Source organism: Lolium perenne, chromosome 1 (genome assembly GCF_019359855.2).
Source record: "Lolium perenne isolate Kyuss_39 chromosome 1, Kyuss_2.0, whole genome shotgun sequence".
Taxonomy (NCBI): domain Eukaryota; kingdom Viridiplantae; phylum Streptophyta; class Magnoliopsida; order Poales; family Poaceae; genus Lolium; species Lolium perenne.
The window spans coordinates 214,477,058-214,548,230 of record NC_067244.2 but is presented as its reverse complement, the minus strand read 5'-3'; the positions used below and the strand labels follow the sequence as shown (position 1 = coordinate 214,548,230).

The window sequence follows — 71,173 nt, the reverse complement described above, 5'->3', positions numbered from 1 at the left end:
ATTCTTGACTTCTGTCTGAGTTCTTTTCCTGAAAACACAACCAGCACAACTATCCAAATATGCTCTAGATTCAATGGTTAGTCTACTATAAAATATATCAAGTAAATCATGCTTTTCCAAATCATGTCCAGGTCAAGCTCTGATAAGAGAGCAAAATCTTGCCCACGCCTCAGGCAATTTCTCTCCATCTTCCTGGTCAAAGCTATAAATCTTCTGCAAAGCAGCATGTTGAGCACTAGCAGGAAAGTATTTCCGAAAGAAAACATCAAGCAAATCACTTGGACTATTAATAGAACCAGGAGGCAAATTATTATACCAAGTTTTAGCATCATCCTTTAATGATAAAGGGAAAAATTTAGCAACAAAATAAGTACGCATCTTGACATCATCAGAAAACAAGCTACTCATAGAAGAAAGTTCATTCATGTGTTCTACATCACTTTCTTTTTCAGTACCACAAAAGGGTGTTTTCTCAACAATAGCTATATGAGATAGATCAAGAGAAAAATCATAATCTTTATCCTTAATGTTTATAGGAGATGTGGCAAATTTAGGATCAGGAGACAGCTTATATCTAACAAGATGTTGTCGAAACTTTTTAATTTTTCATGCATCAGTAGTATCATTGCATTTATCAATAAAATCAACAGCAACGTCCACATAATCCTCATCAGGATCATCCCTAGAATAATCAATGACTGTGTGAATTAACAGGTGTATCAGCATTTTCATCAGGAGTTTCAGTATTTTCAATTTGTCTAGACCTAGAAATTGTAGCATCTAGAAAAGATCCCAATGAACCACTATCATCAAGCACAGCAGAAACATCATCAATATTATGAGAATTTTCAGATTCAGCAGAAGTACCAGCAAGTGAAGCTTGCGGTGGTGAAACAAGTTGACTTATCACAGATGGTGAATCAAGAGTAGCAGAGGTACTCAGAGTTGTACCTTTTCTTGTAGTGGATGGTAATATGGCGACTTTAGGATCGCGAGATTTACCCATGATGGAGAATTTGCAGCGAACAATATCAATCCAACTGAACTTCCAAATAAAGCTATGCTCCCCGGCAACGGCGCCAGAAAATAGTCTTGATGACCCACAAGTATAGGGGATCGCAACAGTCTTCGCGGGAAGTAAAACCCAATTTATTAATTCGACACAAGGGGAGACAAAGAATACTTGAAAGCCTTAACAGCGGAGTTGTCAATTCAGCTGCACCTGGAAACAGACTTGCTCGCAAGAGTTTATCAGTAATGTGATTTATAGCAACGATAGTAGTGAAATAACAAGTGAGTAACAGAAGGACAAAGATAGTGATTATAGTAAACAGCAGGATTAAAACACTGTAGGCACAGGGATGGATGATGGGCGTTGCATGGATGAGAGAGACTCATGTAACAATCAAAGCAGGGCATTTGCAGATAATAATAAAACGGTGTCCAAGTACTAAGCAATCCATAGGCATGTGTTCCGTATATTGTCGTACGTGCTCGCAATGAGAAACTTGCACAACATCTTTTGTCCTACCAGCCGGTGGCAGCCGGGCCTCTAGGGAATCTACTGGATATTAAGGTACTCCTTTTAATAAAGTACCGGAGCAAAGCATTAACATTCTGTGAACACATGCGATCCTCACATCACTGCCTTCCCCTCCGGTTGTCCCGATTTCTGTCACTTCGGGGCCTCGGGTTCCGGACAGCGACATGTGTATACAACTTGCAGGTAAGATCATAAAACAATGCATATCATCATGAAACAATAACATGTTCAGATCTGAGATCATGGCACTCGGGCCCTAGTGACAAGCATTAAGCATAACAAGTTGCAACAATATCATCAAAGTACCAATTACGGACACTAGGCACTATGCCCTAACAATCTTATGCTATTACATGACCAATCTAATCCAGTCCCTACCATCCCCTTCAGCCTACAGCGGGGGAATTACTCACACATGGATGGGGGAAACATTGCTGGTCGATGGAGAGGCGTCGGTGGTGATGATGGCGATGATCTCCTCCAATTCCCCGTCCCAGCGGAGTGCCAGAACGGAGTTTCTCGACGGTGGCGGCGTACTGGATGGTTTCTGGCGACTTCGACTTCTCCTCCCGCGTTTTTAGATCCAAACCCTTAAGTAGTCCAGAGGAGGGCGTCGGAGGCCAGCCGAGGGGGGCACACAGTAGGGCGGCGCGCCCCCCTCCTGGGCCGCGCCGGCCTAGTGTGGGGGGGGGGGGGGCTCGGGCCTCCACCAGGCTTGTCCTTCTGGCTCCGCAAATCTTCTGGAAAAATAATACCTTCGACATAAATTCCGGGAATTTTCCTGAAAGTTGAATTTCTGCACAAAAACGAGACACCAGAGCAATTCTGCTGAAAACAGCGTTAGTCCGTGTTAGTTGTATCCAAAATACACAAATTAGAGCAAAACAATAGCAAAAGTGTTCGGAAAAGTAGATACGTTTTGGACGTATCACTGCACAAGCCTTACACCTGTACATGCACTAGAGAAAACGGAAATATTTCCAAAGAAACAAACAGAAAACAGAAATCTTTCCAGAGAAACAAACAGAGACACGGTCCCGTACTCATCTTAGTTCCGACGCTGTACTCGTCTATTCGTCATAGCTGTACTCCACAAGCCTTGCAGCTGCACCTACACTAGATATAACGGAAATTTATCTAGAGAAACAAACAGAGACACGGTCCCGTACTCCACTTGGTTCCGCCGCTGTACTCGTCTATTCGTCATAGTTGTACTCCCCAAGCCTTGCAGTTGTACCTGCACTATATATAACGGAAATTTGTCCAGAGAAACAAACAGAGACACGGTCCCATACTCCTCTTGGTTCCGACGCTGTACTCATCTATTCGTCATAGCTGTACTCCCCAAGCCTTGCACATGTACCTGCACTAGAGAAAACTGAAATATTTCCAGAGAAACAAAAAGAGACACGGTCTCGTACTCCTCTTGGTTCCGACGCTGTACTCGTCTATTCGTCATAGTTGTACTCCCCAAGCCTTACACATGTACCTGCACTAGAGAAAACGGAAATATTTGCAGAGAAACAAACAGAGACACGGTCCCGTACTCCTCTTGGTTCCGACGTTGTACTCGTCTATTCGTCATAGTTGTACTCCCCAAGCCTTGCACCTATACCTGCACTAGAGAAAACGGAAATCTTTTCAGAGAAACAAAGAGAAAACGAAAATATTTTCAGAAAATAAAAGAGAAAAAAGAACAACAGAGAACAACAGTTTGATGCGCCAAAAGAGGCGAAGCCGAGCAATTATGTTTATTAATGTTTGATGCACCGAAGGCGCCTTGATACGAGGCGAAGCCGAGCCGTAACACTCGCTTCGACATATGGGGGTAACGACAAACGAGGACAACGACATATGTCATTCATTATGTTTATTAATGTTTGATGCGCCGAAGGCGCCTTGATACGAGGCAAAGCCGAGCCGTTGCACTCGCTTCGACATATGTCTTCTTGTAGCACTCTATTGGAATTTTTTTAAAAAAAATTATAATTTGAAAGTGCTACCTCCCTCCCATTAATTCCCCAGAAAACTCACAGCCCGGAAATAGAAAGGAAAAAAGGAAAAAAGGAAAATCTTTTGTGGTCCCGTCCAATGTTTTGAAAACGTACAACGTGTGAAAAGGGAAAAAGAAACGTAACGGGTCCGCATATTGTTAACGGGTCTAGCCGAGCGTAAAGGAAAAAACCAAACCCAAAAAACGATTCGTGTCTTTTCCCGGAAAGTCGTTCCACGCGCGACACGTGTAGTGGCGACAGCGCGCGCCGGATGGGTTTTTCCCTTTTCAAATGTCGGTCTTTGTGTAGTGGCACCCTCACTGCTTTCAAGAAAACAAAAAACAAAAAAGGCCATATGGTTTCCAGTAGCGTAACCTCGTCTTTACACTTTGGAAACAACAAAACTACCCAGCTGCGGTGAGTCAGCCATCTACGACCGACCGACCGACGCGCGTCCGCTACCCGCAACCTCCGCCATCCGATGCGCCTCCCGGGACCCACGTGCTCCCACTGACAGACGAGTAAGTACAACACGGTGGCGTGTGTGGGGCGGACATGGATTCAGTGACATTACAACAGCATGGCACGCTGTGCCATGACCTCCCATCCACCCTACACTTTCCATCTAACGGGTGTAATCAAGCGATCAGATTTTTTTTGCTAAATTTGTCTTTTTTGCTGCGTCTAAAATACAAAGTATTTTCGATTGAAACTTTCCGTACTTACAACATGATTCGTTGACAACATGTAAATTTTTTGTTTTGAATTTTTGATGATTTTTTTAAAAAAAATATTGAAAAAATTCAAAACAAAAAATATACGTATTGCCAACGAATCATGTTGTGAGTACGGAAAGTTTCAATCGAAAATACTTTGTATTTTAGGCGCAACAAAAAAAACAAATTTGATAAAAATTTCTGATCGTTTGATTGCAGCCGTTAGATGAAAATTGTAGGGTGGATGAAAATTGTAGGGTGGATGGGAGGTCATGGCACAGCGTGCCATGCTGTTGTAATCCCTGTCCGCGTGGGGCGGTCTAGCCACGCCACGCCACGACGGAGGTTTTAGCACATAGCACCACTTGTTGGGGCTTCTTTTGCACGAAACCACAACCACTAGAAATTTTTGCATCAAACACCAGTATTTGTCGTAAACGTTGCACGGAACACATAAAATCACCATTAACAGCCTTGATAGCCATTAGTTAATTGGGCCCACACTTGCCATTTTATAATCTGCCCCCTCCTCCCCGGCGACGCTGATTGCCTGGATCGAATAGACTGAACGGATGACGGTGAGTTGGTGATGCACGCTAGCGGTGGCGGACGGCAGTACAAAGCACGACATCGACGGGGAGGGGGGGAGGGGTTAGCACTATCAGAGGAAGTGCAGGGACATCGTCTAGACGAGGGAAACGGCGGCGGAGCGCATGGGATGCGGCGGAGCGCATGGGATGCGGCGGGGATTGTAACATCCCAACCTTGTTTATCTAAATAAAGGAGTGTTCATGAGCATTGCATGCATGTGGTTTGAATTTGAACAAATTTGCATCTCCATTTTCACTATGCAAATTCCTCTCTATTTCTTTCTTAACTCAAATTCTCTCAAGTTTTGAACATTAGGCCACATGGAAATGTTGTTATTCAATAAGGCCATGTGTGTTTAATATCCTCTCTGCAAAATTTGAGTTTAAACAAAATTCAAAACAGATTTGAAATTAGAATTTGAGAAGAGAAACAAAAAATCAAAAAAGGGGAGAAACCCTCTCTCTCTCCCTGGGCTCGGCCCTTTCTCTCTCTCTTTTCTCTCCCTGGCCGAATGGCCCAAGTGGCCGAGGCAGCACCCCACCACCGGCCCAACATACCCCACAGGGGGTTTTCTGCAAAACTCCGTTTCTTCCCCGCAGGCCAAAGCAGCTCGGTGGCCGCACGCCGGCCGAGCGATGGCGCCGGCGGCCACGATGAGCTCCGCCGCCCCCGGCGGCCTATAAGAGCTGCGCCGCCGCCCCTAACCCTAATCCCCCACTTCTCCCCTTCCCCGCGGCCCCGAAGCCCCCAGCAAACCCTAACCCTACCTTCACTGCCGGCCAGAGTCGCCGTCGATTCGCCGCCGGCGAGGCTCCCCGGCCGCCGCCTACCTCTCCATCGCGTCGAGGGTGAGCCGCTGCACCTCCCTCTCCCCTCGCCTTGCTCCCTCTCCCTCCCGAGCATCACCGCGCCGCACCACCTGCCCCGCCGCCGCTCGGACATGGCCGTCGGCCGTGCTCCGGCGACCAAATCGCAGCGGCGCCGCCACCAGTAGGTCGCCCGCGTCGCCAGGAGTGTTTCCCCCACCCGCGCGCCTGAGATTTCGGCCCGAATCGGCCGATTGCAACCTCACCCGAGCTCCCTGTGAGCCATGGCGCCGCTGACGTCAGCATGACGTCAGCGTGATGTCATTATTCAATTTTTCCCTATTTTTGTATTTTCTGTATTATATTTCTGTATTTATTTAAATAGAAAATAATATGACATGTGGGGTCCCTTGTCAGGATTTTATTAATTTCATAAATATTTTAGAAAAGAATAAAATTATGACATGTGGGTCCAACTTTATTATTATTTATATAATTTTCTGAAATTGATTTAAAATGAATTAAATTTTGGAAATTTATAAGTAATTCATTTTAAATCATAAAAATATATATCAAAATGATCAGAAAAACATTTCCTAATTGTTTATCCATGTTTCATACATCTTTGAACCAGTTAAATATGAGCCTTAGTAGAAACCCTAATTTGACCCCTCTCATATGTCGGGGTTCGAAGCCGAACCCCTTTAATTTCCATCGATGCACCTAGGGTTACCCAAACCCCTTTAATATGACATGTCATCATGTTGGATGTGCATTGCATTGTACCTTGTCTTGATTGTGCTCTTTATTTCCGGTGTTTGGTTCTTCATCGATAGGGACCGAACGCGAACCTGAGATCAACGCCACCGAAGAGCAGCACCCGAACAACGAGGGACAAGGCAAGCCCTAACCTGGTTCATATATGGTTTCGAAATGATTTACTTCTGGTTCTTACATATTGCATCCGCTTCAAATATGTTTTATCGACAGTTCTAGATATCCTAGGTGTGCATATTCCATCCTTGTAGCCTAGAGTTACTGATCCACCGCTCCTAGCAAAACTAGGTCTGAGCTTGTTCGCATCGCTAGAGCCGTATATGTGTTATGCTTAGCCATGCTTAGCTGTTGAAGTCTGATCCATCCGGTTGATGAATCAGAGCTACGAATGAACCTAGTTTGACAGGATGACGTGGTAAGATCAGTGATGATGTTAATAAACATGCTAAAGGCTTGGATGGGCCGCCACATGGGGATGTGGTGATTTGACTCGTTCTCGCCGATACTAGGACCTGAGTTCTCGCCTTCGAAACCAAGACTGAGCGTACAACCACACGGGGCCCATGGGAACCCCTTGGCCCTAACTTACCTAGCTTACCCATGAGTCAATTAGTTTGCGAGTTCCATTCGCCATACGCATGGGGAAAAGGTGGAAAAGGTTTTCAAAGTGCATCATACAGGGCGTGGCTAGGGTGAAGGATGCTGGAGGCATTGAACTGGATCCCCTGCACACAATGACCGGGACCGCCTCGGAGAATGGCTACCTACGATGACGGAGCTCCCCAGTTAGTTTGACTCATGGAATAGGCGAAGTAAGGGAAAGGTTTTGGTCGACCACCCTCTGCCGGCACACCAAGGAAGTGTGTTAATCTAGTGGCACTAAGAGTCGGTCGGCGCGTGTGGGTAAAGTTGTACACCCCTGCAGGGTAAATCTTTTCAAAAAGCCGTGTCCACGGTTATGGACGACTTGGTGATGGATTCTGTGATCATAGACAACTTGAACCTAATCGTAAAACTTGATGTCAAGGTGTGATAAGGATCCCTTCTCATGGTGTCGAGGGGGTGATCCTAGGTGATAGGTTCAGGTGATGATGAAGATTCGGTGGATTCAATATGATGATCTTGAAGCCAGAGTTGATATCGCTCTCTTACCCCTTTTGAAAATGGTCTGAATAGACGAGCTTCTGCTCCCTCCTGTTTACAAAGGAAAACTGGCTTTCCGCAAAATAAGCTCCACATAAAGCCTCGCATACCCGCTTTGCTAACAGGTTGTACTAAGTCTTGCTGAGTCCCTGTACTCAGCCTTGCATGCTTTGTTTCAGACGAAGTTCTTCCAACTGATGGTGGCTTCTACCTCGACGTCGACGAGTAGTTCGGAGTTCCTCAGGCGGCAGCCTGAGACTTATGGGCTGGGACGTCACCTTATGTTATGGCCTCTTAGGCCCTTTGCAGTCTTGTTATCTAGATAACATAATTTGCTTTCCGTTGCTTGTTGAATTGTGGTCAGTGACCTCTGCGTGTAATAAATTTGGATCTTAACTCTGCCAAGAGATGTAATATATTTGCTTTCAGTCGTAGAGTCACTGTTGTGTTACCGATTCTCACCCTGTAGGCCCTAGAGATCTAGGTTAGGCTTATGCCAGATGTGATATCTGGGTTTGTCTAGCCCTGACCTCCGGGGTCGCGACAGGTTTTGGTATCAGAGCAGGACTGCCTATAGGAAACCCTTTCGACTGGTCGATGTTGAGTCTAGTAGTTGTGAAAACTATTTGAAACCTAAAAGCATTTGCAAAAATCTGATTAGGACTCTTTTTACTCCTTATCTGGTGTCACTCTAATGCTGAGTCCTCTTACCTTGCTTTGATTGAAAAAGGTTTACCTCTACCCTGTTATTTCCAAACTTATAGTATCTACGGGTTTGGGCTGTTTTCTCTAAAAGTACTCCGTACTTGGTTGCTTAGCTCAGTGTTCCTAAAGTTACCTCAGTTGATATGAATCTTGTTCCTTCCATTCAGTGAATGTTATCATTACGTTGACTCCTTTCCAAGGAATCTATTTCTGATGGTCTTTTTCTTTCTCTTCAGGATGGCTGGTCGTGGTCGTGGTCGTAACCGACATGGACAAAACAATGCTGAACCGGAACTGCCGCCACCTCCCACAATGGCGCAGGTTCTTAACAACATTGAGACAAACTGCCTGAGGAATGAACAACTCCTGGAGCGTGTAGCTCAAAACACAGAGCGTCGTCCCGACAACTGTGTCACACTTGGGGACTTCATCCGTGCACTGCCTCCTGTCTTCACCCACCCCAAGGAGCCTCTTGATGCTGATGATTGGCTTCGCACCATCGAGCGCAAGTTCAACGCTCTTCATGTTCCACCAGGTGAACGCGTGAACTTTGCCACCTACCAGTTAGAAGGTGCAGCTGGTTCTTGGTGGGAAGGTTTTCTAGCTCTTCAAGCGCCAGTACATGATGTTACCTGGGAGGAGTTTGTCACAGCTTTCCGTGCAGCCTATATCCCAAAGACTGTCATGGACATCAAAAGGAGGGAGTTCCTGGACTTTTCTCAGGGCAAGCTGGATGTGGAGACATATGGACGTGAGTTCACTCAGCTGTCTCGCTATGCACCCCGTGATGTGGTTGATGATGCTGATAAGCAAGATCTGTTCCGCAAAGGACTTAACCCTGAGCTTCGCTATGAGATGCTGCCCTTCACCTTCCAGTCATTCCAAGACCTGCATAACCGTGCTCTTCTGATGGAGAACGGAAGGAAGGATATGGAAAAATCCAAGAAGCGTGAAGAAGGTGATTCTCGTGCGTCTTCCTCTAACAACAAGAAGCGCAGAGTCTGGATCCCTTACAGTGCTATACCTCGTGCCCCCTATGCACCAAGGTCTTTTGGCAATAACTCTAAGCCACCCTCTGGTGGCTCAAGCTATCGTCCTGCCATGGGTACTGTGCCTAGTGGTGCCTGCTACTCTTGTGGTCAGCCTGGCCACTACTCAAAGGAGTGCCCCCAGAAGTTTGCTGGTCGTGGATATTCTCAGCCCAAGAAGGATGACAAATATCCCTCTGGCCGTGCCCGTCTGACCCATGTCTCTGCTGATGAGGCTGAAGAGGATCCAAGCGTCCTAATGGGTACGCTCTATATAAACTCAATCCTAGCTACAGTTCGGTTTGATTCTGGAGCATCGCATACATTCATATCTCAAGAGTTTGCAAGAAAGCATGATATACCCTTCGAGACAATGCCCTCCCCTCTAGAGATCACAACTCCTGGTTCTCATTGGCAAACTATCTGGATTACCCCTGAGGTTATAATCAGTATAGGGCCAGTGTGGTTCCCCACCTCTCTCATTGCCCTCAAGTCAACTGACATTGATATCATCTTGGGCATGGATTGGCTAGTAAAGCATAAGGCAGTCATTGATTGCGCAGCTAGGTCTATTGTGCTGACCAATCTTTCTGGCAAAAGTGTTCTGTACTGGGCTCCATCCGCAATACCTCCGTCGGCAAGGTTTACCCCTGAAGCCGAGTTGTATGCCATTGAAGCCCTACCTAAACCAGAAATCTCTGATGTCTGGGTGGTCCGTGACTTTCCAGATGTCTTCCCTGAAGAGTTACCTGGCATGCCACCTGATCGAAGTGTGGACTTTGTCATTGAGTTAGTTCCTGAATCGCCTCGTTTCCCGGAGACCATATCGTATGCCTCCGGAAGAGCTGGTTGAACTGAAGAAGCAGTTAGAGGAGTTAGAAGAGAAGAACTTCATACATCCCAGTACTTCTTCCTGGGGTTGCCCTGCCCTCTTTGTCAAGAAGAGAGATACCAACATTCCGCGGCTGGTTGTTGATTACCGTCCGCTCAACGCAGTGACAATCAAGAACAAATACCCTCTTCCTATAATCAATGATCTTTTTGATCAGTTGTCCGGTGCCACAATCTTCTCAAAGATGGATTTGAGATCAGGGTACCATCAAATAAAAATCCGCAAGGAGGACATTCCAAAGACAGCGTTCACAACTCGTTATGGTCTTTACGAGTATACTGTCATGTCCTTTGGCCTCACAAATGCTCCTGCCACTTTTATGCGGCTCATGAACTCTGTTTTCATGGAGTATCTTGACAAGTTCGTCGTGGTCTACATCGACGATATTCTGATCTACTCCAAAACCGAAGATGAACATGAGGAACATCTCCGTCTGGTGCTAACTAAACTTCGTGAGCACCGTCTCTACGCCAAATTCTCCAAATGTGAGTTTTGGTTAAAAGAGCTCATATTCCTTGGTCATGTTATCTCTGAAAAAAGTGTTGCAGTCATTCCAGATAAAGTTCAAGCCGTTCTTGACTGGAAGACACCTAAGTCAGCTAAGGAGATTCGGAGTTTTCTCGGTCTGGCGGGTTATTACCGCCGATTCATTGAAAATTTCTCCAAGATTGCCAAACCAATGACCGATCTTCTCAAGAAAGACAAGAAGTTCGAATGGTCAGAAAAGGCTGAAGAGAGTTTCCAGGTTTTGAAAACCAAGCTGACTACTGCTCCTGTGCTCGTCCTTCCGGACACAAGCAAAGACTTCGTTGTCTATTGTGATGCCTCTCTCCAAGGGCTCGGATATGTGTTGATGCAAGATGGCCATGTGGTGGCCTATGCCTCTCGACAGTTGAAACCACATGAGCTCAATTATCCTACTCATGATCTCGAGCTTGCAGCTGTGATCCATGCTCTTAAGCAATGGCGACCTTACCTTTATGGTAATCGTTGCGAGTTGTACTCAGATCATCAAAGTCTGAAGTATCTTTTCACCCAGCCGGATCTGAATATCAGACAGAGAAGATGGCTGGAAGTCATAAAAGATTATGACTTGGGTCTCAACTATAAACCCGGCAAAGCCAATGTCGTTGCTGATGCGCTAAGTCGGAAGTCCTATTGCAACAATCTGATGGTTAAGCAAGCGCAACCTTCTCTCTATGAGGAACTTGCAAAACTCAACCTTGAGATTGTTCCTAGTGGATTCCTTGCTAATCTAGAGGTGAAGCCCTCACTTGAAGATCAGATCAATAAGGCTCAGAAGCAAGATTCTGGCATTACCGAGATCAAGAAGAACATTGCTAGCGGAGTTGCTAAATGTTTCTCCATTGATGATCAAGGTACCGTTTATTTCGGTAAGCGTCTAGTCGTGCCGGATAAATCGGATCTCAAAGAGTTAATCCTTAAAGAAGCTCATGAATCACCACTCTCCATCCATCCTGGTGGTACCAAGATGTATCGGGATCTCCGCCAAAGATTCTGGTGGTCTGGGATGAAACAAGAGATCGCTAAGTTTGTTGCTGAATGCGACGTTTGTCGTCGCGTAAAAGCTGAACATCAAAGACCTGCTGGCACTCTACAACCTCTATCAATTCCAGAGTGGAAATGGGATGAAATTGGCATGTATTTCATTACCGGTCTCCCCAAGACCAAAAATGGAAGAGATGCTATATGGGTAGTCATTGACCGTCTATCCAAGGTTGCTCACTTCCTTCCTATCCGAGAAGACATAAAAGCTAGTCAACTAGCAGATCTATATATCTCACGGATAGTCACTCTTCATGGTGTTCCTAAGAAGATCGTCTCTGATCGTGGAAGTCTTTTCACCTCAAAGTTCTGGTCTAGCTTTCAACAAGCTATGGGAACTCGTCTTTCCTTCAGCACAGCCTATCATCCTCAAACCGGTGGTCAAACCGAAAGAGTGAATCAAATTCTCGAAGACATGCTCAGGGCCTGTGTTATATCCTTCGGTAAAGATTGGGAAAAGTGCCTTCCATTTGCCGAGTTCACCTATAACAACAGCTTCCAATCTAGCCTGGGCATGGCACCTTTTGAAGCTTTGTATGGCAGAAGGTGTAGAACTCCTTTGAACTGGTCCGAAACTGGAGAAAGAAAATTCTTTGGACCAGATATAATCAATGAAGCAGAAGATCAAGTTCGCATCATTCGCGAGCGTCTGAAAACTGCTCAGTCACGTCAAAAGAGCTACTATGATCGCCATCATCAAGAAGTGAAGTATGAAATTGGTGATCAAGCTTATCTTCGGGTCACTCCTCTCAAGGGTGTCCATCGCTTCGGTATCAAAGGCAAACTAGCACCTCGCTATGTTGGTCCTTTCCGCGTCCTTGCTAAGCGTGGTAATGTTTCTTACAAGTTGGAGTTACCTTCCAATTTTCCTGAAGTTCATGATGTCTTCCATGTGTCCCAACTCAAGCGTTGCTTCAAAGATCCTATCCGTGGTGTTGATCACGAGACTCTTGACCTTCAAGAGGATCTAACTTATCGAGAACATCCAGTTCGTATCCTTGATGAAGCCGAGCGTAAAACTCGACGTCAGAGCATCAAGTTCCTGAAAGTTCAGTGGTCCAATCATTCTGAGCAAGAAGCAACCTGGGAACGAGAAGATCGTTTACGATCTGAGTACCCTTCCTTCTTTTCAAAAATCTAGGAATCTCGAGGATGAGATTCTTGTAAGGGGGGTAGAGTTGTAACATCCCAACCTTGTTTATCTAAATAAAGGAGTGTTCATGAGCATTGCATGCATGTGGTTTGAATTTGAACAAATTTGCATCTCCATTTTCACTATGCAAATTCCTCTCTATTTCTTTCTTAACTCAAATTCTCTCAAGTTTTGAACATTAGGCCACATGGAAATGTTGTTATTCAATAAGGCCATGTGTGTTTAATATCCTCTCTGCAAAATTTGAGTTCAAACAAAATTCAAAACAGATTTGAAATTAGAATTTGAGAAGAGAAACAAAAAAATCAAAAAAGGGGAGAAACCCTCTCTCTCTCCCTGGGCTCGGCCCTTTCTCTCTCTCTTTTCTCTCCCTGGCCGAATGGCCCAAGTGGCCCAGGCAGCACCCCACCACCGGCCCAACATACCCCACAGGGGGTTTTCTGCAAAACTCCGTTTCTTCCCCGCAGGCCAAAGCAGCTCGGTGGCCGCACGCCGGCCGAGCGATGGCGCCGGCGGCCACGATGAGCTCCGCCGCCCCCGGCGGCCTATAAGAGCTGCGCCACCGCCGCCCCTAACCCTAATCCCCCACTTCTACCCTTCCCCGCGGCCCCGAAGCCCCCAGCAAACCCTAACCCTACCTTCACTGCCGGCCGGAGTCGCCGTCGATTCGCCGCCGGCGAGGCTCCCCGGCCGCCGCCGACCTCTCCATCGCGTCGAGGGTGAGCCGCTGCACCTCCCTCTCCCCTCGCCTTGCTCCCTCTCCCTCCCGAGCATCACCGCGCCGCACCACCTTGCCGCCGCCGCTCGGACATGGCCGTCGGCCGTGCTCCGGCGACCAAATCGCAGCGGCGCCGCCACCAGTAGGTCGCCCGCGTCGCCAGGAGTGTTTCCCCCACCCGCGCGCCTGCGATTTCGGCCCGAATCGGCCGATTGCAACCTCACCCGAGCTCCCTGTGAGCCATGGCGCCGCTGACGTCAGCATGACGTCAGCGTGACGTCATTATTCAATTTTTCCCTATTTTTGTATTTTCTGTATTATATTTCTGTATTTATTTAAATAGAAAATAATATGACATGTGGGGTCCCTTGTCAGGATTTTATTAATTTCATAAATATTTTAGAAAAGAATAAAATTATGACATGTGGGTCCAACTTTATTATTATTTATATAATTTTCTGAAATTGATTTAAAATGAATTAAATTTTGGAAATTCATAAGTAATTCATTTTAAATCATAAAAATATAAAATTATATATCAAAATGATCAGAAAAACATTTCCTAATTGTTTATCCATGTTTCATACATCTTTGAACCAATTAAATATGAGCCTTAGTAGAAACCCTAATTTGACCCCTCTCATATGTCGGGGTTCGAATCCGAACCCCTTTAATTTCCATCGATGCACCTAGGGTTACCCAAACCCCTTTAATATGACATGTCATCATGTTGGATGTGCATTGCATTGTACCTTGTCTTGATTGTGCTCTTTATTTCCGGTGTTTGGTTCTTCATCGATAGGGACCGAACGCGAACCTGAGATCAACGCCACCGAAGAGCAGCACCCGAACAACGAGGGACAAGGCAAGCCCTAACCTGGTTCATATATGGTTTCGAAATGCTTTACTTCTGGTTCTTACATATTGCATCCGCTTCAAATATGTTTTATCGGCAGTTCTAGATATCCTAGGTGTGCATATTCCATCCTTGTAGCCCAGAGTTACTGATCCACCGCTCCTAGCAAAACTAGGTCTGAGCTTGTTCGCATCGCTAGAGCCGTATATGTGTTATGCTTAGCCATGCTTAGCTGTTGAAGTCTGATCCATCCGGTTGATGAATCAGAGCTACGAATGAACCTAGTTTGACAGGACGACGTGGTAAGATCAGTGATGATGTTAATAAACATGCTAAAGGCTTGATGGGCCGCCACATGGGGATGCGGTGATTTGACTCGTTCTCGCCGATACTAGGACCTGAGTTCTCACCTTCGGAACCAAGACTGAGCGTACAACCACACGGGGCCCATGGGAACCCCTTGGCCCTAACTTACCTAGCTTACCCATGAGTCAATTAGTTTGCGAGTTCCATTCGCCATACGCATGGGGAAAAGGTGGAAAAGGTTTTCAAAGTGCATCATACAGGGCGTGGCTAGGGTGAAGGATGCTGGAGGCATTGAACTGGATCCCCTGCACACAATGACCGGGACCGCCTCGGAGAATGGCTACCTACGATGACGGAGCTCCCCAGTTAGTTTGACTCATGGAATAGGCGAAGTAAGGGAAAGGTTTTGGTCGACCACCCTCTGCCGGCACACCAAGGAAGTGTGTTAATCTAGTGGCACTAAGAGTCGGTCAGCGCGTGTGGGTAAAGTTGTACACCCCTGCAGGGTAAATCTTTTCGAAAAGCCGTGTCCACGGTTATGGACGACTTGGTGATGGATTCTGTGATCATAGACAACTTGAACCTAATCGTAAAACTTGATGTCAAGGTGTGATAAGGATCCCTTCTCAGGGTGTCGAGGGGGTGATCCTAGGTGATAGGTTCAGGTGATGATGAAGATTCGGTGGATTCAATATGATGATCTTGAAGCCAGAGTTGATATCGCTCTCTTACCCCTTTTGAAAATGGTCTGAATAGACGAGCTTCTGCTCCCTCCTGTTTACAAAGGAAAACTGGCTTTCCGCAAAATAAGCTCCACATAAAGCCTCGCATACCCGCTTTGCTAACAGGTTGTACTAAGTCTTGCTGAGTCCCTGTACTCAGCCTTGCATGCTTTGTTTCAGACGAAGTTCTTCCAACTGATGGTGGCTTCTACCTCGACGTCGACGAGTAGTTCGGAGTTCCTCAGGCGGCAGCCTGAGACTTATGGGCTGGGACGTCACCTTATGTTATGGCCTCTTAGGCCCTTTGCAGTCTTGTTATCTAGATAACATAATTTGCTTTCCGTTGCTTGTTGAATTGTGGTCAGTGACTTCTGCGTGTAATAAATTTGGATCTTAACTCTGCCAAGAGATGTAATATATTTGCTTTCAGTCGTAGAGTCACTGTTGTGTTACCGATTCTCACCCTGTAGGCCCTAGAGATCTAGGTTAGGCTTATGCCAGATGTGAGATGTGATATCTGGGTTTGTCTAGCCCTGACCTCCGGGGTCGCGACATGGATGGCGGTGGCAGATACATGAGCACTGGGGGATGGCGAGGAACATGAATCGAACGAGTTGGCGGAAGATGCGGAGGAGATCGGCAAGGCGATGGAATTCAGAGCTGCATGTCCGTCAAACACCGCCGCTCGTAGACTTCATCCTGACGCTGCTGCTCCTGCCGCGTCGACCGCCGCAACGCAATCTGCTCCCACTCCTTCTGCTGGCGCACCTCCAACCGACACTCCCGCTGCAGCCGCACCTCCTCCCGGTGTTGCTCGTCCGCGACAAAGGCATCTACGGTCGCCACTAGCGCCACCTCCTCCCACGCCTTGTACTCTGCGAGCTGCGGGTCCTCCTCCACGACTTCTACGGCCGCCTCTAGCGCCGCCTCCTCCCACGAATCGACCATCGTGGTATTTTCTAGGGTTTAGATTTTTTCACCAATGAGGAGTGGGAGTAGGGATAATATAGACCAGCGGCGAGGTGGGAAACCTCCCGCGCGGCGTCGTGGCGGGAGAATTTCCCGCGCGCCGTTGTGGCGGGAGAATTTCCCACGCGGGGTCGTGGCAGAAAAATTTCGCCTCGCGAGGCGCCGACGCGCCCGATTCACGCCCTTGGTCAAGGGGCCGACACGGGGGTTGCCGGCGCTTCTATTGGGCTCGGAAAAGCGCCGATGCTATTTGGGGGCGCCGGTGTGAGCCCATTTTCACTTCCAGTCCCCAAATCGCTATCGAGATCACTATGGGGGGCGCCGGTGAAGATTCTCTTAACATCGGATATCGTGAAACAACATCGCCACCCAAAAGAATGTCCATGGGAGAGGTTCGGAGTGGGCCGGTGAGGGAGAGGTCCCTTCTCCGCCGGTGTGCCCCTCCCTGCGGACGCTTGCCGCCTCGGAGCTGTGGTGCTGCTGCTGACCATGATTGAACTCCTCTGTTCATCTATGTCCGGCAAAGAGCTTGTGAAATCTATGTTGCATGCCGCCTTGATTATGAAAGTGGGCCTAATGTGGTTAATTCCCCGTTAAGGCTCCTAATTGAAGTATTTGTGTTTTGTGCAAATCGTTTCCCCAAATATTGGTGTTTGGTGTAAAGAAATATCATTGTTGTGGTTCTGTGCAAAAGAAGCGTATTTCCTCCCACGACGCGAATCCCCTCCCAAACCAAGTGCCTCCTTCCGCCGCTGCTACACACGACACTAGCAGATCGTCCTCCTCCTCGTCCCCCACCCCACCCACCTGCCTCCAGAACCTTCCGCCGCAATGCCGGAGGAGAAGGAGTACGTCGCCGTGCCCATGGGCCAGGCGTCCGACCCCGCCGACCCCGAGGACCCCGTCAAGTCGCCGCCGCGCCCCACCTCGCCGGCAACATCCACCCGCCAGGTCCGGATCCATCTACTGCGCGCCTTACTACTACTACTACTACTACTACTACTACTCCATGCTCTTAGGTAGCGCCGCTTCTGCTGCCCTCGATTCGGCGCGGCGGGGATTATTAGAGTTGAGGAAACCCTCGTACTAGTTGCTAGCTCGGATGGATCTGGCCGACAGTTGAGGATAGGTAGGATTCTGCCTTCTGGAGTAAAACGGTACCCATGGTTGACCTCGCGTTTCGCGGCCTGGTTAAGGGCTTCCATGGCTGCACTAGCCCTGCTTAGTTCGTCATGCTTATGCGTACCGTGTGTTGGCCGCCAGATGTTTAGGAGGCCGCGCTACCAATCTGAGAAATTGACTGCGGTCATGTTGGAGGTAAAGATGCTTGTGCTTTTACAAAGCTCCAGCTCCAGCCTCCAAGTGCCTCTACTCACCATACCTCCTGTTCATGATGCTCGGAGCAGATTTTGACCTATCATCTTGCATGCCTGCTTTAATTTCTGCTACTGCTTAAAGAGCCGTCTGCTATGTGCTTGTCTTGATCTTGAATTTGAGCATGCAGTAAGCGCATATATTTATATTCATTCTCATAGCTAGCAAATGCATGTCAGTAGTGGCAACTGCAAGTTTGAACTGCTCCTTAGTGTTGGTCTTTGGAACCCCAAACTCGTTAGACTGACTTGGAAATTTCACAACATCCTCTGGGCAAATAGCACCGGTTGTTGAATAGTTGCTTTTGGCTATCTGTACATTGTTTCCATCTTTAAATTTTATTTAGGAAACCATCGATTATTTTAACATCATCAAAGTACTACAAGTGCAAAAACTGTTCAAGCAAACTAGACAATACTTGTTCCCGGTATTGTTTTTTTGTTTTATTTTCTCGTTTTACCCAAATGAATTGCACTTCTCTGCATGCTACGTTCCATTTCTTCAAAATGGTTATTTCATACTTAACCTGCTTTGCGACACTTCAACAGGCATGCTTTGCTGTTCTCCAAAGCTGGGTGTCAAGGAAATTTATGACTGGATGGTATGCTTGCCAACAACTGATTCATAGAGGTCTCAAAACCTATAAGTTATCCATGCCTAATCTTCTTCTTTTTTTTTCTTTGCAGTGTGGTTATCTTTCCTATTGCTGTGACCTTCTTCATCACATGGTGGTTTATTCGATTTTTCGATGGCTTCTTCAGTCCACTCTATGCGAAACTTGGAGTCGACATATTTGGTAATTGTTTCCCACGTACTTCTGTCTAGCCATACGCTACTTACTTAGGGCTTGTTTGGTACTAGTGTTTCAGTGGGGATAATACTCTAGAGTATTGGGTGAATCGCTGCTGTCATCCAATCCCCACAAAACCCCATCCCCAATCCACTAGGTAGGGGTAGAGTATTGGGGATTGAAAAAATTACACTAAAATTTGGGGAAAAGTGGGGATGAGTGGGGATTAAACTCGCTCATACTCTAGCACCAAACATGCATTGGGGATAAGTGGGGATTTAAAGTTTGGAGCGGATTATCCCCGCTAATCCCCACTAAAACTCTAGTACCAAACAAGGCCTAATGGTAAAATTGCAGCATTAGAAAAACAGTAATGTTGTATATTTACTCTATTTGTATGTTGTATAGTTTTATAGGCCTAAGTAGCCTACCTTTTTTCCCACTAGGCCTTTTGCATGTATTTGATCTACTAGATTTAATCTATAATAGGATCTAGCAAATGCAAATTTGAGTTCAAAGAGACATTTGTGTTTTTCTTTGTGGGACTGATAAGGTTTATTTAGTTTATAATACTGCTCTCTTTGCTTTACGATTTAAAATGGTACCGAGCTCCTGATAGTGACACAAAATGAGATCCTCTGAAATCGGTTAGTACATGAGGCAGCAGTAGCCTTAGGCTATTAAAAATAAGTTGTTATTTGCTCATTGTACTGACAATTATTCATGATTTTGCTTAATGCTGAGTACTATAATCTTGATTCCAGGCCTTGGGTTTGTGACGTCCTTGGTATTCATATTTATTGTTGGGATATTTGTGTCTTCCTGGGTGGGCTCAACTGTCTTCTGGGTTGGAGAATGGTTTATAAAGAAAATGCCATTTGTAAGGCACATATATTCTGCATCCAAGCAAGTTAGCACTGCTGTCTCACCAGGTAATTCATTGCTCATCTACAGCTAACTGCTCTAGAAATATGGACCATCTATGTTTGTTCTTTTCTTAAATTTCTGTCATTCATAATTTTCGTTGTTAATGAATGGTTGCTCCTTGAAAGAAGTGTCAGTCACTCAGTTGCATGACTTGTATATCCAAAACCGATGTAATCCTATTATGGTGAACTTTATATAAGGACTAGTGTACTTCATAAAAGAGTTCAACACATTTATAGGTTACCAGTTCTTTTTCCAGTTACACGAACTTATGAAGTTAATATAGAACAAGCTACATGAAGACTGTATGAGATAGTTAAAAAAAGACCGAATGAGTCCTGATATTGACACACTGGTGTTTCTGTGCACCACATTTGTCTTTCCATAGGCATTGAAAAACTGGTGGCAATGAAAATTTGAAATCCTTATGTCACATCTTCAGTGTAATTCCTTCTGTCCCACCAAAAATCTTATTATGTACTATTCTTCATTGACAGATCAAAATACAAAAGCATTTAAAGAAGTGGCAATAATTAGCCAAGTGCTCTAGAATATCGACCATCTATGTTTGTTCTCTTCTTAAATTTCTGTTTCATAATTTTCATCGTTAATGAATGGTACCTCCTTGAAAGAAGTGTCAGTTACTCAGTTGCATGACTTGCATATCCAAAACCAATGTGTTCTTATTATGGTAAACTTTATATAAGCACCAGTGTTTTGTACTTCATAAAAGAGTTGAACACATTTATAGGTCGCCAGTTCTTTTTCCAGTTACACGAACTTATGAAGTTAATATAGAACTAACTGCATGAAGACTGTATGACTTATAGTTAAAAAAATACTGAATGAGTCCTGATATTGACACACTGGTGTTTCTGTGCACCACATTTGTGTTTACATAGACATTGACAAACTGGTGGCATTGAAATCCTTATGTCACATCTTCCGTGTAATTCCTTCTGTCCCACCAGAAATCTTATTATGTACTATTCTTCATTGACAGATCAAAATACAGAAGCATTTAAAGAAGTGGCAATAATTAGCCATCCCCGTGTTGGTGAATATGCATTTGGGTTCATAACATCGACCATGATTCTTCAGGTACTTATTTACACATATCACTTGCTACAGATGGATTCATAACATCCACCATGAATACGCATTTTGATGCTTCAGCTTCATTCTAGATAAATTACCATCAATATGCTGTGGAGAATAATTATTTGATGGTTTTCATAAGCTATACAAAGTTTAAATCGTGCTTGCTTGCTCTTTTCTGTGTCATTCCATTATTGAAATATTTCTCTCAAGAAAATGACACACATTAGTCATGATCTGTGACTTCTGAATCATTTTAGATCTCAAGAGATTCACAAAAATAAAATAAATAAAGATTAGGTCTTATATAGCCTGGCTGGACTTATCTTATGAGTCAGCTTATCTGGCTTATAGCGTATATAAGGTGGTTTAAATCAGCATATCTTTGAAGCCCTGAAAAGGTCAGCTAGAGCTTCTTCAGGTTTATGTGTTAAGGATCTTTGCACATTAGAGTCAAGACCAATAACGGACTTGGTTTCGTCTCAATGAATATCTGCTGGTAATTGTAAATAAGGCAAAATAAAAACAAAATTGAACATGTGCATTAAATCAGAGGACATGCCAAAATCTATAGAATTTTAGGCCTTACGTTCAGAAAATGATGTAAAATTTCATTTACCAATTTACATCAAGGACAATTGTTCCAGGGGACCCTGGTCCTTTCTTGTTATCTATTGTTCTGTCCAGAATCTACATTGACATAAGTGCTACCCTGACTGTGTGCTTCTGTATGCTTACCGTATTAATGATGTTTTTTATATACTTTATTTTTGTTGGATTCTTACGTGGTCATCTATCATTGTATTGCAGACTGACAAAGGTGACGAAGAACTGTGTAGTGTATACGTACCAACCAACCATCTATATATTGGTGATATTTTTTTGGTGAACTCTGCGGAAATTATAAGGCCCAATCTATCCATTCGAGAGGGAATAGGTCTGTTATTTTGACGATCTCCTTTCAAGCTCCTCATTTCCAAATACTACATGCTACTTTTCTTTAAGTTAAATGCTAGAATTCACTCAGATATTATCGTATCCTCCTGTTGGCAATTTATTTGTAACATCTGTATCCCAAGCCAAACATGAGCTTATTATTAACTTGGAGAGCATGCTTTCTTTGTGCTGCCGTTGAATTTGATAGTGTTTTTATTACTGTAGCATTCTTCCTGTGGCACCTGAAATTCTAATCTTATGATTCTACTGTTATGATTTCTACAGAAATAATTGTTTCTGGAGGAATGACCATGCCTCAGGTGATTACATCACTGGGACCTGCACCTCATAAGAACCAGGGCACCCGTTTAAGCAGAATGACGACTGCATGAGGCTTACAATATCATCAGTATATCAGGTATAATCTGCAGCTGCGATTTGTACCTGGAAAACTTTCACAGCTTTCTGGCCCAGTGGGCTGCAACTGAAATTCAGTACTACCGAGTTTCATGTAGTTCTTACGAATATGCACTCATATTGGCATTTAGCCTTTGTAGATGTTTACAATTGCTAAAGGAAAGAAGTTGTGGATGATGTTGCATCTGATGTACAACTCGTAGATTAGAAGCTGGAACACAAAGATGACAAAGCAACACCGGCTGTAGATTAGGCTTCAGTAATCAAAAAGGGGTGTCGATGAGACTATTGAAAATGGTTGTGGCTTGTGTGTGCTAACTAGTGATTACTTACTAGTGCTGGATAATTACATTGTAACTTCAACTGAGGCCGCTTAACTTTTAACTTTTGATGCTATGCCATTGCTTTGTTGAATCCAAAGGCAAAACGTGTTCTGCCCAACTCTTAGTCTGATCCATAAAATTAGTAAACAATCTACCTCTGATCTCTTTGGAATCCCATCTTTCTTGGTAGTCAACCTATGGGTGTGTTCGGTTAATGCTCTACAAGAAATTGGCAAGAATTGGCTTGCCAATTGTTGGACAATATATTGCCCTCACATTGCAAAATATTTGGCATGTTGACACCAAAGTAAACAAAATCAGAAAAATATATCATGGAATCCCAGTTGCTTTGGCATGTCGTCTACTTTGGAATCAACCAACCACGAAGTTTCTGCACGTTTGATCATCTGTACAGGGGCTAGATAGGCCTGTGTGCCGCTACTTTGATTTGGCCATTTTGAGCGAGACAGAGTCGCCAGAGCGAAGGTGAAAACAAGGTGGCTCGGTGGGAGATGGCAAACGTGAGGTGAAAACAAGGTAGCTCGGTGGGAGATAGCTGGTGGCCACACGATTTGTCGCAAGTACAAAGCTCATCTCCACCATAGGGCAAAAATCCTCACCCCCCGTCTAGTGTTTCCTTGGGTTTCCAGAGTGGTTTGGCCATGTAGTGATGGCTGGAAAGAAGCCTTATGATATGTACCATGAAGAGAACACTTGAAAATAACTTCTACAGAGGTGTATATCGCTTCTGAACTCTACTCCTCTATTGAGCTCGGTATTTTTTAAAAAAAAATCGAAAATGTATTTCATATTTCAAAAAATTCAAGTGTTTTACTTCGATACAGACTCATGTCCTCTAGATGAAAAAACAAATCACAGAATTGGGACTCCGAAAAAAACACAATCTTACTTCCAACGTTTGTCTTTTTTGTGCAGATCACATATGGTCATACATACTATACATGTTTTTTTTCTTCAGAATTTTAGAGACCTAGAAATGAAGTTCTGAATTTTGTAAAAAAGAGCTCCCTATAGCTCTGCTGGGGCTACAAGGAATTTTGACACATCATGCCCTTATTTTCCATTACACGCACAAGCTGGGAGGAACCGAGGAAGCACACCAAATTAGCACCAACTTATATCTCACAACACAATAAACATTACTACCTGAAACAGATTCCGAAGTTGCAACACCAACCCATCTCTGAATTTATGGAAGAGTCCAAAGCCAAAAAAAAATGTTTATTGTGTCTTTGAAACAGTTTAAATCATTTCGACGATAATCCTCTGCTTTACCAAGGTCTAACCAAGGAGATGAAACAATTTTGTACATTCCCTCCTTTCTTCTCCTCTTGTACATATTTTATCTCTGTAAATAATTTTTTTTATTGTCGGGGCCTCCCCTACAGTTTTCAGCTCAAAAAAAAAGGAGGTGAAACAACACAAGACAACTCAGACAAGTTGTCACAGTTTGTGGCTTCCTGTTAAAAGAACACCAACAGATTACATGCTGCTATATAAAAAAAAAGAGGGCCCAATACGGAGGAACATTTCTAGTCATTCTTTATAAATCAATTATGTATACATTTTCTGAGCTTCAACAGTAAAACATAGGATTTCTTGGTTTTGGGTTGCTGCACAGCCCCATGTTTTCTCCACCTCATCCAAAAATCTACTACCTGATGGATCGCTCCATTCTCTCCCTGTGATTGAAATTGATCTGCGTTCTTCTCTTTGTTTCAATCAATGGCCGGTTGATGCATAATTATATTCTCTGATCAACCTAAGCAAATAAATGATTAGTCAGTATGGATGGAGCATTATGGACAATTAGTAAGTCTGCCTTTTGGCCGTGTGAATGCTATCAGGGCAGCAGCTGAAATGATTGCCAAGTGAACCTAACCAATCAGGCATGTCACATGGTTTTGGTCTCCGATATGACTCATACATCCATCGGCACCTCCAGATTTGATCCTCTGTTTTCAGATGGTAGAGCAATGCATGTGATTGCATCAGGCAAGGGCCCACCCATTTTCAGTCTTGTTTGGATGGATAGATGACAATTCATATCCCCTGAATCTGAACAAATTCCTTGCTGACAGGATATAAACTAGACCCATGCATCACTCACTGAGCTAGCATGCATCAAGCACAGTACCAGCACAGTGTAGTTAAGTTAGTTAGTACTGGATTCATAGCAAGATTAACCAGCTGCAAGCTCTTTTTGACAGCTTAACCAGCTGCTTTCATGAAGAAGCAACTACTCAGTCAAATCCCAACCGTCCAAACTAAACAAACAGAAAGCATAAATGTTAAGTAGGGAACTAATTAGTTGTAGTTAGCTTATAGCTTAAGTCCATGCAAGAGTGGGAGTAGCCAGGATCCATGACATGGAAAGGGACTTTAATTGCTGACTCAATATTCCTTTGTCCCTCATCAGCTACAACTGATTAGAGACATGCACGCATGCGTCTCCCCCATACTACTATGCTTTCCTAGCTTTACAGACTAAGCTACACTCTTATATAGCAGTAGGTGACCTTTGGTGTTAATTCTCATAGCTAGCAGGTAGCTTGTCACCTTAATCAGAGGAGTACTTTGAGCTAGCAAATCTGCAGGCAAGAACAGGTGTCAAAGCTACCTAGGTCTTTGGATTTGATGACCACAACTAATTAATCATGCATGGGCTACCAAACTAATATTTCATTATAATTGGGCGATAAAAGAAGATGATTAAGAAGAACAAGAAGAAGGCAACAAGCTAGATACCTCATGAACCAATCAGCTGCAAGAGCTCTGAATCTCATCATGTTCCAGTAGTAGTATTCCATATTTTTGTTATTCAGTGACCGGCGGGGAAGGGTGTGAGCTTGATTGGGGTTGGATTATATTGAACTACACGTATAATATGCACGATGTATAGCAGTTGTTACAGTTAAACATCAATCAGTCAACTAGTCACCTACTCCATCTAGTTTATAGAATCAATTGAGCATATTTGTGACGATTATTCATCGGTCGTTTATATAGAATCAATATTTTTTTTTTGAACACAGAAGGGCCCAGAAAGGACCCAGAATTATATTATACTGAGGACGTGGAGCGGACATATTACATCCAGAACAAGAAGATGAAAGAAAATGCATATCCATTCTGGAATTTTACAAGGAGAACCCTCCAGCAAAAAGGTAGAAAGCAATCTAGTCCTCAAACTACTCTCCAGAAGATTGGCCATGGTAGCACCGGGGACGAACCACTTGGTCCGCCATGGTTGCCTCTCGACGACGGCACACCGTCGGAGAGGCCTCTCTGAAGAAGTAGGGCTGCCTCCCATATGGCACACGGCCAGGAGGAATTGGACAACGGCCGCCCTTCGGCCAGCAGATACCACCGCAAGGTACCCAAGATCGGCGGCCAGCCACAGGCGGCGCCATAGCTTGGTACAGATATACGACGGTGATGCGCTCACAGACCAGATCGGCAAAGGATGATGAGGATCCGGCCACATCTTCAGCTTGAGAGGACCCAGTGGAGTAGATCTTGGCTGACAAAAAGTAGAATCATCCTCCTCTTCTCTTCCACCTCCACGGTGGCCAGGAAAGGAAAAAGAAGCACCCATGCCTGCGTGATCTGCTCCAACAACGAGCTTATTCAAGGAGACAACACCAGATCCCGCCCCCATCTTCATCGGCCACCACGGACGACCACCAGGGAAAGGAACCAGCAACCACCAAGCGCTGCTCACACACGCCATGGTGAAGCTCCAAACTGGCAACAAGGCACGAAGCAAAAGCTGTACAGGCCGACACAACTCCCCTCCCCACCTCACTCCGACCGGCAGCGCCGGCAGAGGAGCTAGGGAGAGGAGCCGGCGGCAAACCGGCACAAGGCACGAACTCTCAGACAGATGCTACAGTAACCAGAAGGGAAGGGGAGAAGAATCAATAGAGCATATATATGTGACAATCCTTCATCGAATTTTGTTCGTTTTTGCTAATTATGACCAAGAGGTTGAGAATTGTCATTTCAACTTTATGACCTATCAAAAATTTCACAAATTTGTAAACTAGAGAATATATAATACATTTTTTGCACAGGATGGACAAATTATTAAAGCACGGTGATCATAATACATTTATTTATTCATTGCCTAAGAGCACATAGGTACAATTAATTGCTGACATCGATCAATAGATGATCCAAGTAAGAGAAAACCAAGAACAGAGGTGGAAACAAAATCCGTTTAAAATAAAGGTGGAAAAAAATGGGAAGCCACCTAAGCCGGCCGCGAGTGAAATTTACAAGGCACACACATAGTCAGAGATCTCGAAGCTATATATATAAACTATGAGGACGGTGCTATGCTCTAGTAATCTAGTGTAGTAAATTAATCAAGAGTCAGAGTGCAGAGTCTGAGGGTAATCTGTTTCTCGATTGGACTGTTAAGTAGAGCCAAAGTAATCTTTTCACGCCCTTTCCCAAGATCCAACTTTGAGTATATGCTAGCTAATGAATTCATCCTTCCATGGATCTTTACACTGAGTAATACAACATTCTTAATTAATCTCTTGTGCAAAAAGCTGCAGGTAACAGTTAACAAAGGCATGTGCAAAAGGTTGAGTCATCCATATATGCATCTGCATGGGTAAAAGGTGGTTGCGTACATCCATGTGCATACCTTGGCCATGTACATTTGTTGACGAATCTTGTATTACTGTATGAGAATTTTTGTTTTTGACTTGGATCTTGTACAGTAGTGAATAGATTTGTCCATTTCAGCAAGTGCAGATGCATGGTCCAGCAAGGAGGCGTCAGTTAATCTTTCTCTGTAGAGTAGAAACTTAGTTGGTGGCGTGCCACGCAAAGATGAGAGATTAAGGTAGCTAGCTACCTAATTGTGTCTCTAAGTTACACTTGGACGTCTCTATCGGTATAGCTACTGCTAGCCTGATTAATTGTCGTGGTTTAATTCTCTGCAATTGCACTACTATTAGTAACTGGTTTGGTATGATCTAGCCCCGTCACGGCAAAACCCTAGCCCCTTGACAGCATGGTTTGGTGCGACCGCGGCTGCCACATGTCCCTCCGGTTTGCCGAGTATATGATGTTTGTCGAGTATATTTTAGGTTTTTGCCGAGTATGTGTGCTTTCCGAGTGTTTTTTTAAGATCTTAACCGAGTTTTTGTGTTTGCCGAGTGTTTTTGGATCTTTGTCTGAGTGTTTTTTAGTTTGACACTAAAAAATGATTTTCCGGTAGTGAGCTATAGATAGCCATTTGTGTCTCTTAAGTTACACTTGGAGTGTCTCTGTCGATATAGTTAGCCTGATTAATTGTCATGGTTAAATTCTCTGCAATTGCACTACTATTAGCAACTGGTTTGGTATGACCAACGATGTGCCATGCACGTACACTGCAATCTGATGTGGATGCATGTGACTTGACATCCATCAGCTGAGACTGTAGTAAGCTTTTAGATGCGTGGGTCGGCGATGAGTCACGGTGAAGTGGATTGCTAACGCTACTTATGGTGGAAGAAAAGAAAAGCAGATCGACATGTATGTATATATGAGTGTATGCCAAACTGAAAGTCCCACCCAACACACCCATGTGCATCGATCTATCAACCTTTTCGCAAATCATCGCTAACTTTTGTAGCAGCTTCTTTCCCCAAACTTGGAGCAAGCTAACGTTGAATATTGCGCCCCCACGCTAAGCGAGGAAGAGGAAATATGCATTGCCCAGCTGACTGGCCGGCTGGTTAAGTAGAGTAGTACTGATAGTAGCTAGTTTGGTTTTACGTGCACCGACCAGTTAACTATTTCTACCAGCAGCCGACCAACTCGAAGAATCTACATACTAGTAACTGAAATTAGTAAGTTGACAGTAATTTGGCATGATGTATACATCGGTGCTAAATTAGTAAGTTGAGCATATATAGGATAACAATAAGTCTGTAGTCTAGAAATTAGTTGAAGAAGGTGCATCTGCCTACACATATAAATGTGTGTGCCACTTTTCCAATCTCGATATACATGTACACCGTCCTCTATCTACTCCACCACTTATCTACGCAGTGGTGTACATAGGTACGTATAGCTGAGTATCTAGCTAGCTTGTACCAGTTGCTTGCATTGAGATTGAGATCTAGATAGCAGTACCATCTAGGCCTCGAGCACGATAATGCAAAAGGTACCCTCGATCTATCCGGTATATACATAACATATTCGATCAAGGCAGGGATCGATGATCAGTTGCTTGCATGTGCATCCATGGGAATCATCCTCAGCACGGACTACTATTTTATTTTTACATGCATTGTTCTCTCTGCATATTGGCCATCGTTTGTTTGCTACTCCATCTCCATGCAGCAGGCCGGAATATGAGAATAATTGCATGCCATCGTCCATGCATACCGTCATCCCCTTGGAATCTAGCTAACAAACCGAACCGAACAGGCTTATAAGTTGGACCTCTGCTCTGCATCCATCCTCCCTCCTCATTCCTTCTGTCCTCAACTTAGTTTGCATGCCCAACTGCACCTAGCTCACTGCTTCTTCTTCTCTCTAAGCTTACCACGTACTCCACCCATCCTTGGCGTCCATCACATGATCATATATATATATCGATCCACTAACTAGCTTGTGATTCAGCTTGACAGATTGATCTGATCATACCATGGGCGAGGAAGTAGTTAACAAGGTAAATAATCTCTATTTGTTTTCATTCTTTCATCAGTTAATTGCTCCTGCATGTGAACTAGTTAGTTGACATAACGGGTGCCCGTCTCCTGATCATGAATTCAGGTGGAGGAGCCTAAGGTAGAAGCAGAGCCGAAGAAGGAAGAATCCCCTGCTGCACCACCAGCCGAGGAAGAGAAAAAGAAAGAGGAAGCACCACCGGCCGACGCTCCTCCATCCCCTCCACCCCCGGTGATCCTCGGCGTGGAGGTGCACTGCACCGGCTGCGCGAAGCGTATGAGGCGCTCCCTCCTCCGCTGCAAAGGCGTCGAGACTGTCCACGTCGACATGGCTTCCAACCAGATCACCGTCAAGGGCGTCGCCGTCGACCCGGACGCGCTGTGCCAGCGCCTCCGCAGAAAGACCAAGCGCGAAGCCACCGTCATCTCGCCGCTACCACCTCCTCCCGCACCACCTGCCGAAGAGGCGGCCCCGCCTCCGCCACCGCCCGCGGAGGACCCAGTTCGCACGGTGGAGCTCGAGGTGAACATGCACTGCGACGCCTGCGCACAGCAGCTGCAGAGAAAGATGTTGAAGATGAAAGGGGTGCAGACTGCCGAGACCGACCTGGCCGCTGGCAGGCTCACGGTCACCGGCACCGTGGAGGGTGAGCAGATCGTCGAGTACATCCACCACCGCACAGGCAAGCTCGCCGCCGTCGTGCCACCTCCACCGCCTCCGGAGCCACCGAAGGAGGAAGCCGCGCCGCCAGCCGAGGCCGAGCAGAAGCCGGCAGACGATGGCGGCAAGAAAGAAGAGGACGAGAAGAAGCCGGCAGCTGAAGCAGAGCAGGCGGCCGGGGAGGAGAAGAAGGAAGCTGCCGACGAGAAACCGGGGAAGCAAGAAGGTGAGGAGCGCGTGGCGGTGGATGGCTTCCCGCCGGAGGAGATGATGAAGCGGATGGTCTACTGGCCCTACGGCGGCTCACACTACAGCTACAAGCTGCCGCCTGCCGATGCGGAGGAGGCCATGATGGCCAGGAGGATGGCCATGCACGCCATGCCGCCTCCGCCGCCGCCGCCCCCGCCGCACCACCACCATCCCTATGCCATAATGCACCACCAATGGATGCCTCCTCCGCCGCCACCTCCCCCGGCACCGATGTACTACGGCAGCAGCTACATGATGGAGCGGCCGCCGCAGATGTTCAGTGACGAGAACCCCAACTCGTGTGTCATCTCCTAGCCTGCTTGCATCCATCCGTCATGGAGATGAACTTGTTTGGATTGGACCATAATCATCATATATATATTTGCATACTCCATTACTACTACGTACTTTGTAAGCTGTAGTAGTAGTACTAGCTAAGAAATTAAATGGCATTGGTCAGACGTACAAGATCGATGAGGAGGTATATATACACCAGTTAGAAAATCAATGGATCGCCCTTTTTTTAATGGACGATGTGTATTTTCTCATGTGTAAGTGTAATAAATATGTGCCACTAGAAATATGTAATGTTGGGTGCCACAATTTATGTGCCAATTGGTAGTATTTACATTCTTCTAACCAAGGATCTCAAGTGGAAACTTGACAATCATCGGGTCATGAAAAGTTCTATACATATTATTTCAACAAACAAATAACGTTTGAGATGATCAAGCCATTAGAGAAGCAGGTGGGACAACATTGAACAGAAAAGGGGCCACCTCGACCATCGATCAGGCAGGCTTGGCTTACCATCTGTTTCTAGGAGAAGCCGGCACATGTAATTCTACTTTGAAAGCCATTTTTTCTGCAATAAAGGAAATGCTTGTTCCCGCTCTCTCTCAACAGAAACCAAAAAAAAAAAGACTTGTTTTTTGAGGCAAAAGTTTACACAAATCTGTTTGACTTTTCTCTTTGTTCAGCAAGCCTTACCTGTGGAGTTCATTTTTGCCAAATATCTACCTCATTACCTTCCTCATGTTATAACGATCTACCTAGAACGACTCGTGGTCATCAGTTCGTAAGGATGTACCTATATATCCCTGTATAAGAGCGTAATATCAACAAATCATGATATCTATCTGTGTTAGTCCACGTGTGCTGCTTCTTTTGTCGGGAAGAAAACATGACACTTTCGTCTTTGATTTGAATTTTGTCCATAGAAAATTTCTACGCATACAACAATTCTTCAATGCAAAAGTGCTCTTCAATCCTCAGTTGCTAAACAACCAGAAACACAAACACACCTTTTGAACAAAACTGGCAGGTTCGTACCTGACTGTTCACGATAGGGTGACGCTCTTTCAATGAAATTTTCCTCTCTTTTTTTCCTGATTTCTTTTCACTCATAATTCATACTACTAGCACAGCACGCAATAAAATTCTTTGGTTACCTTAAACCAGACAGAGAGAAAAGGAACAAAAACCGTCGAAAACGTTGGTCACAGACGGTACAGCAAAGACAAAGCAAACAGTCCGGAGAACAGCACAGAATACACATCTTAAGGCTCAGAACTTCCTTAAAGAAGAACATGAAGCGAGAACCGATTAGCAGCCATGGCCTCAGAGCTTCCTATAAACTCTGCATCTGGGAAAACGAAATCCGTATGGTGTTCCCCTCCAGTGAGCTGGCATGCTTTGACACAAGGGCCTCGGTTGCTTCCTCTTCAGATTCAAACAAGACGAGTGCCTGCCTCTTGCCGTTCACCTCGAATAGCTTTGTGCCGACAACAGAACCATGCTCAGACACATGAGTAAGGATCGCATCCTCAGAGATGTCTTGGGAGAGGGCAGAAATGTGGATCATCTTTGTTGGAGCACAACAATGTCGGTAGTTCTTGACCACATTGCTATTAAACCTGTTAAGGCTTGAATTGGTGTATTCATGCGCGTCGGCGGAAGGTGTTATAGTGGGGTACTTTGAGTAGTTAACTTCCAGCTTGTTCCCAAATAGCATTGCACCCTGCAGGCAAAAAATGGACAAAATGGCATCCCAAATGTTAAATGAAGCAATTATACAATGTACGAATAACAATAACAGGGATATATTACATACAAAATGGAACAGAGAAACCTCATAGATTGGTACTAGAGAAAACGCACACACCTTTAGATAATGGACAGCCAGCTCAGACTGAAACCCATCAGCCATTTCTACAAGGGCATGATCTGGTTTGTTGCGTAGTACCTTGATTCGAACTATGTTTCCATATAAAGAGAAGAGATTGAAGAGCTTATCCTCATTGGTTTGCTGCACATGAAAGTTAAACAAATGAAAGACGCCTTTGAAGAGAATAAGCTCATTTGAAGAGAAGATTAGTGACCACATTTGTTCTGGAATTTCAACTGAAGGTCAGTTCAGTCATTGACAATCAAAAAAGAAGGTGATGCTTTAACTTCAAAAGCACATATCATGCCTGCTGACTCAAAATCCTACCCACCAACCACTTAAACGATAACATGTGCAAATTTTATCTTTTCAAGGGATTAGGATGACCAGGTCCACGTCGCAATAGACCAAGTAAAACAAGGCAGACAGAGGACCTCACCAACATGCACAGTATTCCAGTTCTGCTTTAGCTTGATCACAACAGGTAAACAGAGACTTCAGTTTTCATCCTTAAAACAAGAAAGACGCACCTCGCCAACATGCACAGTATGCCAGTTCTACTTTAGCTTGATCACAAAAGGTAAACAGAGACTTCAGTTTTCATCCTTATTAACTATGTTAAAATATCAGATAGCTCAATAGGATCCAATTCAGCAAATCTAGTTGACAGCACAACAACATGGATTAAGTCCATTGGCCCAAAGTTTGAACATCAAGGACCTTTTTGGCATTTTTGAAACATCAATGACCAAAGCAACCTCTAGCAAACCTTCAGGAATGAAGGTGGCCATTAACCCTCAGAGAGGATTTTCAATTATAATTTAAGCACAAACAACCAAACTGCCTAACACAATCTTTAGAATAATGCGATGAAAAGATTAAGATAAATAAAGGGGGTTCCAATGTTCAATTCAAAACAGGTGAAAACTTACCTCGGTGTTTAAATTACTGACTATCAGTGTGCACCGTTCGTTGGTACCACTAACTCCAGGCGGTAAAGATCCACCAAATGCAGCTGCAATCATTGCGGCTCTTCCCATCTGTTATGCACCAAATTCAAATGCTTATGCATGAGAGCCAGAAGGGATATTTACACGAGATGCAAAGCAAGTGGTAGGCATGTGTATCCAGCTGATTATTTTCTGCAAATTGAGCAGGAAAAAACACCACCCGAAAAAACTGCTCAGAGGCACCAACCTGTGCAAACGGAGCTGTACACCAAAAATGAAACTGAATCAGATATTTTTCAATGATCCGCGATGAATTATTAATTTAGAACACAATGATATGTAGTATTGTACCTCCAGGTTGTTGGAAGGCATAAAGACCGCCAGGATCTGGAAAACCTTGCTGCTCCAATCAAAACATTATTTTGCTTGAGCATAAATTGATGCATACAACAAGTCACATGACAAAAGAAAGAGAATCACTCAAACCTGAGAGGGCCTTGGACGTTGTTCTGTGGGCAATGATGGATTTGTGAAATCCCTGGACAAAAAAAAGCAAATGACTGTCATGTTAACTGATGCTACATGACTATAGGATAATGCAATTCCTTAAAAACATTGGAATGCACGTGCATTGTCCAAAAATATCAACTGAAGGGAATAGAACTGGGAAATCAATCTTACCTAGACCGATCATTGTTGAAATGGACTTGCAGTTCGCTGAGACTGGATATTCACGCAAAGGAAGAATATATCAGATATTATAACTGAGAAAAATAAAATTTTAACTAAGATTAGTCATAGCTCATACTTGGAATATTGGATGTCTAGCTGGCAGCAACCATCATAGATGTTCCTTCCCTGTAATATTTTGGTTTGTAAGGTTAAGATGTGTCTGAACTATATGTCGATTCTAGGACATTAATGGAGCCATGAAATAATTACATGCAAAGCACCAAATGCTTCCACAGCTTCTTGACGTGATTGGTACTGGACGAGGGCTTGGAAACCTGCACCAAACAAACAAAATGCATAGGATCATCTTTTTCAGATATTCAAGAGAGCCAATTTACTTATTCCCAGTTGAATGAGTAACTAAGTGCAGAAAATACTGCAACAGAAAAATTAGGCTACACCTAGCGAGAAATATCAAGCCTGTATCCACCTTTTCTGTATAGGTGTAAATCTGTAGTAGCATATTCCACAATAATTCAGTATTTTGTTGCTACAATTATTTGCACACATGTTTCTAGACTGTCAAACTCATCATTAAAGAATGTTGCATCTAATGTAAATAATTGATATAGGTATGACACATAGTGTTTATACAACAGTTGGCATACATTTGCTCTTTTGTCAAAGGTGTAGCATATTATGCATATTTCACATACTTGTTGATAAATCAACATATTCATTCACGCATAACCCGGAAAGTGAATCAGAGGATTCATATGAAGTGTATGTGCACAGGTGTGTGAGAGAGAAAGAGAGGTGGAGTCTGACCAGCTGACTTCTGAAATGTGACAATCTTCTCCACAAATCCATATGCTTTGAAAACTTGATGTAAGACCTCCACCGTTATAGGATACATCATGTGGTGAATGGTAGCTAAAAGGATTCGGTTGGGTTCTGAGTCCTGAGGGCGAGCACAGAGCAGCAAACAGGCACCAAGACAGAAGAGTGGGAGAAAGAAAAGAATAAATAGAGAGGAATAGGTATATCTAGTTGGAAAAATAAGAGGCAGTAGATATAATATGCAATATAACTCAGCTATCTGAAAGAGATATGAGAAGATACTAAATATAGCCAATCGCCCTTCCAATTTCAATATGTGAAGTACTCCCTCCGTCCCACCAAAATTGTCTCAACTTTTTGTCAAAATTTGGATGTATCTACCTACTAGATAGTGTCTAGATACATCCAAATTTTAACAAAGTTGAGACACTTTTGGTGGAACAGAGGAGTATTTCAACATTTCATGGTGAGGCAGTAAGTCAAGTTTCCATTTTTAACAGAACCGAACTAGTCCAATATATCCAACTTGTAGGTTCCGCTGTAGCATAAATACCACTATCATATTTACAACATGTAGGCACGCCAAACCATTTGAGGGAACTAGATATCTTATCAATGTGTAACCAATCCAAGGTCTATGCGATGTTTTACAGCCACAAACAAGTAAAAAATAGTGTTTGATAATAACTTTAAGAAGTATGCCATTTACTTCCACAGCTAAATGTGAGTTGTGAGTATGATGCAGAGAAAATCTCGGTAGGATACAACAATCAATGTGCAGATTTCATAGTAGACAGATGAAACTGACAACTTATGATAACTCTGGAAAGATTATAAAGCAAACCTTGAAAGTGCAGAGTAGACAAGTATACCTGATCAGAATTCCGTCCATGAGAGCTCTGGTCAGTGGTAAGTTCTTGGTGGGATGAAAATTGTATGTAAACATTCCTTCCTCTAAAATGACATAAAAGAGTGCACACGTGTGCGAAAAGGAATAAGCACATACCAAATGAGATATGAAAGTTAACTAGAAGTACTGTTCTGTTTTGTGTGAACAAGATGCAACAACAAAGCGCACTGAATTATTATTATTTGCCGAGACCAAAAGAAAGCACAGCACAAAGCGCAGACCATATTATTAGGCATTTTGCACTATCCAGACCAGGCCATAACTATGTACCAGCAGCTAACATTGCAAAAACTAAGTACAACTGTACAGCAGCAGCCACAGGTAATTACTGAAGCTCGTGGTACCAAAAACCATCACAGCCAAGAACGGCATCACCTTACGCTAGGTTGGACAGTACTGTAGTACTGCAGGGCGCTCACGGAGGAGTGAATGTCTTGCATCTGGAGAAGAGCCTGCACCACCAAAAACATCCAATTTCAATATCACGCCTGCTTAATTACACACACACACACTTAATTACACACACACACACCGGCCAGCAAGGAAGAAGGGAGAACCCACCTGATTCTTGGCACGCAGCATAACGACCTTGGACACCGTGCCGAACGGCTGCATCAGCTGAAGCAGATCGGCCTGCGACGAACAGCAGACGATAAGGAGAAGCGGAGGCATGGTGCGTTGGCAGTAAAAAAAGAAATCTTGATTCAGAAGAACAATCCAATCACCCCGGACAGAAGAAAGAGTCGAAGAAGAGAAAGGTTGGAGATTTAGCCCCTGTTTCTCACCTCGGCGATCTCCTGGCCGACGTTCCGGATGTGGATCACCTTGGACGGCTCCGCCATCCTCCCGAGCTGGAAACAACACAGGCAGACCACCGGTAATCAGGAGGAAATTCTTCATCGCGCCACGCTCGGGTAAATGGATGGAAGGGAGCCGAGTGGAGGGAGATCCGGAGACGGCCGGTCCAGTGTGGGGGAGAGAGACGTTACCTTGGTGGAGGGTTTAAGCGGGAGGGAGATCTAGGGTTTTGGCCGCGGCTGTCGCTGCCGAGAGAGCGAGAGGAAGGAGGGGGAATTGGGAGGGGGGAGAGCCACTAGGTTGTGTTCTGGATTGGTGGGGCGGAAAGAGATGGAAAACGGCTGTGTAGTGTAATCGGTTGTTGGATGAGGCGAGCGACTCGTGTTTGTTTTGAGCGACCTTGGTCGTGGGCGGCACGTCGTGTCGCCTGTCGCCGCACGGGGCCAACGGGTTTGTTTAATAACTGGATAACAGCATCCCACCTGCATCCCCAAACGGTGCCGAATCAACTGTTTTGGGACGTTTTGGTAGACACGGCTGTAGATGCTCTTGAAAATCGCTTCGGTCGCCAATTTTGGCGTGACGAATAGGTTTCGCACCAGCGCAGCGCTAAGGTTCGACGTTGCCACCGCGGGAGAAGCTGCGGCCGGCGGAATTGAGTTATTGGCATCCACGATAGCGGAATCCGATGGGAGAGGAGTGGAGCGGCCTACCATCGCCGGTGAATCGCAGACGGGGGAGCGAGAGAGGGTGAAATCAGGAGCATGGGAGGTGAATGGTCGGGCGGTTGCCTTTCGCACGCTCGCCTTTTCCTTTACCACGCGCGGTGCCACGTGCGCCAAATATGCAGCGCGCTGAGCCGCCATTTCACGAGCGATGGGGAAAAATAGCTTGTCGCGCGTCTACTAGAGTGTCTTTTTTCGCGCGGGCACGCTGAACTGGCAGTTTTTACCGCGTGGGCATGTTTTAGCGCATTTGTTGGAGATGCTCTAAGATATGTTCCTCTTCATCCGAAGTTCATGTTTGGCCAAGCGATATATCCATTTCATATCATTCTGCATATCAGCTTAATTAGTAAATTAAAATTTGAAAAGTTGATATACACAAAAAATTATATTACTAAATTCATCAAGACGAAATTATAATTCATGAGAGTTAAAATAACTAGTTGGAGGTGCGCGTTTTTATTTATTCATGAGAATTAAAATAACTAGTTAGAGGTGTGTGTTTCGCCGAACCATTTACATTTCGTGTTATCACAATATAATTGGGTGGTAGAAGATTTGTGTTAACATCATACCTTATGCCTTTAGAGTTTTTAACATTTTATTCTAATGACACACGACTGCTAGGCCATGCTTTTACGGGAAAGAGGGGTGTGTGAGATAAGGATGGCAATTTTACCCACGAGCATGGGTATTTGTGGGTGTGAATACCGTACCCGCATGGGCAGGGTATGGCGAGGGGGCTGCTCGGAAATGCCCACCATGAGGTGCTTAGGATTTATGAAATCTACATGTTAGCACGAGACATCAGATACCAAATGAATAGAAGGCAAGATTTACCCAGGTTCGGGATCCTCGATGAGGTAAAACTGTTAGTCCTGCTTGTCTGATCATGAGTTATCGATGAAAAAGGTTATAATGGGGCAGTCGATAGACTGCATTATGGTGAACTCGCCGAAAGGCAAGGTTTCTAGGGTTGGTGTATGCGGAATTGTGTAGGATGATTTCGATGTCCTCCGGCAGGCCCTCTCCTGGCCTTTATATAGGATGTCAGGTCCCGAGAGTCCTGCGCGGATTCACAATGAGATCTAATATATTCTTTCCTTATTCGACATTTGCTTGCCTTGTCCGTCAATAAGTTGTCTCCTTCTACCATTCCTCCATTGCAACTGATGTATTAGCTCATCTTGGGTTGCGATAATCTTCATGGATCCCTCGTTGGGCCAAAGGAGGTAGGACAATGTTGGGTACCTAAAGGGTAATGCCCACATCAGGGTATGGGTACACTTTCACATCCTTTGGTAGTATTCATGCCAATGAATGGCATGGGTATAGACTCGTACCCGCGGGTTAGCACATACTCTACCTATTTATTATCAATTTGTTATGTGACACGCCCACTCTTGTTGACTTATGAGTTTGTGATTTCTACATTTCCATAATTGTTATATACTCAACTACATGTTATTGAGATGAGATAATTAATGTTTTTTTTATCAAATTTGATAAAATTGTGAATAACTTGTGTACTATTTGAACCCGATGGGTACGGATACCCATCAGGTATGGGTATGGGTAAATTTTTATACCCATGTGTACGAATATCTTCCTGCATTGCAGATGGGATTGATACAGAAGCAAAGGCCGGCTCATTCTCGTCAAATCAGTTATATCAACTAAGCATGTTCATCAATGCCTCGTGGCGGAGGCCCCGGTGTGGTTGTTTGAGGAATTAGAGAAGTGAATGAGCGCGTTTCTTGGGCGGGCAAGAAGGATGTCAGTGGAGGTCAGTGTCTTGTTGTGTGGTATAGGGTTTGTAAACCTCTGTGTTTTGGTGGCTTGGAGATCAAGGATTTATGGATGCAGGGGTTAGCGCTCCGCACGAGATGGGAGTGGCTAAGGCGATCGGACAACTCTAGACCATGGCAAGGGCTACCTATGATGAAGCATTCGGAAGCTGAAGAGGTTTTTTTAGGGATTCATAGCATATAAAACAAAAAATTCCTACGGAACAACGAATAAACCACCAAGATCTAATCTAGGAGATGCATGCATCCATGTGGTAGCATGTAACAATGCGATAACTTGATATGCTTACCGCTGCAAATCATGTGCGGAACCTTAACGGTTGGTGTCGATGTAGACGATCACGATCCGTTCAATCTTGGTGATCCAACTCGATCAACTCTGTCACTTGTGCGGCGGCTCCAAGGAGATGCACACGTACAACTTGACGACGTCTTCTCCTTCTTGTTCCAGCAAGTTGGATTCGAGGTAGAGAGATCACTTCGGCATCACGACACACCTGGTGCAAATCCGGCATGGCTTCGCCCGGACTATCTTTTCGGAGTTCGCCAGAATTAGGGTTCTGGCGAGATTTCGGCGATCACCGGCGGAGGTTCGTGATGAGATTCGTAGCATAGAAAACAAAAAATTTCCTACCGCAAGAACGAAAACCAAGCCAAGATGCAATCTAGTAGACGGTAGCAACGAGGGGATAACGAGACTAACCCTTGAAGATTTCCAAAGCCTACGAGATTAGATCTCGTTGTTGCAGAAGATGATCACTTGCCGCTTTCAAAAGCGCGTAGAAGATCTTGATGGTGCCACAATCGGGCAACACCTCCGTACTTGGTCACACGTTCGGTGTTGATGAAGACGACGTCCTTCTCCCCGTTCTAGCGGGCAGCGGAAGTAGTAGATCCTCCTCGAAATCCCGACAGCACGACGACGTGGTGGCGGTGGTGGTGGAGATCTCCGGCAGGGCTTCGCCAAAGCGTATGCAGGAGAGGTGGTGGAGGAGGGCGGCTAGGGTTTGGGTAGAGGGGGGCGCCGGCTGATACCGGAGATCGAATTCCGATAACGCAAACATCCACTTACCAAGTCGGCCTTTCAAAACAGGAGCCGACAGCATGTGCTTGACAACGTCTGACTTGCATATGACGATGATTTCTGCCGTCAAAAGGATGTGATGAAGCTTGGTGCAGGTGAAGAACAGGCAGAGGCATAACTTCTCTACCTCAGGATACCTTGTCTCTGCATCCAACATCCTCCGGCTGAGGTAGAATACGACCTTTTCAACACCCTCGTAGAGTTGCACCACCACTGAAGCGATGGACGTGTCAGCCATGCGATAAGTAGATATAGAACGGCCTGTCTTGCTGAGGTGGAACTAGCACAGTGGCGTTGTCGAGATACCGCTTAATCTCGTCAAACGCTTGTCGCCGTTACCCCCCAGTGAAACTCGTCATCAGATTTGATCTTCACCAACGCCATGAACGGCTCAATTCGTCCTGACAGATTAGAGATGAACCGTCGGACGAAGTTGATCTTGCCGATGAGACGTTGGAGCTCCTTTTTCGTGGTAGGTGGCTGCATGGTACGTACCGCCTCCTGACTTTTCAGGCCGATCTCAATTCCTCGTTCATGAACCAGAAAACCTAGGAACTGACCGGCCGTCACACCAAAGGCACACTTCTTTGGATTCATTCTCAGTCCGAATTTCCGAGTTCGGTCTAGGATGCGTCGCAGATCATCCAAGTGTCCCTCCATGGAGACAGACTTGACCACCACGTCATCGATGTAGATTTCCACCAACTTGCCGATCAGATCATGAAAAATATAATTCATGGCTCTTTGGTACGTTGCACCAGCATTCTTCAACCCAAAGGTCATGACTACATATTCAAACAAGCCCACTGACCCTGGTACTCTGAATGCAGTCTTGTGTATATCTTCTGGAGCCATGAAGATCTGGTTGTAGCCGGCATTCCCATCCATGAAACTCAACACCTTGTGACCAGCAGCTGCATTGATCAATGTTTCTGCCACAGGCATTGGGTATTCATCCTTTGGAGTGGCTCTGTTGAGATCTCGGAAATCTATTGCCACATGCCATCGGCCGTCCTTTTTCTCTACAGGTACGATACTGGAGATCCATTCAGCATACCTGCATGGCCTGATGAACCCGGCGGTCAACATTTTTCGATCTCTTTCTTGACTTCTTCGAGAATTTCGGCCTTCATCTGACGTGCTCGTTGTTGGAATGGCCGGAATCCTTTCTTGAGAGGGAGCCGATGCTCAATGATGCTCCTTTCTAACCCAGGCATCTCTGTGTAATCACATGCAAAGCAATCTGGGTATTCTTTTAACAGAGCTATCATCTGGCTCCTGAGGTGTGGATCTAACTTTTTGCTGATGAAAGTTGGTCGTGGCTTATCCCCAGGACCAATGTCGACTTCTTCCAGCTCATCAGCCGACGTAAACCCATATCCTAGCTTTCCGTCACCTGTTAGATCGACGCTGAGCACGGGTAAAACGTATGGCGGGGATAATAAAATGGGCCGATTGCTGGAATCGGCCCCCATTTTGATTGTACTGCTCAATGAAGGTTTACATCTTGGTCTTGCTTTACTATGACTACGTGACATGCTTGAGACAAGATTGTCACTTTTTTTTTTGGGGCCGATCACAAGGATTGGCCTTGCCACATACATCCATAGCCTTTGCTCTTGTTACACGGTCAGGCCGGTGGATAAGACCAGCCTCACCCCGTTTTTTGTCACGTCGATGCGCTCGCAGTCGTCCAAAGTGATGCCTGAGAGTGGCTCTTGGCCTGCCGTCTCCCAAACGTTCATGCCAGCCGTTGAAATCTCGGCTGAGTCATCTGCGTGGACGACCTCTACTTCATCTCCATCCCACTGAATTAGACATTGGTGCATTGTGGATGGAATGCAACAGTTGGCGTGGATCCAACCTCTCCCTAGCAGGACAGCATAGGTGCTCTTGCTATCGACAATGAAGAATGTCGTAGGGATGGTTTTCCTCCCCACGGTCAGATCCACGTTCAGAACACCTTGTGCTTCTGATGCCTGGCCGTTGAAATCGCTCAGTGTAACGTTGGTCTTGATCAGATCCGAGCTAGAGCGTCCCAACCGACGTAGCATGGAGTATGGCATGATGTTGACTGCCGCTCCGGTGTCCACCAGCATCTTGTTGACAAGCTGCCCATTGATGTAACCTCGTAAGTACAGGGCCTTCAGGTGTCTGTAGCTTCTTTCTCGTGGCTTCTCGAAGATAACTGGCCGTGGGCCGCAGTCAAGTTGTGCCACAGGTGCTTCGTCTAATCCTGGAGCACAAAACTCCGCTGGAAGGATGAACACCATGTTTGTACCAGCCGATGTCTCATCATCGGCTCTCTTTTGCTTGGGGCGCCACTCCATCTTTTGTGGTCGACCCTCCTCGTCCAGAGTTCGCTGAATCTTCGCGGCCAGATCAGGCCGCGCTTTCCTCAACGTATGCAGGTATAACCTTTCGGCTTCCTCCAAGCCACGTAGTCGCTGAACCCTACGCTTTTGGGAACGGCTGAGTCCATCAGGGCACCACCTTGGCCGGTGGTACTTATCTTCTTCTTCTTCATCGTCGTCTTCCAACTCTTCGAGATCTTCCACCCGAGAGGACTCAGCTTGCTTGTTCCGAGATGGGAGAGGTCCCAGACGCTTGAACACTGACACGTCTCCTGTGCTCTTCTTCTTCTGTCTACATTCTGGGCAGTTGCCGATTGTAGGCAATCGGCTCATTGAAAGTGCATGGAGCCCCCATGTGTGGTTTTGGTAATTAATGACAATCCCTATGGACTAATGTTTGCATTGAGTTATATTTGTAGGAGTTGTCCATAGGCAATTCTTGAACCATATGTTGGCTTCAAGGTTGCAATAAGAAGAAATTGATGAAGGATATCAAGTGTCAAGTATGTCTTGAAGATGAAGATGAAGTGAGCCCTCAAGTTACTTCAAGACATCAACATGATGAAGAATGAAGAAATGAAGTGCAAGTTCAAGATGAGTCATCTCGAAGAGATCCTTTGCTTGAGTCTTGCCATCCATATGGTGATCATGGATATGTGAAGATGCGCCAAAGAAGAAGCTCTCCCATGGTGGATTATGGGGGAGCAATCCACATGGTGGTCATGGTTATGTGAAGATGCGCCGAAGAAGAAGCTCTCCCATGGTGGATTATGGGGGAGCAATCCACAAGACTTCGTCAAGCAAGCACAAGCAAGAAAGGCGTTCCATCTTGTTGAGGTCAAGATTGTCGTCATGAAGCTCAAGTGGAATGCGCAAGTATAAGGTTTGCTCTTGATAGGGTTTCTTTCTCACCGGTCTCATAGTGTAGTTGGAGACCGGTTTTTAGTTTAGTTGCCGTACTATCAAGAGGACTCTCGAGTGAGTAACTCGATCGTATCGTTCGGAGAGAGCTCAAACCTTTGCATCCTTGCATCATCTTTCTTGGTTGTTATTTGGACCTTATCCATGTGATGTTTTAGAGCTTGTGCTTATTATCATGACAAGCTCTAGTTCATCGAAAACGGATTTTGCATAGATCACTTGTTGCGTTTTCGAGTTTGGTTCATCATCTTTCTTGGTTATTATTTGGATCTTATCCATGTGATGATTTAGAGCTTGTGCTTATTCTCATGACAAGCTCTAGTTCATCAAGAATGGTTTTTGCACGGGCAACTTGTTGCTTTTTCAAGATTGGAGGTTTTACCGGTATGTCTTTTTTAGATAGGTCAAACCTTTCATCATTTGTTTCTATCCTCCCTTGTTGGACTATGATGGTTTCCTGCATGATCTTGTAGAGCTTGTTCCTAGCTTTAAAACAAGCCCAAGATCATCAAAATCGGAGTCCGGATGCTAAAGTTATGCCCGTTTCAGTTTGATGTTTTCGAGTTTTTCAGGGGGCGGATATTCCGGCCCAAGTTTGGGGCGGATAATCCGGCCCCCCGGAAAAATCCGGTTTTTGGACAAATCCGGGCAAATATCCGGCCAAATGTCCGGCCCCCATCCTGAGAGCAGTTTTCTCATGTCCTTAGCCGTTTTTCAGGGCCCGGATATTTTGCAAATATCCGGCCCGGAAAATCCGGCCTGAGCTGACCCAAACGGTCATATTTCGATGGGAGGGGGTATTTAAGCCCCCCTTCTTCCTCCTTGGGCAGCTAACTCTTCCCCCAAGTGCTCTCCACCATTGTTGACCTTGAGAGCTTCTCTTTCCCTCTACTCCACCTATGCTTCTTGAATCTATTTGAGGGAAAAGGAAGAGGAGATCTAGATCTACATTCCTACCAATCAAATCACTCTCTTTGTGAGGGGAATCCACTAGATCTAGATCTTGGAGAAATTTGGTGTTCCTTCTCTTATTTGTTCTTCCTCTCTTATTCCCCCAATAGCTTTTGTAGCTGTGGGGACCCCGGACTAGCTGTCCGAAATTCCCTGTTATGTATACAGTTCACGACCCCATGATCAGTGCACCGTGAACACATAACCGAACTGATATCAAATTACACCATCCATTACAAAGCGGAATAAGAAAATTACAACATGATCACACGACCAATACTTACATAATAGCCTCGAAGGGCTTAACTAAACATCAGAGTAGCATCATCACTGCAGCAGCGCGGTACCCAAGTCATCTGCCATAACCCTATAGGCAACTGACTGGGAAGAAGTTCCTAGCTCGCATAGACGTCGCCAACTCCTTCTTCATCCGTCGTGTTCCTCCAAGTCTGGCCAAGTAAATAGCCAGGGACAAAGCCGTGAGTACATTTGGAATTGTACTCGCAAACCATCAAGAAAGGTACTTTGCAAGAATGCAAGATGACAAGTGCTAAACTAAGAAGACAAGAAGGAAGAGCTAATTTTCTCCAGTGGAAATAGCATGAGGAAGAGAATCAGTTTCTCTCGTGGATATAGCATGTGAAAGAGAGATAGTTTCTCTTGTGGATAAAGCATGCCGGCATCTCAAGTGATGCGGATACTATGGTCTTTCAACGACATCCACTAAACGTCTAGGAGGAAAGATAGCATACCGCCATCTCAATTGATGGGAACGCTTAGGAAGTTCTATGACACATCTATATCTTTAGTGAAGAGGAGTTAGCATAAGGCCATCTCAGTTGATGGGGATGCTAGAGAATTCCTATGACATATCTATACCTTTATTGAAGAAGATACTTCAAAATATATCTATGACATCTCTAATTCTTTGTCAAGTGAGAGTTCCTCTTCAAGAAACATTAGGAAGGAGTTCCCCACTTGGTCTCAATTTTCCCACGACCATCTCCATATGGTCAACACACGCCCATTTTCCGTACCTTTCCGGTACATATAAACACAACACTTCCTTTGCAAAGCATTTGTCAAAACAAAATGCAAGCCCCGGTAAAGGTAGACCTTTGCAACCCGTCCATGACCGCGGACACGGCTATTCGAATAGATTTGACTCTGCAGAGTGTGCGCACTTTCCCCACAAGAACTGATAAATCCGCCGGGATCATCCCCGGATCGTCATACGAGAGTATGCGAGTCTCGGATAACCAGTCATAGTCTTTCGCCCGTCTCCTTTGGCACAAGTCCTTCCCTGCGGGCTTACCCCTTCCCGGCACCCCGGCAGCATACCTCCTTTTGAGCGTATCTCCGGCGCCACGTCGGAAGACCCTCAGTAATCGTCCGGCTATCAGTTAAGACAGTGTATTGCCTCCTCCAGAGCGCAACCCGACGTCGGAGGTCATCTTGACCCTCCCTAGAGAGTTGTGAAGGGTGCTTATGCCAATCTCAACGAACTACGGACTAAGCCCATGCCCATATTGGATAATGTGGTTGCGCGAATAAAAGTTGGGCTGGTGTACACATATACGCAGTGCCCCTTTTGAAACCATTTCTTTTTCCCACAACACCTTGGTGTTCCACAAACAGCCATACACCACTTTCCCAAACATCCTTATCAAGATCCTTTGTTTTTCTTAAACCATACCCTTGGGTTAGCTCACCCAAGGTTTTTATAAACATTTACAACAAGGTAAACCTTGAGGGGTTCCCAACCTATAATTTCATGAGAAGGAACTACTATAGTACCATGGCCAAGATGAAGGTCATCATACCATGAGAGCATAAGTGAGTGGCATAAAGGGGGTCCTACTTGCTTAAGGTAAGCATGTAAGATGATAACAAAGGGTGGATCAAACTTTCAGATTTGGGGTGCTACTATACAACTTGGGTGGTGTAGGTGTATTACCCATCCATCATTCAAGGGGGGGGGGGGTACACGGCATAATTCTCTCAATTTGAGAAATATACCAAGCATCATGACTTTGATACCTCTATACTCAACAAAGTAGGGGTGTGGTGTAAAACTCTAATTTGGAATAGTACATGCTCGGTTTGAGCACTCATGAAGACCCAAAGGAGTAGCACGGCAATGACACCATGCATCTCTCCCACGTGTGAACCAAGATGAAAAACCACCACAAGTAACTACTCCTATTACAACCATACATAGACCAACATAGAGAGATCATCACATAAAGAGATAAGATGCTTAGGGATATCAACAAATGACATCCAACACCACATCATTCAGAGTTCAAAGATGGCTTGCCTTGGCTTATTTGTCCCTGGACTTCTTCAACTCCATCAATATAAGAATTCCAACAACATATATAAATAAAATCCTCGTTCGATTCCACTTCTTCTTCTTCTCCGGAATTGTTCGCATCTATCGCCGGAAAATATAAAAGGAACACAATCAATCACATTGCATCAACAAGACAACATTCAACAATCAACAACTAACCATGCAGCCAAGGTATAACATACTAAGGACTTATAGATACCACAAACCAGGTTTAAGAGTTTTAATTTAGAAAGCCCCCTTTATTTACCTAGTAAAGGTATGAGTGCACCACAACTTAGCAATTGCCTCTCTCGGTTATCACCATGGTATAAACCAAATATCCCCTGGTAGATAACATCATAAAGATGACAAGTGCATTAGTTTGGCATAAAAAACATTAACATTATAATTTGAAACATTTTTGGAAAAGTAGAAATCAGCTTTCCTAATTTAATTTGCTCACTTAACACTATACAAAAATAGGAAGCAAACCATATACCACATCATTTGAAAACTTAAGCAAAACAAAAGAGTTAATGTTAGGTTGCAGAGGTTTTGTTTTGCAAGCATGAAACAAAGGTTGCCCTTCTCTACTAAAAAGAGTTGGTCAAGGGTTTTAAATAAACCGAAAAGTTTTGCTTCAACAATGCATGTCACACATAAAAATTACTAACAGTAACAAATATGTATGAACAGAGACTAATAATATTTTTCCTAGATAGCCAGTACTAATACAAGACTAACCCAATTGGAATCACCCAAAAAGGTTAATCCTACTATTTTAGGAATTTCTTTGAATCTGACTGTACAGAAAACAAGATCTGTAAGCCATAAATCGTAGAAAAATCCTAAAAATATGAGGCCACTGGCATTTGAAAGGTAATTAAACATAGATTCATACACAATTGCATTTGGGTTCAAATTGTTTCTGAAACTCTCACAAATGGATTTAAAAGTTTACTGCATGTCTGTACCATTTGCTCTCCCTCTGGATTTACACAACAGATAAATGTTTGAAACTTGTTTGGGATGATTAAGAAAACAATCAGCAGTCCTACAAAATTGGAATCACTCAATTAGGTTCAAAAATGGATTTTTGATGATTTAAAAGCTAACAGCCATGTCTGCAGAACACACAGAACAAGTTTAATTCACCAAAAATCATACAGAAATCACAAAAATATGTGGTCTGCGGCGTCTGAAAGGTATTGAATAGGTGGTTCTTACCCAGTTGGTTTCATTCAAAAATTCGTCTCCAAGCTCCTGGTTTAATTCTACAAAGTCAGATCTGACCAGATCTTGATCTGTGAACCATTTCAATTTCAGGAGGTCATTTGAAGTGAAACCAACGCCAAAATGAAGGTACTGGAGTGAGATTTCACCCACAGTTGAGTTTGCTCAGAAAGGTTTTGTAAAACGGAAGAAATCTAACAAACAGTGATTCTGCATGTTTGTAGAACTTTATTTACCATGCAAAATCCGTAACGAATTTGAGGATGAGACCAACGCCAAGTTGTAGATCTTTTCAATATCTATCTGTGGAACTTTGAATCACTCGATTTGGATCTGCACACAAGATTTGGCGGATTTTACAAGTTCGTACTAGAATCTGAAATAGCAAGATTACAGAAATTACTGCAAGGTTTTGGACGAACTTTGCTCAAGAACTTCAGATCTGAGGATAGCTCAAACTTCTCCATGCTTGGACCAGCATGCACCTGCATCAAGATCCAATCTTGTGAGAGGAGAAAGGAGAAAGGGAGCTGGATTCATCCAAGGTTAGGGGAGAAGAGAGTGAGAGAGATGCTCTCATGGTGAGGGAAAGCTTGAGGGAGGAGGGAGCTTCATCTTGGAGTAGTTTCCATGGCCATGGCCGGCCATGGAGCTAAGAGGAGCAACATTTTCGTGGGAAGTGGAGAAGGAGAGTGTGAGGGAGTGTAGAGTGAGAAGAAATGAAGCAAATGGGAGTGGAGGTGGCCGGCTAGGGGGTATTTATAGAGGGAGAGGGGTGGCTGCCTCCTTATTTGATTGGTCAAGGTGGGTGGCTGCCCATTTAGTGATTGGGGTAGTTGGGAGACAAGGCTTGCAAGAGAAGAAAATGAGGAGGAGGGGCTGGCCGAATTTCAAGTCATGGCCGGCTCCTTTCTTGTCATGAGCAAGTGAGAAATGTGAGAGAGATGCACAACATCAATGTGTATAGTCCAAGGCATGATGTTGAGGATATAATGTCCATGAGTGATTTGGATGATGATAAGTATAGGAGTAGATACATATAGATAAAAAAGGAGTATGAAGGTGACATGTGACATGAGAATAATTTCCACCACTTTGGTTGAGACCAACTTATGATGAAGATAGTTCCCAAGGTATATTTGATGAGTAGTAGTTTTTATTTGAATTCAATTTTGGAAGGATTGGGATGGACCACATGCAACAATGCATGTGCATGCCAAGGTAAATAGGATGGTGATGGTGGTTTAGTCAATGACAGAGCAAGGTTAAGATAAATGGTGAGTGAAGTATCCATATACTCACAAGGATGAATATGGTGGCAGAAATCACCAATTCATGAGGTCAAGGTGGTGATGGAAAAGAATAGAGGATTGAGATGGGCATGATAAAATATAAGTTGCTCTTCAAATAAGAGGTCAATTGGGGGTGATTTGGAAGTATCAAATGATCATCCATTTGATCAAGAATTGGAGGATGGGGGAAAATACAATGTGGTAGATCAGAGATGTGCAAAGGTTGCTATTTGAAATAGAACTTGTTTGAAAAGTATTTGAAACACCTCAATTGTCTAGGGACAATTGGGAATGAACTCAAGTGGAATGAAGTTTGAAAGTGTTGAGATAAAACTAGTTGGAACATAGGGGTTCAAAATATTCTACTTACTTTCTCTAGTAAAGTAGAGTCTTTCTCCAATGTAAAAATAAGCAAGAGGGAAAACAAGAAATGGTATAGGTATCATAAACAAGCCTTTTGCTGAAAAGAAAACAAGATAGAAAATAATGTTTTAGAAATCAGTACGTGGTAGAAATGGGATGAGAAACAAAACCCATTTCAGTTCTTTGTTTTGTTTGAAGAAATTTCTTGAAAATATTTAATAAAACTAGAAGTAGTTTTGTACTCAAAACTAGAGAAGGAAAACAGTAGGGTTTTTGAGGAGGAAAACTAATTTAGAGAGGAGTGTTCTCAAGGGTAGATGATGGCTACAAAATGTACCCATCATTCCACTCTTGGTTTTGTGAAGATTAAACTTGAATAATCACAAGAGGCAAGAGTGCAGAAAGTGATCTTGAGGTTAAACATTTGATAGGGTTCAAGATCAATGGAGTATAAGAGTTGCAAGAGTAGAATAGGACATGCAAGACGTGGAAGTTACAGATGGTATTGCATAGATGAGATCAATTGCCAAAGTCTGGACATCTTAAGCCTGTCGACACAGATGGTCGACATGGCCTCAAAACCAACAAGGATGAGTGGGTGTAAGAGAGGGATGTAGCTAGGGGTAGACGATCCCTAGTTTTGAATTAAGGATGATTGAGCTATCTTGTACCACAAAGAGAAAAATCAAGATGGCACACTCATGTTGTCATCAGGAGAGAGGTTTGATGTAGTAACAAGGAAAACAATCTTTCCTAAGTCCCACATGTGTTTTATTTGGTGAGTTGCTTGTTTAACCACTAGGGGTGTTGTTCTATGAGGTAGCTCAAGACAAACTCAACAAGCAAATCAAGACAATTCATCTACCAACAGATCAAGGCAATTCATCATAACAAACAGATCAAGGCAATTCATCTTAATTAGTCTAAAGAAAAAGTTTTTGTTCCCCCTAATTTTGCATTAAGGGCAAATAAACAAGGTTGCAAAAGTGGGGCGTTACAGTAGCTTTGTTGGAATTTGAGAGAGAAGGACTTGAGCATCTTTGCGGTGTTCTTGCCATTGCATTTGGTGCATCGGTTTGAGTTCTCCACGGTGATTCGTGGAGGTGAAAGCAAGAAGGTTGTTACTCTTGGGTTCTTGGAACCCTAGACGGATTCTAGGCCTTTGTGGCATCTTAGTGGTGTTCTTGGGGACTCCAATTAAGTTGTGGAGAATCTTCAAGGGCAAGGCCTTTGTGGCATCTTAGTGGTGTTCTTGGGGACTCCAATTAAGTTGTGGAGAATCTTCAAGGGCAAGGCCTTTGTGGCATCTTAGTGGTGTTCTTGGGGACTCCAATTAAGTTGTGGAGAATCTTCAAGGGCAAGGCCTTTGTGGCAATTTATTGGGAGCCTCCAATTAAGTTGTGGAGATAGCCCCAAGCTTTGTGCGGGTTCGGTGACCTTCCTAAGGTCCCATAGTGGATCGAGGACATCCCTTTTGGTGGGAATTCTCGAGGAGAATACGGTGGCCCTCGTGCATTTGGAGTGACTTGTCCTCCACACCGCTCCAACGGAGAGTAGCACTCGCAAGAGTGTGAACTTCGGGCTACATCGTTGTCTCCGCGTCACTTCGGTTATTCCTATACCCGAGCTCTTTACTTATGCACTTTACTTTGTGATAGCCATCGTGCTTGAAGTTATATATATATCTTGCTATCACATAAGTTGCTTGTCTTGCTTAGCATAAGTTGTTAGTGCACATAGGTGAACCATTGCTTAGAATAAGTTGTTGGTGCACATAGGTGAACCATAGTTTATAGGCTTTGGGCTTGACAAAGTAAACGCTAGTTTTATTCCGCATTTGTTAAGCCCATCTCGTAAAAGTTTTAAATCGCCTATTCACCCCCCTCTAGGCGACATCCGTGTCCTTTCAATTGGTATCAGAGCAAGGTCTCTCATTCTTAGGCTTCACCGCCTTGAGAGTAAAGATGTCGGTTAGGGGATTAGCGCACAATAACTTGGTTATATTTGATGGCACAAATTATGATCTATGGAAAATTTATGTGCTTAATATTTTGCGGCGTATGTCTCCGGACATGGAGCGATTTCTTGACATGGGTTTTTCTTCTCCTAAGGATCCTCAAAATTTATCTCTTGAGGAGGATAAAAACTCTTGCCTCGATGCTCTTGCTTCTCATGTGTTTTCCATTGTTGTGAGCAATGTAGTTACTGAAAGTGCTTGGAGCCCCCATGTGTGGTTTTGGTAATTAATGACAATCCCTATGGACTAATGTTTGCATTGAGTTATATTTGTAGGAGTTGTCCATAGGCAATGCTTGAACCATATGTTGGCTTCAAGGTTGCAATAAGAAGAAATTGATGAAGGATATCAAGTGTCAAGTATGTCTTGAAGATGAAGATGAAGTGAGCCCTCAAGTTACTTCAAGACATCAACATGATGAAGAATGAAGAAATGAAGTGCAAGTTCAAGATGAGCCATCTCGAAGAGATCCTTTGCTTGAGTCTTGCCATCCATATGGTGATCATGGATATGTGAAGATGCGCCGAAGAAGAAGTTCTCCCATGGTGGATTATGGGGGAGCAATCCACATGGTGGTCATGGTTATGTGAAGATGCGCCGAAGAAGAAGCTCTCCCATGGTGGATTATGGGGGAGCAATCCACAAGACTTCGTCAAGCAAGCACAAGCAAGAAAGGCGTTCCATCTTGTTGAGGTCAAGATCGTCGTCATCGAGCTCAAGTGGAATGCGCAAGTATAAGGTTTGCTCTTGATAGGGTTTGTTTCTCACCGGTCTCATAGTGTAGTTGGAGACCGGTTTATAGTTTAGTTGCCGTACTATCAAGAGGGCTCTCGAGTGAGTAACTCGATCGTATCGTTCGGAGAGAGCTCAAACCTTTGCATCCTTGCATCATCTTTCTTGGTTGTTATTTGGACCTTATCCATGTGATGTTTTAGAGCTTGTGCTTATTCTCATGACAAGCTCTAGTTCATCGAAAACGGATTTCGCATAGATCACTTGTTGCGTTTTCGAGTTTGGTTCATCATCTTTCTTGGTTTTATTTGGATCTTATCCATGTGATGTTTTAGAGCTTGTGCTTATTCTCATGACAAGCTCTAGTTCATTGAGAATGGTTTTTGCATGGGCAACTTGTTGCATTTTCGAGATTGGAGGTTTTACCGGTATGTCTTTTTTAGATAGGTCAAACCTTTCATCATTTGTTTCTATCCTACCTTGTTGGACTATGATGGTTTCCTGCATGATCTTGTAGAGCTTGTTCCTAGCTTCAAAACAAGCCCAAGATCATCAAAATCGGAGTCCGGATGCTAAAGTTATGCCCGTTTTAGTTTTGGTGTTTCTGCAGTTTTGCTGTGCCGGATTTTTCGTAAATATCCGGGCCGGATTATCCGGGCCGGATATTTCGAAATATCCGGCCCCCCGAAATCGTCTAAGGACCGGAAGAAAAGCAGCTCTGGATGGGGGCCGGATTTTTGGCCGGATTTTGTCCAGGTTTTGTCCCTGAGGCCGGATAATCCGGCCCCCGGATAATCCGGCCCTTACTTAGGCCGGATTATCCGGCCCTGGTTTTGCCCAAACGGCTCGATTTTCTTGGGGGGTATAAATACCCCCCTTCTTCCTCCTTGGGCTGGTGCTTCTCTCACTCTCTCTCTCCTCCATTGTTGAACTAGAGAAGCTTGCACTATCTCTCAATCCCTCCATGATTCTTGCCCCCATTTGAGGGAAAAGAGAGAGGAGATCTAGATCTACTTTTCTACCAATCAAATCCATCTCTTTGTGAGTGGAATCCTCTAGATCTTGATCTTGGTGTTCTTTGTGAATTCCTTTGTTCTTCCTCTCTTATTCCCCCAATAGCTTTTGTAGCTTTGTTGGAATTTGAGAGAGAAGGACTTGAGCATCTTTGTGGTGTTCTTGCCATTGCATTTGGTGCATCGGTTTGAGTTCTCCACCGTGATTCGTGGAGGTGAAAGCAAGGAAGTTGTTACTCTTGGGTTCTTGGAACCCTAGACGGATTCTAGGCCTTTGTGGCGATTTGTTGGGAGCCTCCAATTAAGTTGTGGATGTGTGCCCCAATCTTTGTGTAAGGCCCGGTTTCCGCCTCGAAGGAAATCCCTTAGTGGAACCGTGACCTAGGCCTTTGTGGCGAGGGTCACCGGAGATTTAGGTGAGGCGCCTTCGTGGCGTTCGGTGTGTGGTGTGAGTACCGCATCTTGGGGTGAGGCCTTTGTGGCGTTGGTGTGCATCGAGCAACCACACCTCAAGGTGAGCCTCTTGTGGCGTTCGGGAGCACTAAGCAACCGCACCTCTCCACCGGAGATTAGCACTCGCAAGAGTGTGAACTCCGGGATAAATCATCGTCTCCCGCGTGCCTCGGTTATCTCTATACCCGAGCTCTTTACTTATGCACCTTACCTTGTGATAGCCATCGTGCTTGAAGTTATATATATCTTGCTATCACATACTTGCTTGTATTGCTTAGCATAAGTTGTTGGTGCACATAGGTGAACTCTTGCTTAGAATAAGTTGTTGGTGCACATAGGTGAACCATAGTATATATGCTTTGGGCTTGACAAAGTAAACGCTAGTTTTATTCCGCATTTGTTAAGCCCATCTCGTAAAAGTTTTAAATCGCCTATTCACCCCCCTCTAGGCGACATCCGTGTCCTTTCAATTGGTATCGTAGCAAGGTCTCTCATTCTTAGGCTTCACCGCCTTGCGAGTAAAGAAGTCGGTGAGGGGATTAGAACACAATACCTTGTTTATATTTGATGCCACAAATTATGATCTATGGAAAAGTTATTTGCTTAATATTTTGCGGGGTATTTCCCGAACATGGAGCGATTTCTTGACATGGGTTTTTCTTCTCCTAAGGATCCCCAAAATTTATCTTATGAGGAGAAGAAAAACTCTTGTCTCGATGCTCTTGCTTCTCATGTGTTTTCCATTGTTGTGAGCAATGTAGTTACTTCTTCAATCATGCCTTTTGGGAGCGCTCATGAATTATGGACAAAACTTCGAGATAAATATGATGTGTCCAATATCATTGAGGATGATTGTATTGCTTCCACTTCCGGCCGTGATGAGTTCTCATCTTCATCCACTTCACCAAAGTGTTTCAAGACACAAGGTAATGATATGGTGAGTGGTGATGGAAATTGCAATGTTGGTATTGAGCTTACTATTGATGATCCTTCATCTATATCTCATTGCAATGGTTCATCTTTGGACTTAAACACATCTAGCACTAGAAATGATTTACATTCTTGTGTTGATAGTCCTTGCATATCATGTGTAAGTTGCTTGAAAAAATCTAATGATGATATGCTTGCATTGTCTTGTGGCCATGATAAAAATGATTCTATTTCCTCTAGTTGTTGTGTGTCTAACAATGTAGAGGAAACCAAAGATTCTATTGGTCAAGACAAGATCTTGAAAGGAGCCTCAAGTAACTCCTCATCTTTATTTCACGGTCCTCATATATGCCTTATGGCCAAGGGTTCCACGGTACCTCCTACCATGGAACCTAATATGTCTCGTGGTGATAAGAATGAGGATGAATATGAAGAAGAGGATTGGGTTGTCTCTCTACGCGATAAAGGTGAGAGTGTATTCAAGGTTCTTTACAAAGATAAAATTGCTAGCTCTCACTTCTTTGAAATCTTGACTACCGCTATTGAGAGCCAAAAACTTATTTGGATGCATGAGAACACCATTGATAAAAAGGGTGCTCTTGAACGAGAGTATGCCGATGATGTAGCATCTTTAAAGAATGATCTTGAAGAAGAACAAGAGACCGTAGCCTCTCTTGAGGAGCAACTTCAAACCCTTGAGGTGTCTCAAAATGAAATATTTGCTAAACTCACTAAAGAAAGAGACCATGCTAAAGCTAAATTAAAATTGCTTAAAAATGAAAAGTTCAAAGTTGGTGTTGGCCATGATAAACTTGTTAAGGATCTAGATGATCTAGACAAGGCCCACAAGGCCTTGGAGAGCGAACACTCTATCCTCACCAAGTCATATGAGCAACTACAAGCTTCATATTTAAAAGAGCATGCTATGTTACCTTCTCTTCTTAATATGTCTTGTGATGATGCTTGTGCTACTAACTCTACTTCTTGTGAAGCATCTATCTTGAAGGAGAATGTTGAGCTAAGGGCTCAACTTGAATTGCTAACTAGCAATTATGGGAAATTGGAAGAAAATCATGGAAAGCTTTCTAGCTCCCATGAGGATCTTCTAGCCTCCCATGATAGGCTAAAGTTAGCTCATGAGACTATCATATCGAAGGCAACACCTTGTGAGCCTCATGTGGATACTAGCACTACTACCCAAAATGCTATATTGCCATGTGCTAGTCCTAGTAATTCATCCACTCATAGTATTGCTAAATCTTGTGATGAATTATCTTCCTTGCCTTGTTGCTCTAACAATGAAGGTTCTACTTCCTCTAGTACTTGTGTTGTTACTAACCATGTAGAGTAAATTCAATAGCTAAAGGCCCAAGTCACTTATTTGAAGACCGACTTGGTAAAGAGTCATGAAGGGAAATGCAAACTTGACACGATTTTAAGTGTGCAACAATCCCAATGACAAGAGTGGACTTGGATTCAAATCCAACAACAAGAACAAGTCCAAGAACAACAACAACAAGAAGGGCCAAGTACAAGTCAAAGACCCGGCCAAGATTGTTTGCTTCAAGTGCAAAATTGAAGGGCACCATGTTAGATCTTGCCCTTTGAAGAAGAAGCAAAAAGGGAAGCGGCCTCAAGCTCAAACTCATATTCAACCTCAAGTTGAAGAAATTCCACTTCCCAAGAAGAATCAAGCCAATGCTCCCATTGTGGAGAAATCTAGTGAGAAGAAGGAGAAGAAAAGAACTTGCTACATATGCCGTGAGAAGGGCCACATCTCCTCTTTTTGCACTATTGGTACCTCATCCAACTCTATCTCCATTGATGATGTTTATTCTCTTTGTAAGGATGAGGGTGGCAATGTGTTTGCCAAATATGTTGGTGCTCAAAGTGGTGTCAAGAAAAGAACCATTTGGGTTGCCAAGCCTATTGTGACTAACCTCTTAGGACCCAACTTAGTTGGGGACCAACAATCCAAAACTTGATCAATAGGTGCTTTTTGGAGGGCATTGGAGACTTGGCTACATCATGAAGAATTAAGGGATCTTCATCATTTATATTATCTCAAGCCAAGTCTTGGTTATCTTGCTTCTATCATATATTCAATGTTCCTCCTTGCGGTAACATGTGCTCAACTCATTTATATTGAAAGTTACTCGCCCCTTTGCATGTGTTAGTTTTGTTCCTAACATGTGTTTGTATATGTTGTGCTTCCTACTTGCTTTTTCTTGAGAAATCAAGTCTATGCATGTTGGGTTGCACACCATGTATTTGTGTTTGTGTTGGAGCCTCTTTGCATCTTGTTGTATCTTATATGGCTCTTATGAGAGATTAATGGACTATAACATTTTGGGGGAGTGATATTCCTTTAGGAATTTCACAATCCTAACAATGTGTGTACATGAGGAATATCACATAGAATTGATATTGCAAGATTATCTAGTCTCTATGTGGTATGTCATCTTCATGAGAAATTTAAATTCTAATGTTCATTAATATCTCTAGTTGGATCTTATTTGCCTCTTGTGAAAATAAATTCCTTATCACATTATGGGGGAGTAATAAGCTTTGTGCATATTACAAGCCTAGAAAATGTGAACATTTGAGGTTGTGTCACATAGAATTGATACCGTAAATTATCTCTCTCCTATGTGGCATGTTTGCTCAAACAAGCTCCAATTTGCTTAAATGGCTTCATTGCTAATATCTTTGTGGATCTTATTTGTGAAAGTTTTTCTTGGCATGGTTTTTCCCAACGTGTCCCTCAATACATTTTTGGAAAACCATGTGCTTCAAGTCATACTATTAATTGCTTTGCATGTTGGTATGAATACTATTAATTGCTTTGCATGTTGGTATGAATACTATTAATTGCCTTGCATGTTGGTATGACTAAATGAAGCTATCAAGAAACTATCTTTGCATGATGGTTAACTCTTATCTTTTACCATATGCTTTGTTCGTTGTAAATATGATCTTATGTATACTTATAAACTACCACCGGAAATATTTCCTAATACCTCTTGTCCTAGGACAATTGGTAATCAATTATGAGGTAGATATTTATTGATCATATCTACATTGGCTCTTGTATTTATATTGCCTTATTTATTGCCATGAATTTGTTGTGCTTTGACTCCCATGTGTCTTCCTTGCATCTTATGGATCTAAGTTGTCTATTCAAACTTTCTTAGCATTGTTAGAAGATATAGGTAGCGTGATGATCCTAGTTTTGTGCATTTTGTATTCATATAAAAAATCCTAGATAATGCACCAAACTTGGGGAGCTCTTCTATTTTATTAGAATGCTTAACATCTCTTGATCTTTATCAAAAATTTGGTTTTGGGAGACATAAAATTTTCTTTTTGGTACTGTGTGCCATCATAAAAAGTGTCGAGGGTTTGGTTTATTTGTTGGAACCTTGCTCTCTTGGGAGTTGGTTATCTCATTCCTTTGTGCTTAGGTTTAATTAGCTTCTTATAATGAGATAAGTCTTTGGAGTCAATCTTGTGTTGATTTGATTCTTTGATATAATTTGGACAACCATTGTCTCTTGGTTTATTTGGTGTTTTGTCCAAATTGTATCTTCCTTTGGTTCTTGAAAGTATTGTGCATGCATATTTAATATATGTATATCTTATGGCATGTGTCACTTTCTTTGATCCAATATATAGGGTAAACTCCATCAAATCCTAATTTGGCTAAGATGTGCATGAAATTCAATTTCATATCTATATGCACATAGAATTGTGGAGTTTGTCCTATATGTTGTAGTGTGTCTAACTACTTCGGACCCAATTAGTTTGGGGACCATTTTGTACTTACCTTTGTGTTAGGTACAATGGATATGCATTGAATGCTTGTCTCACTCTTGGAAAGAAGTGGTGACTCAATGGTAACGTGAGGCAAGCTAGGATGATCAACGAACACATATCTACTACATCCACACCAATGCTATCTTGGTAACAAGTATCTTCTCATGCATACTTTTCTTGTATCCAACCTTATGGTTGCATCTTGGCATGAATCTCTTGATTTGCAAATGTTGTGCTTCTTGCAAAAGTCTTAATGAAACCTCTTTATTGTGAATGTGAGTAATTTGAGATGAGTGCATTTGTTGGGAAGCATTTTAAATCATGCTCATGATTCATCCATCCCAACTATGCCTATCTAGCAATTTTGTTGCATATCAATTCCTCAAGGCTCTCACATGTGCAATATAGATGAAAGTGCAAATTTAGTTACTTCTTTTGGTATCCCCGTTTGTGATACTTGTTGCCTTTCTCAAATGCATCCCAACTATCTTCTATCCCTTGTTGATATTTGTGATGTATTTTAGTTGTTTGTGGTTGAAGTTCATGAATGTACAATAAGATAATATTGAGCCTTTGGCCATGCTATTAAGCAAAAATCTTATTGGTATATTGCATGACTTCTGTCTTGGATATCATGCTATTTTTCTTGTGTATCTATTTGGTGTGTGCATGTTTCTTTGTGGATAAATATCTTTGTGATATTGTCCACTTAGAGAAACTTATACACATAAGAGATGATACATCTCCATTTGATATCTTATTTATTTGTTGCATGTTGATTGGTCATGCTAAGAAATATAATTCATTGAAGACTATGATGATGCTTTTTGCTCATCCATATAATAGTCTTATAATATGCTTTATCATGCCTTTCACATATCCTCTTGGTTGAGCCTTTTATTATGGTGCCTCTTACTTATTGCTCAACTATTTGTTTGTTGCAAGTGTTAAGCTTATTTCTCTATCTATGATCTATTCCAAATGTTTGTGTTTTAAATGGTAATGAGGGAGTGAGGATTCCATGTTATGCATATTGTATTCAAAGACAACATTTTAATTTATGCATGTACCTTGGGGAGCTTCCTCATTTGATTTAGAGCACTATCTTGTGGTGATCATTAGAGTTTGATTCACTTGGTATATTTTGTTTTTGAATGATATTATGGGAGTGATGATTCCATGTTTGTGCACTTTATACTCCAATACAAATTGTATAGTTTTGTGCACAAACCTTGGGGAGCTTCCTCATATTATTTAGAGCAATCTTCTTGATCTTATCATAATATCTATCTTTCTTTTTGATATCTTCTTTGTGGTTCATTTGGTTGCTTGCTTCATTTGTTGAAGCGTCTTGACTTTGTTATCTTTTTGCAATTGTTGATCCTATCTATGGTGTGATTCCTTCCGAATATTCGTAATTGGATATGTGCATTTGATTCCACTCAAATTATGAGAAATGCACACGCTATGGAGGAACTCTCACTATATTAGCCTTCTAAATTTTTCACCCATTTCGGCAATTGGTGCCAATGGGGGAGAAGTTTGGAGGGTTTAAGGGAATTTGGTTATGTCTTTGCTTTGTGCTTAAGCATGTGCCTTCATTGCATTGCATCTTGTTGCTTTGCATAGTTGAATCTTTAGAGGAAACTCCACTAGGCTTTGAATGCCAATATATGCAATGAAAGTCAAGATCATTCACACATGCATATATTATGGGGGAGTTTGCTCTATAGATCCAACTTATTTGTTACTTAAATTCCTTATATAAACCCTCTCAAAGAGATTGTCATCAATTACCAAAATGGGGGAGATTGAAAGTGCTTGGAGCCCCCATGTGTGGTTTTGGTAATTAATGACAATCCCTATGGACTAATGTTTGCATTGAGTTATATTTGTAGGAGTTGTCCATAGGCAATGCTTGAACCATATGTTGGCTTCAAGGTTGCAATAAGAAGAAATTGATGAAGGATATCAAGTGTCAAGTATGTCTTGAAGATGAAGATGAAGTGAGCCCTCAAGTTACTTCAAGACATCAACATGATGAAGAATGAAGAAATGAAGTGCAAGTTCAAGATGAGCCATCTCGAAGAGATCCTTTGCTTGAGTCTTGCCATCCATATGGTGATCATGGATATGTGAAGATGCGCCGAAGAAGAAGTTCTCCCATGGTGGATTATGGGGGAGCAATCCACATGGTGGTCATGGTTATGTGAAGATGCGCCAAGAAGAAGCTCTCCCATGGTGGATTATGGGGAGCAATCCACAAGACTTCGTCAAGCAAGCACAAGCAAGAAAGGCGTTCCATCTTGTTGAGGTCAAGATCGTCGTCATCGAGCTCAAGTGGAATGCGCAAGTATAAGGTTTGCTCTTGATAGGGTTTGTTTCTCACCGGTCTCATAGTGTAGTTGGAGACCGGTTTATAGTTTAGTTGCCGTACTATCAAGAGGGCTCTCGAGTGAGTAACTCGATCGTATCGTTCGGAGAGAGCTCAAACCTTTGCATCCTTGCATCATCTTTCTTGGTTGTTATTTGGACCTTATCCATGTGATGTTTTAGAGCTTGTGCTTATTCTCATGACAAGCTCTAGTTCATCGAAACGGATTTCGCATAGATCACTTGTTGCGTTTTCGAGTTTGGTTCATCATCTTTCTTGGTTTTATTTGGATCTTATCCATGTGATGTTTTAGAGCTTGTGCTTATTCTCATGACAAGCTCTAGTTCATTGAGAATGGTTTTTGCATGGGCAACTTGTTGCATTTTCGAGATTGGAGGTTTTACCGGTATGTCTTTTTTAGATAGGTCAAACCTTTCATCATTTGTTTCTATCCTACCTTGTTGGACTATGATGGTTTCCTGCATGATCTTGTAGAGCTTGTTCCTAGCTTCAAAACAAGCCCAAGATCATCAAAATCAGAGTCCGGATGCTAAAGTTATGCCCGTTTTAGTTTTGGTGTTTCTGCAGTTTTGCCAGGCCGGATTTTTCAGAAATATCCGGGCCGGATTATCCGGGCCGGATATTTCGGAAATATCCGGCCCCCCCGAAATCGTCTAAGGACCGGAAGAAAAGCAGCTCTGGATGGGGGCCGGATTTTTGGCCGGATTTTGTCCAGGTTTTGTCCCTGAGGCCGGATAATCCGGCCCCCGGATAATCCGGCCCTTACTTAGGCCGGATTATCCGGCCCTGTTTTGCCCAAACGGCTCGATTTTTCTTGGGGGTATAAATACCCCCTTCTTCCTCCTTGGGCTGGTGCTTCTCTCACTCTCTCTCTCCTCCATTGTTGAACTAGAGAAGCTTGCACTATCTCTCAATCCCTCCATGATTCTTGCCCCCATTTGAGGGAAAAGAGAGAGGAGATCTAGATCTACTTTTCTACCAATCAAATCCATCTCTTTGTGAGTGGAATCCTCTAGATCTTGATCTTGGTGTTCTTTGTGAATTCCTTTGTTCTTCCTCTCTTATTCCCCCAATAGCTTTTGTAGCTTTGTTGGAATTTGAGAGAGAAGGACTTGAGCATCTTTGTGGTGTTCTTGCCATTGCATTTGGTGCATCGGTTTGAGTTCTCCACCGTGATTCGTGGAGGTGAAAGCAAGGAAGTTGTTACTCTTGGGTTCTTGGAACCCTAGACGGATTCTAGGCCTTTGTGGCGATTTGTTGGGAGCCTCCAATTAAGTTGTGGATGTGTGCCCCAATCTTTGTGTAAGGCCCGGTTTCCGCCTCGAAGGAAATCCCTTAGTGGAACCGTGACCTAGGCCTTTGTGGCGAGGGTCACCGGAGATTTAGGTGAGGCGCCTTCGTGGCGTTCGGTGTGTGGTGTGAGTACCGCATCTTGGGGTGAGGCCTTTGTGGCGTTGGTGTGCATCGAGCAACCACACCTCAAGGTGAGCCTCTTGTGGCGTTCGGGAGCACTAAGCAACCGCACCTCTCCACCGGAGATTAGCACTCGCAAGAGTGTGAACTCCGGGATAAATCATCGTCTCCCGCGTGCCTCGGTTATCTCTATACCCGAGCTCTTTACTTATGCACCTTACCTTGTGATAGCCATCGTGCTTGAAGTTATATATATCTTGCTATCACATACTTGCTTGTATTGCTTAGCATAAGTTGTTGGTGCACATAGGTGAACTCTTGCTTAGAATAAGTTGTTGGTGCACATAGGTGAACCATAGTATATATGCTTTGGGCTTGACAAAGTAAACGCTAGTTTTATTCCGCATTTGTTAAGCCCATCTCGTAAAAGTTTTAAATCGCCTATTCACCCCCCCCCCCTCTAGGCGACATCCGTGTCCTTTCAGTTACTTCTTCAATCATGCCTTTTGGGAGCGCTCATGAATTATGGACAAAGCTTCAAGATAAATATGATGTGTCCAATATCATTGAGGATGATTGTTTTGCTTCCACTTCCGGCCGTGATGAGTTCTCATCTTCATCCACTTCACCAAAGTGTGGTAAGACACAAGGTAATGATATGGTGAGTGGTGATAAAAATTGCAATATTGATATTGAGCTTACTATTGATGATTCTTCATCTCTATCTCATTGCAATGCTTCATCTTTGGACTTAAACACATCTAGCACTAGAAATGATTTACATGCTTGTGTTGATAGTCCTTGCATATCATGTGTAAGTTGCTTGAAAAAATCTAATGATGATATGCTTGCATTGTCTTGTGGCCATGATAAAAATGATTCTATTTCCTCTAGTTGTTGTGTGTCTAACAATGTAGAGGAAACCAAAGATTCTATTGGTCAAGACAAGATCTTGAAAGGAGCCTCAAGTAACTCCTCATCTTTATCTCACGGTCCTCATATATGCCTTATGGCCAAGGGTTCCACGGTACCTCCTACCATGGAACCTAATATGTCTCGTGGTGATAAGGATGAGGATGAATATGAAGAAGAAGATTGGGTTGTCTCTCTACGCGATAAGGGTAAGAGCGTATTCAAGGTTATTTGCAAAGACAAAATTGCTAGCACTCACTTCTTTGAAATCTTGACTACCGCTATTGAGAGCCAAAAACTTATTTGGATGCATGAGAACACCATTGATAAAAAGGGTGCTCTTGAACGAGAGTATGCCAATGATGTAGCATCCCTAAAGAATGACCTTGAAGAAGAACAAGAGACCATAGCCTCTCTTGAAGAGCAACTTGAAACCCTTGAAGTGTCTCAAAATGAAATAGTTTCTAAACTCACTAAGGAAAGAGACCATGCTAAAGCTCAAGTAAAAATGCTTAAAAAGGAAAATCCCAAAGTTGGTGTTGGTCATGATAAACTTGTTAAGGATCTAGATGATCTAGACAAGGCCCACAAGGTCTTGGAGAGCGAACACTCTATCCTCACCAAGTCTCATGAGCAACTTCAAGCTTCCTATTTAAAAAAGCATGCTATGTTACCCTCTCTTCTTAATATGTCTTGTGATGATGCTTGTGCTACTAACTCTACTTCTTGTGAAGCATCTATCTTGAAGGAGAATGTTGAGCTAAGGGCTCAACTTGACTTGCTAACTAGCAATTATGGGAAATTGGAAGAAAATCATGGAAAGCTTTCTAGCTCCCATGAGGATCTTCTAGCCTCCCATGATAGGCTAAAGTTAGCTCATGAGGCTATCATATCAAAGGCAACACCTTGTGAGCCTCATGTGGATACTATCACTACTACCCAAAAAGCTATATTGCCATGTGCTAGTCCTAGTAATTCATCCACTCATAGTATTGCTAAATCTTGTGGTGAATTATCTTCCTTGCCTTGTTGCTCTAACAATGAAGGTTCTACTTCCTCTAGTACTTGTGTTGTTACTAACCATGTAGAGGAAATCAAAGAGCTCAAGGCCCAAGTCACTTCTTTGAAGACCGACTTGGTAAAGAGTCATGAAGGGAAATGCAAACTTGACAAGATGTTAAGTGTGCAACAATCCCCAATGACAAGAGTGGACTTGGATTCAACTCCAACAACAAGAACAAGTCCAAGAACAACAAGACTAAGAAGGGCCAATTACAAGTCAAAGACCCGGCCAAGATTGTTTGCTTCAAGTGCAAAATTGAAGGGCATCATGTTAGATCTTTCCCTTTGAAGAAGAAGCAAAAAGGGAAGCGGCCTCAAGCTCAAACTCATATTCAACCTCAAGTTGAAGAAATGCCACTTCCCAAGAAGAATCAATCCAATGCTCCCATTGTGGAGAAATCTAGTGAGAAGAAGGAGAAGAAAAGAACTTGCTACATATGCCGCGAGAAGGGCCACATCTCCTCCTTTTGCACTATCGGTACCTCATCCAACTCTATCACCATTGATGATGTTTATTCTCTTTGTAAGGATGATGGTGGCAATGTGTTTGCCAAATATGTTGGTGCTCAAAGTGGTGTCAAGAAAAGAACCATTTGGGTTGCCAAGCCTATTGTGACTAACCTCTTAGGAACCAACTTAGTTGGGGACCAACAATCCAAAATTTGATCAATAGGTGCTCGTTGGAGGGCATTGGAGACTTGGCTACATCATGAAGAATTAAGGGATCTTCATCATTTATATTATCTCAAGCCAAGTCTTTTGATTATCTTGCTTCTATCATATATCCAATGTTCCTCCTTGCGGTAACTTGTGCTCAACTCATTTATATTGAAAGTTACTCGCCCCTTAGCATGTGTTAGTTTTGTTCCTAACATGTGTTTGTATATGTCGTGCTTCCTACTTGATTTTCTTGAGAAATCAAGTCTATGCATGTTGGGTTGGACACCATGTATTTGTATTTGTGTTGGAGCCACTTTGCATCTTGTTGTATCTTATATGGCTCTTATGAGCAATTAATGGACTATCCCATTTTGGGGGAGTGATATTCCTTTGGGAATTTCATGATCTTAACAATGTGTGTACATGATGAATATCACTTAGAATTGATATTGCAAGATTATCTAGTCTCTATGTGCTATGTCATCTTCATGAGAAATTCAAATTCTAATGTCCATTAATATCTCTAGTTGGATCTTATTTGCCTCTTGTGAAAATATATTATTTATCACATTATGGGGGAGTAATAAGCTTTGTGCATATTACAAGTCTAGGAAATGTGAACATTTGAGGTTGTGTCACATAGAATTGATATTGTAAATTATCTCTCATATGTGACATGTTTTCTCAAACAAGTTCCAATTTGCTTAAATGGCTTCATTACTAATATCTTTGTGGATCTTATTTGTGAAAGTTTTTCTTGGCATGGTTTTTCACAACGTGTCCCTCAATACATTTTTGGAAAACCATGTGCTTCAAGTCATACTATTAATTGCTTTGCATGTTGGTATGAATACTATTAATTGCTTTGCATGTTGGTATGAATACTATTAATTGCCTTGCATGTTGGTATGACTAAATGAAGCTATCAAGAAACTATCTTTGCATGATGGTTAACTCTTATCTTTTACCATCTGCTTTGTTCGTTGTAAATATGATCTTATGTATACTTACAAACTACCACCGGGAAATATTTCCTAATACCTTGTGTCCTAGGACAATTGGCAATCAATTATGAGGTAGAAATTTATTGATCATATTTACATTGGCTCATGTGTTTAAATTATCTTATTTATTGCCATGAATGTGTTTTTCTTTGACTCCCATGTGTCTTCCTTGCATCTTATGGATTTAATTTGTCTTTTCAAACTTTCTTAGCATTTTTAGTAGATATAGGTAGCGTGATGATCCTAGTTTTGTGCACTTTGTATTCATATGCAAAATCCTAGATAATGCACTAATCTTGGGGGAGCTTTCCTATATTTGTTAGAAGGCTTAACATCTCTTGATCATTGTCAACAATTTGGTTTTGGGAGACATAAATTTTCTTTTTGGTACTTTGTGCCATCATAAAAAGTTTCGAGGGTTTGGTTTATTTGTTGGAACCTTGCTCTCTTGGGAGTTGGTTATCTCATTCCTTTGTGTTTAGGTTTAATTAACTTCTTATAATGAGATAATTCTTTGGAGTCAATCTTGTGTTGATTTGATTCTTTGATATAATTTGGGCAACCATTGTCTCTTGATTTATTTAGTGTTTTGTCCAAATTGTATCTTCCTTTGGTTCTTGAAAGTATTGTGCATGCATATTTAATATATGTATATCTTATGGCATGTGTTACTTTCTTTGATCCAATATATAGGGTAAACTCCATCAAATCCTAATTTGGCTAAGATGTGCATGAAATTCAATTGCATATCTATATGCACATAGTATTGTGGAGTTTGTCCTATATGTTGTAGTGTGTCTAACTACTTCGGACCCAATTAGTTTGGGGACCTTTTTGTACTTACCTTTGTGTTAGGTACAATGGATATGCATTGGATGCTTGTCTCACTCTTGGGTAGAAGTGGCGACTCAATGGTAACTTGAGGCAAGCTAGGATGATCAACGAACACATATCTACTACATCCACACCAATGCTATCTCGGTAACAAGTATCTTCTCATGCATATTTTTCTAGCATCCAACCATGTGGTTGCATCTTGGCATGAATCTCTTGATTTGCAAATGTTGTGCTTCTTGCTAAAGTCTTAACGAAACCTCTTTATTGCGAATGTGAGTAATTTGAGATGAGTACATATGTTGGGAAGTATATAAAATCATGCTCATGATTCACCCATCCCATCTATGCCTATCTAGCAATTTTATTGCATATCAATTCCTCAAGGCTCTCACGTGTGTAATATAGATGAAAGTGCAAATTTAGTTATTTCTTTTGGTATCCTCGTTTGTGATACTTGTTGCCTTTCTAAATGCATCCCAACTATTCCAAAAGCACATTTATTCCGTTTTGAGAATTTCTGGCCGGAGCAGCCTGGGTTTTTGGACTGTGTTACTGAAGCTTGGCAGCAGCAGTACAAAGCAGCAAATGCTGCAGCACTGCTGGTTAAAAAACTAAAGGGGCTTAGATCAAGCCTTAAGAAGTGGAAGATGAGTTTGTCCAAGTTAAAGGATCTAATTGCTAGATGTAACATGGTTATTCTATTCTTTGACAGCTTGGAGGAGTATAGGAATCTTTTCATACCTGAGGCAAATTTCAGAAAGTTGGTAAAGCTGCATCAAGAAAAGCTTTTGCATGCACAATATAGATACTGGAAGAAAAGGTGCACTATTAGATGGATGAAGCAAGGTGAGGAAAATACAAAATTCTTTCATGCTATGGCAACAGAAAGGTATAGAAGAAACAGTATTGCCTCTTTGGTTTCTGATGATGGAAGGCAGGTCAGTAATCATGATGAGATGGCTGGTATGGTATGGAGTTGTTATAAAGATAGAATGGGATCCTCTAAGGGAATTGATATGAAATTTGACTTAAATGCTCTTTTGAGCAAGGTGGATGGACTTGAGAATCTAGCAGCTCCTTTCACTACTGAGGAAATGGATTTGGTAGTAAAAAGTATGCCAGTGGACAAGGCCCCTGGCCCTGATGGCTTTAATGGATTGTTCATGAAGAAATGCTGGCATATTATTAAGCATGATTTTTATAATCTGGCTGCTGAGTTTGCTCAGGGGAGTCTAAACCTGGAACATATTAATACTTCCTATATTTCCTTAGTTCCTAAGAAGCAATCAGCTGAGAGTATCAATGATTATAGACCCATCTCCTTGACAAATTGTTGCTTGAAGTTTCTCACTAAAATGGCTGCTGATAGGTTTCAGAAGATTATTATGCAGTGCATACATAAAAACCAGTATGGGTTTATTAAAAGCAGAACCATTCATGATTGTCTTGCATGGACATTTGAGTATATACATCAGTGTAAAGCCTCTAAGAGACCAGTGGTCATTCTGAAGCTTGATTTTGAGAAAGCCTTTGATACTATTGAACATGAGGTCATTTATGAAATTTTAAGGAAGAAAGGTTTCAGTAAGGAGTGGATTGCTTGGGTTAAAATGATTTTGGAATCTGGTATTTCTTCTGTTTTGATTAATGGAGTCCCAGGCAAGCAGTTTAAATGTAAAAGAGGTGTTAGGCAGGGGGATCCACTCTCTCCACTTTTATTTGTTCTTGGAGCAGATTTGTTACAGTCAGTGGTGAATGATTTATTACAGAGGGGCCTGCTATCATTGCCTATTCAAACTGGGGATCCAGACTTCCCAATTATACAGTATGCGAGATGATACTCGTTGATTGTCCCTGCTGATAGTGCCCAATTATCTGTGCTCAAGGTAGCCTTGCAAGACTTTAGCTCTTCAACAGGTTTAAAAGTGAATTTTCATAAGTCTTGTATGTTGCCTATAAATTTATCTGAGGAAGAAGTGGCAGTTTTAGCAAGTGATTTTGGTTGTAAGGTGGGTGTTATGCCTTTCACTTATTTGGGATTGCCTTTGGGCACCACCAGACCAAATATGCAAGATCTTTTGCCTATGGTCGATAGAATGGAAAGGAGGTTATCTGCAAGTTCTTCTCTGCTAGCCTATGGTGGTAGGTTGCAGTTAATTCAATCATGTCTCAGCTCTATGCCTATTTTCTTCCTCTGTACTTTGAGTATCCCTGTTGGCATCATTAAGCAATTGAACAGAATCATCCGTCAGTGCTTATGGAGAAAGAAGAAGGGGGAATGTACTACTAGTCAGTCATTGGCTTCATGGGAAATGATATGTAAACCAAAAAGCAATGGTGGCTTAGGGGTTCTGGATTTCAAGTTACAGAATGAGGCACTTCTCCTAAAGCATTTGCATAAGTTCTTTAATCGTGAGGATTTGCCATGGGTAAATTTGGTTTGGAATTATTATCCAGAGGGGGTGCCGCATGTTTCCAAGCTATGTGGGTCTTTCTGGTGGAGGGATGTGATGAAGTTATCTGAGCTCTACAGGTCTGTGACGTCGGTGGATATAAAGGATGGTATTACTGCTCTTTTTTGGGCCGATAAATGGAATGGTGTTTGTCCTAAGGAAAGATTTCCCAGACTTTATTCTTATACAGTGAACCAGACTTTGTCTGTCAAGGAAGCCTTACTAATTCCTGACATCATGGATTTGTTTGAGAGGCCCTTGTCACAGCAGGCAGCCTTGGAGCTTGTTGATCTGCAGGAATTGATCCAAAGTGTGGTGATTCAATCAGATGGTAAGGATGAATGGAAAACCATATGGAAGGATGGAACTTATTCTGCCCAACGTTTTTCTGCATACGCTTCTGTGGGTTTTGTTTGCAGTAGGGTTTATGGATGGATATGGAATAGTAAATGTCTGCTGAAGATAAAAGTTTTTGCTTGGTTACTGATTAGTGACAGGCTCAATACAAAAGACATGATTAAAAGGAGACATTGGAATGTTACAGATGAATATCACTGTGTTCTTTGTCCTTCACACATCTATGAGGACAGGATTCATTTGTTCTTTGAATGTGTTTTCAGCATCCGGGTTTGGAATTACCTGCAGATTGATTGGTCAGTTGGGGATACAATTGAGGAGAAATTCATATATGCAAGGAAGGAGTTTGGGAAGCCTTTTTTCACGGAGGTTGTTATTTTGGCACTTTGGCATATATGGAAGCAAAGAAATGGCTTAATATTTCAGCACACAAGGCCATCTTTTAGAGCTTGGAGGAGAGATTTTATTCATGATGTTTATATGCATCAGCATAGGGTCAAACAAAAACATGTTCCTCAGCTGAAAGCCTGGATTGATTCATTGCCTTAGTAGCCTGGCTTGGTTTTCTCTTTTTCTTTCTCTTTGTTTTGTACATATGTAATTGTTGGACTCTTTGTTCTTTGTTTTTTAATAAATTGCTGTGAGGCTATGCTTCACAGTTTCTCTCAAAAAAAAAATGCATCCCAACTATCTTATATCCCTTGTTGATATTTGTGATGTATTTTAGATGTTTGTGGTTTAAGTTCATGAATGTACAATAAGATAAAATTGAGCCTTTGGCCATGCTATTAAGCAAAAATTCTTATTGGTAAATTGCATGACTTCATTTTGGGATATCATACTATATTTCTTGCGTATCCATTTTGTGTGTGCATGTTTCTTTGTGGATAAATATCTTTGTGATATTGCCCACTTAGAGAAACTTATACACATAAGAGATGATACATCTCCTTTTGATATCTTATTTATTTATTGCGTGTTGATTGGTCATGCTAAGCAATATAATTCATTGAAGACTATGATGATGCTTTTTACTCATCCTTGTAATAGTCTTATAATATGCTTTATCATGCCTTTCACATATCCTCTTGGTTGAGCCTTTTTATTATGGTGCCTCTTACTTGTTGCTCAACTATTTGTTTGTTGCAAGTGTTTAGCTTATTTTTCTATCTATGATCTATTACAAATGTTTGTGTTTTAAATGAGGGAGTGAGGATTCCATGTTATGCATATTTTATTCAAATGCAACATTTTATTTTATGCATGTACCTTGGGGAGCTTCCTCATTTGATTTAGAACACTATCTTGTGGTGATCATTAGAGTTTGATTCACTTGGTATCTTTTGTTTTTGAATGATATTATGGGAGTGATGATTCCATGTTTGTGCACTTTATACTCCAATGCAAATTGTCTAGTTTTGTGCACAAACCTTGGGGAGCTTCCTCATATTATTTAGAGCAATCTTCTTGATCTTATCATAATATCTATCTTTCTTTTGGTATCCTCTTTGTGGTTCATTTGGTTGCTTGCTTCATTTGTTGAAGCTTCTAGACTTTGTTATCTTTTTGCAGTCTTTGATCCTATCTATAGTGTGATTCCTTCCGAATATTCGTCATTGGATATGTGCATTTGATTCCACTCAAATTATGAGAAATGCACATGCTATGGAGGAACTCTCACTATATTGGCCTTCTAAATTTTTCACCCATTTCGGCAATTGGTGCCAATGGGGGAGAAGTTTGGAGGGTTTAAGGGAA

At 43.0% G+C, this 71,173-nt stretch overlaps 3 protein-coding genes and 3 long non-coding RNA genes across 11 annotated transcripts; 4 read left to right on the top strand and 2 right to left on the bottom strand.

Moving 5' to 3' along the window:
- The first annotated feature begins 6,435 nt into the window (after positions 1–6,435).
- On the top strand, positions 6,436–8,004 carry LOC139835099 (uncharacterized). The gene is made up of 2 exons (XR_011750820.1): positions 6,436–6,549; positions 7,750–8,004. It is a non-coding gene; the product is annotated as an uncharacterized lncRNA (long non-coding RNA).
- A 6,391-nt stretch (positions 8,005–14,395) lies between these two features.
- Positions 14,396–15,951, top strand: LOC139835097 (uncharacterized). Its single transcript, XR_011750819.1, has 2 exons — positions 14,396–14,497; positions 15,697–15,951. It is a non-coding gene; the product is annotated as an uncharacterized lncRNA (long non-coding RNA).
- Positions 15,952–17,205: 1,254 nt separating this feature from the next.
- On the top strand, positions 17,206–27,305 carry LOC127323611 (protein LIKE COV 2). 5 transcript variants are annotated; one of them, XM_051351743.1, is made up of 8 exons: positions 17,206–17,436; positions 18,408–18,460; positions 18,546–18,655; positions 19,414–19,581; positions 20,580–20,677; positions 21,485–21,611; positions 21,896–22,028; positions 26,937–27,305. In XM_051351743.1, the coding sequence occupies exons 1-7, from the start codon at positions 17,317–17,319 to the stop codon at positions 22,000–22,002; spliced, it is 783 nt and encodes a 260-aa protein (XP_051207703.1). In that variant the 5' UTR covers positions 17,206–17,316; the 3' UTR covers positions 22,003–22,028; positions 26,937–27,305. The 5 variants fall into 5 exon arrangements, with proteins under 5 accessions (XP_051207703.1, XP_051207709.1, XP_051207697.1 ...); XM_051351749.1 differs by having other exon boundaries at positions 26,931–27,305; XM_051351737.1 differs by lacking the exon at positions 26,937–27,305 and adding an exon at positions 22,168–22,441.
- A 1,370-nt stretch (positions 27,306–28,675) lies between these two features.
- LOC127323603 (uncharacterized) lies at positions 28,676–30,485 on the top strand. Its single transcript, XM_051351721.2, has 2 exons — positions 28,676–29,050; positions 29,155–30,485. The coding sequence occupies exons 1-2, from the start codon at positions 29,027–29,029 to the stop codon at positions 30,271–30,273; spliced, it is 1,143 nt and encodes a 380-aa protein (XP_051207681.1). The 5' UTR covers positions 28,676–29,026; the 3' UTR covers positions 30,274–30,485.
- Positions 30,486–31,317: 832 nt separating this feature from the next.
- LOC127323589 (polypyrimidine tract-binding protein homolog 3) lies at positions 31,318–36,627 on the bottom strand. 2 transcript variants are annotated; one of them, XM_051351713.2, is made up of 15 exons: positions 36,487–36,627; positions 36,283–36,348; positions 36,059–36,130; positions 35,873–35,949; positions 35,460–35,541; positions 34,576–34,708; positions 34,018–34,082; positions 33,884–33,933; positions 33,757–33,798; positions 33,562–33,613; positions 33,427–33,475; positions 33,323–33,336; positions 33,058–33,165; positions 32,123–32,266; positions 31,318–31,978 (listed from the first exon to the last, which is right to left on the bottom strand). In XM_051351713.2, the coding sequence occupies exons 2-15, from the start codon at positions 36,337–36,339 to the stop codon at positions 31,589–31,591; spliced, it is 1,335 nt and encodes a 444-aa protein (XP_051207673.1). In that variant the 5' UTR covers positions 36,340–36,348; positions 36,487–36,627; the 3' UTR covers positions 31,318–31,588. The 2 variants fall into 2 exon arrangements, with proteins under 2 accessions (XP_051207673.1, XP_051207669.1); XM_051351709.2 differs by having other exon boundaries at positions 31,390–32,266.
- Positions 36,628–46,407: 9,780 nt separating this feature from the next.
- LOC127317659 (uncharacterized) lies at positions 46,408–48,412 on the bottom strand. The gene is made up of 5 exons (XR_007861411.2): positions 48,129–48,412; positions 47,943–48,039; positions 47,701–47,777; positions 46,742–46,817; positions 46,408–46,575 (listed from the first exon to the last, which is right to left on the bottom strand). It is a non-coding gene; the product is annotated as an uncharacterized lncRNA (long non-coding RNA).
- Positions 48,413–71,173: the final 22,761 nt, after the last annotated feature.

Coding starts and splice junctions, on each gene's coding strand:
- LOC127323603 (XM_051351721.2), top strand. CDS start 29,027: ATGGGCGAGGAAGTAGTTAACAAG. Junction 29,051..29,154: donor GCGAGGAAGTAGTTAACAAG/GTAAATAATCTC, acceptor TCATGAATTCAG/GTGGAGGAGCCTAAGGTAGA.
- LOC127323611 (XM_051351743.1), top strand. CDS start 17,317: ATGCCGGAGGAGAAGGAGTACGTCGCCGTGCCCATGGGCCAGGCGTCC. Junction 17,437..18,407: donor CGGCAACATCCACCCGCCAG/GTCCGGATCCAT, acceptor ACACTTCAACAG/GCATGCTTTGCTGTTCTCCA. Junction 21,612..21,895: donor ATCCATTCGAGAGGGAATAG/GTCTGTTATTTT, acceptor TGATTTCTACAG/AAATAATTGTTTCTGGAGGA.
- LOC127323589 (XM_051351709.2), bottom strand. CDS start 36,339: ATGGCGGAGCCGTCCAAGGTGATCCACATCCGGAACGTCGGCCAGGAG. Junction 35,542..35,872: donor ACTGTCCAACCTAGCGTAAG/GTGATGCCGTTC, acceptor ATGTCATTTTAG/AGGAAGGAATGTTTACATAC. Junction 33,934..34,017: donor AAGCATTTGGTGCTTTGCAT/GTAATTATTTCA, acceptor AAAATATTACAG/GGAAGGAACATCTATGATGG.